The 72089-nt window shown below is 36.8% G+C and overlaps 2 protein-coding genes and 1 long non-coding RNA gene across 4 annotated transcripts; all 3 read right to left on the bottom strand.

Moving 5' to 3' along the window:
* Window positions 1–39808: 39808 nt before the first annotated feature.
* LOC132618139 (uncharacterized) lies at window positions 39809–42491 on the bottom strand. Its single transcript, XR_009573998.1, has 3 exons — window positions 41914–42491; window positions 40940–41006; window positions 39809–40001 (listed from the first exon to the last, which is right to left on the bottom strand). It is a non-coding gene; the product is annotated as an uncharacterized LOC132618139 (long non-coding RNA).
* Window positions 42492–46103: 3612 nt separating this feature from the next.
* On the bottom strand, window positions 46104–51878 carry LOC132618741 (mannose-6-phosphate isomerase 1-like). Its single transcript, XM_060333740.1, has 5 exons — window positions 51429–51878; window positions 50150–50317; window positions 48835–49047; window positions 47929–48195; window positions 46104–46518 (listed from the first exon to the last, which is right to left on the bottom strand). The coding sequence occupies exons 1-5, from the start codon at window positions 51738–51740 to the stop codon at window positions 46204–46206; spliced, it is 1275 nt and encodes a 424-aa protein (XP_060189723.1). The 5' UTR covers window positions 51741–51878; the 3' UTR covers window positions 46104–46203.
* Window positions 51879–56260: 4382 nt separating this feature from the next.
* Window positions 56261–69830, bottom strand: LOC132617314 (uncharacterized). Of its 2 annotated transcripts, none has more exons than XM_060332289.1 (10): window positions 69410–69830; window positions 63844–63939; window positions 59962–60046; window positions 59650–59771; window positions 59482–59506; window positions 59306–59389; window positions 59192–59221; window positions 58695–58800; window positions 58533–58597; window positions 56261–56523 (listed from the first exon to the last, which is right to left on the bottom strand). In XM_060332289.1, exons 1-9 carry the CDS (start codon window positions 69500–69502, stop codon window positions 58534–58536), a joined length of 705 nt encoding a protein of 234 aa, XP_060188272.1. In that variant the 5' UTR covers window positions 69503–69830; the 3' UTR covers window positions 56261–56523; window position 58533. The 2 variants fall into 2 exon arrangements, with proteins under 2 accessions (XP_060188272.1, XP_060188271.1); XM_060332288.1 differs by lacking the exon at window positions 69410–69830 and adding an exon at window positions 65950–66248.
* Window positions 69831–72089: the final 2259 nt, after the last annotated feature.

Below are 72089 nucleotides of genomic sequence, written 5' to 3'. Positions count from 1 at the left end.
AACAGTAAATGGTAATAAATTAATGATAATAATAATAATAATAAAAGAATAACAGTTATTGATGATAACAAAAGTGATAATTGATAATAATAATAATGACAGTAATAAAACGATATGATAATGATAATAATGCTAATAAAATAATAATAATAAATAACAATTGTCGATGAAAATAACGATCATAATGAAACAACGATGATAATGATGATTAATAATTGATAACAACATAACACTGATAATACTAATTAATAATAATAATGATAATGATGGTAATTGGGAATAACCCGAATAATAATAATTAATGACAAATTAGTAATAATAATAATTTAAGAATAGTAACAATAATTAATAATAGTGATAATAATAATGATAAAAATAAGAATAATAATAATAATTGCAGTAGGATAATAAACGTGGGTGTTAATAAAAGACTAATAATTATAGTAAAATTTAAGTGCATGTTTTAATTTCTCAAAATACCAGAAGTATAAATAGGTATTTCGGGGGAGAGGCGGGACAAAATTGGGTGTCAACAACTTGTCCCTCTTTGCCTGGTAATGATGAAAGAATTTTCGGGCAAAGACGTTGACTTAGTAGCCTATTTTGTCCCGGCTAAAGGATTGTGGAGCCTAAAGGTAAAGAGTATTACGGCCGAATTCTGGTCTCTGAATCGCCTACATATCTCGGGTTGCACGAGAATCAGGTCGTGTGTAGTTCTAGGAAGACTACGGCACCTATGACTGGCAACTCACGATTTGACGTGAATCTTTGCAAAAAATATTGTCCCAGTGTCGAGTTATGATGACACTGGGTATTGTGATAGAACCCTGAAACATGATTGTGCTGGAATGTGAACGGGAAATTTGAATTCGGAGCCGAGTGTTCGAGGTAGATCTTTGACCCTTGTCGAGAAGTCTGCTTGTCCTTCCCGTCGTATTGCCCCAGTTCGCTGCCGAAGAAATAGTTCCACGTTGCGCTAAAGCTCCTGCGAAACTAAAAACTAGATGAAAATAGTCAGTAAGAATAAATATTGAAATACAGCGACGCAAATGCGGTGCAATGCGGCTGCAAGCATGTGCAGGGTACTAATAAAATAATAAAACAAGGCAGGTGTGGTGCAATGTCCTTATGCGGAAATTTAAAAGGGCGGTGCATGGCCCATGTGGTATATGAAAGCGATGCAAAGGGGCGGTGCGCAGCCCATGCGTCATATGAAAGGCGGTGCATGGCCTTATGCAGAAATTTAAAAGGGCGATGTGAAAGCGATGCGAAGGGCGGTGCGCAGCCCATGCATCATATGAAAGGCGGTGCATGGCCTTATGCAGAAATTTAAAAGGGCGGTGCATGGCCCAGTAAATATATGAAAGCGATGCGAAGAGCGGTGCGCAGCTGCTGCATCATATGAAAGGCGGTGCATGGCCTTATGCAGAAATTTAAAAGGGCGGTGCATGGCCCGGTAAATATATAAAAGCGATGCAATGGCGGTGCGCAGCCCATGCATCATATGAAAGGCGGTGCATGGCCTTATGCAGGAATTTTAAAAGGGCGGTGCATGGCCCAGTAAATATATGAAAGCGATGCGAGGGCGGTGCGCAGCTGCTGCATCATATGAAAGGCGGTGCATGGCCTTATGCAGAAATTTAAAAGGGCGGTGCATGGCCCGGTAAATATATAAAAGCGATGCAAGGGCGGTGCGCAGCCCATGCATCATATGAAAGGCGGTGCATGGCCTTATGCAGGAATTTTAAAAGGGCGGTGCATGGCCCAGTAAATATATGAAAGCGATGCGAGGGCGGTGCGCAGCTGCTGCATCATATGAAAGGCGGTGCATGGCCTTATGCAGAAATTTAAAAGGGCGGTGCATGGCCCGGTAAATATATAAAAGCGATGCAAGGGCGGTGCATGGCCTTATGCAGGAATTTTAAAAGGGCGGTGCATGGCCCAGTAAATATATGAAAGCGATGCGAGGGCGGTGCGTAGCCCATGCATCATATGAAAGGCGGTGCATGGCCTTATGCAGAAATTTAAAAGGGCGGTGCATGGCCCGGTAAATATATAAAAGCGATGCGAGGGCGGTGCGCAGCCCATGCATCATATGAAAGGCGGTGCATGGCCTTATGCAGAAATTTAAAAGGGCGGTGCATGGCCCAGTAAATATATGAAAGCGATGCGAGGGCGGTGCGCAGCCCATGCATCATATGAAAGGCGGTGCATGGCCTTATGCAGAAATTTAAAAGGGCGGTGCATGGCCCAGTAAATATATGAAAGCGATGCGAGGGCGGTGCGCAGCCCATGCATCATATGAAAGGCGGTGCATGGCCTTATGCAGAAATTTAAAAGGGCGGTGCATGGCCCGGTAAATATATAAAAGCGATGCGAGGGCGGTGCGCAGCCCATGCATCATATGAAAGGCGGTGCATGGCCTTATGCAGAAATTTAAAAGGGCGGTGCATGGCCCAGTAAATATATGAAAGCGATGCAAAGAGCGGTGCGCAGCTCATGCATCATATGAAAGGGTGAGTTGATATGGAAACGGTGAGCATACGCAGGGGTACTTAAAAATAAATAAAGCAATGTATTCGAAGGCAATAGAAAATATTTGTGCATTGATATATATTTGAAAAGGATAATTTGCAAGATTAGCTCATTATGATTGCCGAAAATTATTGACATTTAAAGGCATAATTGATGGAAGAACTCTCAAACCGTTCGACGCGCCATCCTTACAAGGCTGTACATGTTTTAGCTTCTGCAACTTGGAAACCTGCATCCAAAGAAAATTTTGTAAGTTTGGGGAGGGGGTTGATTCGCGTTGACTTGGGGGATCCGGCTCTTGGCGCTTCATGCCTCCAACTTCGTCTGAACTTGTAACCTCCGCTCATTTTAAGTCTTGGACAACTGGTAAACAGTTTGATTATAATCACATTATTTCAAAGTAAAATAGACATAGTAAAATATGTGTATAGCGATAAATGGTTTCTGCTGAACTCGGAACTGTGACACATTGTGAAACAAAGCGAATGCCCCTTTTCTAATGTTTTCCTCTGCCCGATGACTCTGTTGAAACAATATTCTTCCAAGTCTCTCGATGTCATCTTGCGGCGACGCTCTTTAAAAAAAATTGTCCCAGCTTCTGGCACAAGGGATATTGAGCCTCTAAAATGGCGAGACCGAGCCTATATAGGCTGCCTACATATCCTGTATCCGACAGGAAATCAGGTCAAAACGTAGTTCATATTACAAACAGGACTGAAATGGGATTTTCTAATAATATGACCGAGGCCTATGCAGGCCGCCTACGTATCCCCCATGGGAATCAGGCCAAGCGTAGTTCATATTACAAACAGGACTGAAATGGGATTTTCTAATAATATGACCGAGGCCTATGCAGGCCGCCTACGTATCCCCCATGGGAATCAGGCCAAGCGTAGTTCATATTACAAACAGGACTGAAATGGGATTTTCTAATAATATGACCAAGGCCTATGCAGGCCGCCTACGTATCCCCCATGGGAATCAGGCCAAGCGTAGTTCATATTACAAACAGGACTGAAATGGGATTTTCTAATAATATGACCGAGGCCTATGCAGGCCGCCTACGTATCCCCCATGGGAATCAGGCCAAGCGTAGTTCATATTACAAACAAAAAGATGGAAATCTTATCTTAAAATCCAACCCGGTGTAGGTTTGTTACGCATCCCGCCACGGGAGAGTAGTGCCATTACATGGAAAGTATTGCGGAATATTACATACAAATAAATAGAAAACTCCTAAACATAATATCTCTTGACGGCGTCTGTGTTGATAGCTTTCGGCCAAATTTCACCATCCATTTCTGCTAAGACTAACACTCCTCCAGTCAATACTCGATGGACCATATAAGGTCCTTGCCAGTTAGGTGCAAATTTTCCTTTAGCTTCATCTTGACATGGAAATATGCGTTTCAGTACCAATTGCCCCGTTTTGAATTGTCTCGGTCTTACTTTCTTGTTGAAAGCTTTGGCCATTCTGTTCTGATAGAGCTGCCCGTGACAAACTGCATTCAATCTCTTTTCGTCAATGAGCATCAATTGTTCATATCGATTCTGTACCCATTTAGCGTCACTTAACTCAGCTTCTTGGATGATTCTCAGAGATGGGATTTCTACCTCAGCAGGTAACACCGCCTCTGTCCCATAGACCAAAAGATAAGGTGTTGCCCCCGTTGAAGTCCTCACAGTAGTACGATATCCGAGAAGAGCTAACGGCAGTTTTTCGTGCCAATGCCTGTAATTATCGATCATCTTTCTCAGTATTCTCTTGATGTTTTTATTGGCTGCTTCAACTGCCCCATTCATCTGAGGGCGATAAGGAGTGGAATTGCGATGGGTAATCTTAAATGTATCGCAAATCTCCCGCATCAGATTACTGTTAAGATTAGCTCCATTATCCGTTATAATTGATTCTGGGACTCCGAATCGGCAAATAATGTTGCTCCGAACAAAATCTGCTACCACTTTCTTTGTTACCGACTTGTGCGAAGATGCTTCCACCCACTTTGTGAAATAATCAATGGCTACCAAAATGAACCTGTGTCCATTCGAGGCGGCTGGCTCGATGGGACCAATGACATCCATACCCCAAGCTGCGAAAGGCCACGGAGAGCTCGTCACATTCAATTCATTTGGCGGAACTCGAATCAAATCACCATGAATCTGACATCGGTGACATTTCTGCACAAAACGGATACAATCTGATTCCATAGTCATCCAGAAATAGCCTGCGCGAAGGATTTTCTTGGCCAGTGTAAAGCCATTCATATGAGGCCCACACGTACCGCCGTGCACTTCTCCAATCAAACGGGCTGCTTCTTTAGCATCAACACATCTTAATAGCCCTAAATCCGGAGTCCTCCTATACAGGATTTCTCCATTTAGGAAGAAATGGTTTGCTAATCTCCGAAGTGTTTTCTTCTGAACACTGGTTATGCCTTCCGGATAGTTTCCTGTCTTAAGATATTTCTTAATGTCGTGGTACCAAGGTTCTCCATCAGGTTCCTCATCCACATAGAAACAATAAGCATGTTGATCGTGCACATTTACCTTGATAGGATCTATGCGATTCTTGTCTGGGTGCTGAATCATAGAGGACAGAGTGGCCAAAGCATCAGCGAACTCGTTCTGTGTCCTTGGAACGTGTTTGAATTCCACCCTGATGAATCTCTTACATAGATCTTTCACGCAATGCAAGTATGGCCGTATTTTCCCGTTCTTAGTGGTCCATTCGCCTCGCACTTGATGAACCAGTAAGTCTGAATCGCCTATAACCAAAAGTTCCTGTATATGCATATCAGCGGCCATTCTGAGGCCAAGAATACAAGCCTCATATTCTGCCATATTATTGGTACACGGGAACTTGATTTTGGCTGAAATGGGATAGTGCTGGCCTGACTCTGAAATCAAAACTGCTCCAATGCCGACCCCTTTAGCATTTGCCGCCCCATCGAAAAACAGTCTCCACCCTGGGTACTCTTCTGCGATATCTTCCCCGATGAACAACACTTCTTCATCCGGGAAATAGGTTTTAAGGGGTATGTATTCCTCGCCCACAGGATTTTCTGCAAGATGATCAGCTATCGCCTGCCCTTTGACAGCCTTTTGAGTAACATACACAATATCGAACTCACTCAGCAACATCTGCCATTTGGCTAGCTTTCCGGTAGGCATAGGCTTCTGAAAAATATACTTGAGTGGGTCCATTCTTGAGATGAGGCAAGTAGTATATGCAGACAGATAATGTCTCAACTTCTGTGCAACCCAAGTCAAAGCACAACATGTGCGTTCCAATAACGTGTATCGCGCCTCGTAAGGCGTGAACTTTTTGCTCAAGTAGTATATTGCTCGCTCCCTCCTTCCTGTTTCGTCATGTTGTCCTAATACGCATCCGAAAGCGTTTTCTGATACGGACAAATACAATAACAAAGGTCTTCCAGCTTCTGGAGGTACCAAAACAGGCGGGCTAGACAAATACTCTTTGATTTTGTCAAAGGCTCTTTGGCAATCTTCAGTCCATTTGGTAGGAGCATCCTTCCTCAATAACTTGATTATTGGTTCGCATATCACCGTCGATTGTGCTATAAACCGGCTGATGTAGTTGAGACGCCCGAGGAAACTCATCACATCTTTCCGACTCTTTGGAGCAGGCAATTCCTGAATGGCTTTTATCTTCGAGGGGTCCAACTCTATGCCTCTTCTGCTCACAATAAAACCCAACAATTTCCCTGCAGGAACACCGAATGCACACTTTGCGGGGTTCAACTTCAGATTGTATCGCCTCAACCTGTCGAAGAACTTTCTCAAATCTGTTAGATGGTCTAAGCTCTTTCGCGATTTGATGATGATATCATCCACATAGACTTCAATCTCTTTATGGATCATATCATGGAAAATGGTGGTCATGGCTCTCATGTAGGTAGCTCCTGCGTTCTTGAGCCCAAAAGGCATTACCCGATAATAGTACACTCCCCAAGGTGTGATGAATGCTGTTTTCTCTGCATCTTCTTCGTCCATTAGAATCTGGTGATATCCTGCGTAACAATCCACGAAAGACTGCATCTCATGCTTCGCACAATTATCAATGAGCATGTGTATATTCGGGAGAGGAAAATCGTCTTTTGGACTAGCCTTGTTGAGATCCCGGTAATCCACGCATACTCTAACTTTACCATCCTTCTTTGGTACGGGAACGATATTGGCTAGCCAAGTGGGGTACATTGTAGTCCGAATGACCTTCGCATCAAACTGTTTGGATATTTCTTCTTTGATTTTCAAGCTCAAATCCGATTTAATGTTTCTCTTCTTTTGCTTTATCGGAGGACAGGATGGATCAAGAGACAACTTATGCGAGACGATGTCAGTGCTTAGTCCGGGCATATCATCGTAAGACCAAGCAAACACATCTATATATTCTTTCAACAGTTTGATCAATTTTTCCCTCTGCGACGGGGTCAAATGGACACTGATTCTCACTTCCATCATAATTTTTGAATTACTCAAATTTATAACTTCCGTTTCATCCAGATTCGGTTTTGGCTTATTCTCAAAATGTTCGAAATCTTTAGTTAATCCTTCAGGTTGCATATCTTCTTCATATTCTTCAGAATCTTGCTCGGCATTTCCTACGGGCTTGCTTGTTTCATTATGTGTCACATTCGCAGTATCGGCAGATTTATTTATTTGATTGCTGAAAAGTAAAAGAAAATTAATTAAACAAAGACGGGAAGAATATAAATAAAAGCACGACTTGAAAATTGCATTTAAACTTTGAAAGTTTGGAGGCAAAAAATGACAAAAGCATGGACACGATTCGGCCTCAATTTCGAATCGTGTCGGTTCCATTGAATACTGAATACAACTCGTCTACCAAGACTCCCGAAGAAATGGGGGCGGGGTACAAGTCCAATTGTTCAAGCGGCATCCCGGCTCTGCATCCCGAATAGTCGAATCTTCAGAACAACCGTCCGAAACCATGTTGCATTCGGTTTCTTCTTCAGTGATGAACAAGTTCTTAAAATTTTCCAGGAGGGTATTCTCAAATATCTCCTGTGGTGCTTGAGCATCGGAAGCTTTAGAAAATGACTGATTCAGGCGAGGAACAGGCTTTGGCAAGGGAACGTCGCTCTTTCTTCTGAGACTAGCTGAAGCAATCTCCTCGGGGGTGGGCTCATATCCGAGCCCGAAAGTATACTTGTGCCCAGGCAGTTGAATTGGTTCCACAATTCCATCTGAGTTCGGGCCGAGGCCTTGACCGGGTCGGAAGCCATTTCTCAGCATCTCCCACGCCACCATCATAAGTACCTGTGGCAATTCCATCTTCCTCACTTGAGCGGTGCACACGTTCTCCTTGATATGGAAAACAAATCCGTCTAGCCTTTCCACACTTTGAATAGGAGGAATTGAACATTCCGGGTATAGAGAATTATTGCCTTCTCCATGGATTACTACTTCTTGATGATCCCACACGAACTTTAAACTCTGGTGCAAAGTGGAAGGAACCGCGCCAGCCATGTGGATCCATGGTCTCCCGATCAGCAAGTTGTAGCTAGTAGATATGTCCATCACTTGGAACTTCACTGTGAACTCCACAGGCCCAATCTCCAGAAACAGATCAATCTCTCCAACAACATCTCTTTGGGCTCCGTCAAAACCTTTGACACTGACCTGACTGCCGCGGAGTTTCCCGACATCGATCCCTAAGGCTCGTAGAGTAGCGACAGGACATATATTGACAGCTGAGCCTCCGTCGATCAATACTTTGGAGATGAACTTATCCCTGCATCTGATGGTGATGTTCAATGCTTTATTATGCCCCAAACCTTCAGGTGGCAACTCGTCATTATGAAAAGATACTCGATGGGCCTCAAGGATTTCCCCCACCATAGCCGACAGTTTCTCACTGGAAGTCTCAGCGGGAACATAGGCTTCACTTAGTATTTTCACTAGGGAACTCCTGTGCGCTTCAGAGTTCATCAACAATGCAAACAAGGAAATCTGAGCTGGTGTTTTCTTCAATTGTTCTATAACAGAATATTCTTTCGTCGGCATTTTCCTCCAGAATTCTTCGACTTCAGCTTCTGTAACAGTTTTTTTCGGACCATTCTCCTTGTTTGACGCCCCTCGTGCTATCTCTTCAGGGGCATAGCACCGTCCAGACCTAGTCATTCCGGTGGCAATGGTTTCCACGACCACTCTCCCTTTCCCTTTATCTCTCTCACCGGATTGATAATCCCAAGGGACCGCTTTGGTGTTGCGAGAAGGTGTTGGGGCAACGAAAGTTGTGATCCTGGGCCCCGGAGTGAGAACTTCGAATGGAGCCCTCTTTTGAACTGTGATTATTGGAGCAACACAAGCTGACGATTCAACCTCCTCCCTTTCTTTAACCGGCACGATAGTCCCATCCAGATTGCAATCTTCATCAAGGGTGATCATGTGCACATTTGCATCGCCGTGATTCGGCAGTGGATTGTCGTTTATGTTCGGGGGAGCTTCCTTAAGCTGTATGACCCCTTCCTTGATTAATGTCTCAACTCTATCCTTGAGAGCAAAACAGCTTCCGGTATCATGCCCTGCAATTCCCGAATGATATGCACAATGTTTAGTCCCGTCATACCACCCCGGGATGGGATCAGGAGTTCTTCCTTGAATCGGTTGGAGTATCCCTGCCATTTTCAGCCTCTCGTACAGTTGGGCTAAAGGTTCGGCTAAGGGTGTGTAAGTTTTGGTTGGTCTTCTTTCGACATTTGGGCGTGGTCTAGGGGTGTTTTGTGGGCGGTTTGGCGGATGGTACTGGGGTTGCGTTGCGAAGGTTGGACGGTGTTGTGGTGGGTTTTGGTAGGGAGGGGTCCGGGGTGAATAGTATGTTGGTTGAGTATGATAGACGGGAAGGGGGGTAGGTGGGGGTTGGTAATAAGGCTGAGGTGTTTGGGTGTACTGGCTGTAGTGTGAGGGCTGGGGTGAAGAATATTGGCGGGTTAATTTTTGGGTTGGTCTTTGATCTTGGATGGCCATGACCGGGGATACTCCGTCTCTCTTCTTCTTAGCAGGATCTGCCTGAATGGCCTTATTTGTGGCCTGCAAGGCCGCAAGATTTGTAACTCTCCCTGTTTTAATCCCTTCTTCTATGAAGTCCCCCATCCTGATGACTTCAGCAAACTTCTGCCCAATGACACTTAACATTCTCTCATAATATGTGGGGTCCTTTAGAGATTGTACGAAAAGCATCGTCATTTCACTCTCTGCCATTGGAGGCTGGACTTTCGCAGCTTCTGCTCTCCAGCGCATAGCGTATTCCCGGAAAGTTTCTGTTGATTTTCTCTCCAGCTTCATTAAATAAAACCTGTCCGGGATAGTCTCAGTGTTGAACCTGAATCTGTCCATGAATTCCTGGGCCATATCTCCCCAACTGTGCCACCTCTGCGGGTCTTGGTATGTGTACCAATCGAGTGCCTCTCCTGTTAGACTTCTTATGAATAGTTTCATTCTGATAGCTTGATCTTTACCCACTCCGACAAGCTTATCGCAATATGATCTCAAATGAGCCCGAGGGTTTCCCTTCCCGTCGAACATGTCAAACTTCGGCACTTTATACCCAGCGGGTAATTCAATGTCCGGATGAATGCACAGATCTTCGTATTCAAGTCCTTCACATCCCCTGTTGGTCTGGATATTCCTGACTGCTTCCCTCAGACTGCGAAGCTCCTTCGCCACCTCTTCATCTGCCCTCGTCCTGGCTTCTCTTTCCAACTCTTCATAAGGGTCAACTTCTGGATGCTGCAAGGCCTGTACCTGGGTAGTGAAAGGATGAGCTTCTGCCGCATATTGCGTATTATGGCTAGCAATATGCGCCAGTGGGGTGTGTTGAGCTGCTGGGTAGTTTTGGGTGTGCGGGTTAATTTGAGTAACTGTAGGTTGGGGAATGTAAGGAGTGGTGAAAGGTTGTGCGTTGGTTTGTTGGAAGTTAACTTGATGGAGGTTGGCTTGTTGCTGGTCATTTGGTTGCGAGGTAGTTTGTTGTATGTTGGTTTGTTGCGGGATGGTTTGTTGTTGGACAGTTGGTTGTGGCATGGTTGGTTGTGAGTGGATTTGGGGTGGAACGGCTTGTTGTGGATTCGATTGATGTGAAGTGGATTGCTGTTGGTTAGCTTGTTGGGGGTTGGAAGTACTTGGATGAGTCGTGTAAAGCGCAGGGTTGGTAGGAGAGGGCTGAGGTGCGGGTGAATCGACAGGCGAAAAGGATGGTGGGATTGTGGTGTTCGTTCTGTGTTCCGGATGAGGGGCGTTCAGTGTGATGGATAGGTTGGTGAGATTTCGCAGTCGCTCAATTTCGGTCTGCATATTGGCCATTTGTTGCAACAATTGGGCAATGAGTTCGTCATTTCCCCCTCCTGAAGCCTCAGGTTCCTCTCTTGGAAGGGTGACGAGTCCCAAGCCAGTCTGTTCGGATGCCCCTGAATCATTCATATTGCCGGATGTTCGTGCTTTTGATCTCGTGAAGTATGGATGGTCTGCCAGTTCGCAGTCAACACGAATCAACCTCTGGGGGATAAACAAAAGAAAATAAACCTTCAAAAATGAAGAAAACTGCGTTAGTACAGGGCAAATGCTTGCTTTGAAATTAATGTGAAAATTTAGTAAATAACGTTGAAAGAAACGCATATTGCATGTCGAACCAACGTATATTGTGTAGCAAACGAAACGCATATAGCAAACAAACATATATTGAACAGCAAAACATATCAATGCGTCCTATTATGCAAGGGACCCTTTTTGTGCCAAAGGTAGGCTTAGCGTGGATTTGAAGGATAAAATATGTAGTCATGCGTCATTCCAGTGCGCTATTAATTGAAGGCCCAAAAACAAATACAGTGCTTAAAATCCCAATGCAAAAGAAATTATTACAATGCCTATTGAACAAGTTAACTAAAATGAAGATGACCCTCCGTCGCTCTTGAGTCTCTTGGTTGCCCGAATTGACTGATCAATCTTTCGGCGATTCTGGGCAAGGTATGACATAGCTAGAACACCCCCTGTTTTGATGCCCTCTTTGATACAAGTATCGCCCTGCTCAGCCAGCAGTGTATCCAGCTCTTGCATGCTTTGCTCGTAGCTAAGTGCTTGTTGTTTCCAATTCTCTACTTCCCTTTCCTTTTCCTTAAGTTGCGCATGATGCTCAATTTCAGAAACAAGATTTTTCTTACGCAATTGTCGGAGTAAGATGAATGCTTCGGCTTCCCCATCCTTAATCCGATCTTTCAGACTAACGCCAGGTTTGATTGATTCCTCCAAATCAGCGGCCAGCCATTCCATATAGTTGTCCTCGCACCCGGCTTGGTATCTATTTGGCTCCACTAAATCTGCTTTTGTAGTCTCTTTCAATTTCCACATGCGAATAACCTCTTTTGCAAAAGGAATTTTCCCTTCTTTGTAGTCAGCACAGTAGTGATTCATATCTGCCACTAAAGGTATGTTTTGCTTCCTCCCTGATTGTCTCAAAACTCTCAGCGGGGCGTAAGGCTGCAAACCTCGAAGTCCTATCAAGACCAAAAATGGTATGATCTTCGTTCGAAACACCAAAACCTCGGACGGAAACCAACTGAACATCCATTGCATCGAGTCGTCGTTCAAATGGCTAAGAAATTCTACCCACTCCTTCACACACTTTGGTTTCTCAAATGATTTTGCTGTTAAGATAGCACCTGGAACGTGACCCAGAACGTGATTCTCACCCGTCGGCTTCCGGAATTCTAGACCCCCGTTGACTTTCCGAAGATGTTCCATTAACCAAATTTGCAGAAGCAAGTTGCATCCTTCGAAATGTTTATACCCGTGTTTACAACGACCTAATGCTCGGTAGATATCTGCCACGACCATAGGGACCAGAGTGTAGTGTTTCCCGTCGATGCCACCAAAAAGAGCCTTAGTTACAATAACAAGATGTGTGTGAATGTCTTTTGTGGTTCCTTTAGGAAATACTATAGTCCCTAAAAAACATACTGCGAAAGCGAAGCACCGTTTCTGCTTCCAAGAGTCATATGAGAAGAATTCATCCTGATGATCGACGAAACTCCTTTGATAACCGAATCTGTGATACAAATACTCGAGTGGTATCATAGACTTCTGCAAACATTCCACACCTTTACCCTCTCTGAACCCGAAGCTGTCAGCAAATTCTTTTGGTAAAGGTTGCCTTGGAATAATCATGCCACAATTCTGCCATTTTTTCGGTTTACGTAATAATGCCACATTTTCTATATAGCCTCCTATTTCCTCTAACAACGGAGTCATCTCAATGTTGCCAAATCTAAACACGACCCTCTTTTCATCCCAAAACACGGTTGCAGCCTCGATGATGTCTCTGCAGGGCTGGATATCCATCAAAGACGGTAAGTGTCCCAATGCTCCACGTACAACCCGCTGTCCGTAATCCCCCAAATCAACCCACCATGCTGTTAGTTGGGAAGGGACGCCCAAAACCATGCTGAATCTCGGGTAGGTATTGTGTTGACTCATGGTCACCTGCGTTCACAAATGGTTAGTTCTACCTAAATAGCACATGGTCCACATAACGCACATTCATCCTTCAAATCAATGCACATAACGTGATAACCGTCGCTCGGGGTCGTAGACCCACCTGGACATTTGGAAGAGGTTGACTAATGGACTTAATACACCCTGGGTATTAAGCCTCCTAGGTTCGTGCATGCCCTTAAAGGGTTTTGGCTTAGCTCTATCTTAGGCTGAGTAGGAGTTGTTTTCTTATGACGCAAGGCTCCCCCAAGCGGACAACTTGGGAGTGGAAAGTCCGTGGCCGTCGACTGCACCGCTGATCGACTAAATCCACTAGACCAATCCAACTAAAGGGGTAATTTAGTAGTGCACGGGCGCAAACTGCGAAGCCGCTTTAAGTGTGTGAATATGTGTGAGTTTTCCAGGAGTGGAAGAAATATGAACGGAATGCCAGTTAAAAAAGCAGTAACATATTATTACATAGAAAATTTCACATAATAAAGCAAATACTTAAAAGAACATAAAAGAGACAAACAAGTCAACATTAAAAGCAAGCATGAAGAAAACAACAAAATATCCAATAATTTAATTATTAACCTAAGTTTGTTATGGTTAGAACCTAGAATGTCCCCAGCGGAGTCGCCAAGCTGTTATGCCCCATTTTAACCGGGTTAGAGCGGAGTACAACATATTGGAGATTCCTTTATTGTTTTATTTTTAGGAGTCGCCACCTAATTAATTTAACGGTGAATTAGGACACCTAATTATTGATTAAGGTAAAGCTAACTAAACCTCCATCAATAGTCTGCTTAATCAGTGTGATTCTAGGTAAGGGTTCTATATTATCCTAAAGGGAAGGGGTTAGGCATCCTTTAGAATCCGTTAACTACGGTTATCCGGCCAAATTTAGGTTAATTAATTAAATTAAATATAGTGCTTAAATTTATAAAATGGCTTAATATGGCTAAAGTTTTTAGAGGAAAATAATATTAACATAAGATTTACAGAAAACATAATAACTTGCCCAAAAGAAGACTTTAGATGCTACTTAAAAAATAAGATTTATAACTATTGCTTGAGCTTTAAATGAAAGCAATAAAATAATGTTATTTAAAATAATACTTGCAGAGAATATACTAGCTCGCGCGAAAAGAGGATTTTTAAATGCTATTGAAAATAAAACTTTATCATCATTAAGACTTTATATGAAAATATAATAAATGCTATTCAAGATAAGACTTGTATGAAATTATAATATTTTTTGCCTAGAAATAATAGCTTTTGAGAAAAAGAATTCAACAATTTTAAACTTTGAATAAATTATGTTATATGAATATAGCAATATCAAAAGTCTAGACTTATAAATAGGATTCAAAATATATTGTATTAATTATGCTTAAAAATGTGCATGAGCGTTCAACTTGAATGAGTTTCCTATAAAATATATTTGAGTTTATAGTGACATATTGAGGGCATCTTGAAACGACAAGATATATAGTAATACTATTTTTTTGCGAATTAATCATTTCGAATAAAATATAAATATTAAACGTTATAAATGGTTTTAATGTAAAACGAAGATAATAAGATTTATGAAGTTGATGGTTATTCTTCCTTAACTAACTACCCATTACTGAAAACTAATCCTACTAGTTCGTCTAAGACTTTATCTAAATTGAGAAAATAATACAAAAATAAAGAGTTAGTTGCATAACACAAATTAATATGCACAAAATAGAATAAAGGAAATAAATAATTTAAATGGGCTCGGCCCATTCCGGATCTGCTACGATCTGTTGTTGCTGTCGCTATTGAGCTTAGCCCGGAAACCCCTTTTATTATTGTTGCGGGTATAGGCTAGACACGAGAAAGATTTCGTTGGGCTTTTAGCCCAACATCGAATGCGAAAGAGAAATGAGTCCCTCGGACTCGTACGCGAGGTTCATGCAAAGAAATGAAAGAAAGAGAGATTAGTATATGATCAATAAGGTTAAGCATACAAACATATAAATTCAAAACAACTCCATTGATTATATATGTTATGTATATCCAGGAGCATTTCACGAACACAACTTCAATATGCATTTACATACAAACTTCAAACTGAAATATACTTGCAACAAACGCACAAAATTTGAGCAAACCAAACTGAAATATAGACTATGCATCCCACACAAATGATATATATATATATCTATATACATTAAGTATGCTTTGAGTATACATATGCATAATTCGTAAGCAAACAGCAATGGTGCGCACATATGCATTATTAGGAGTTAAATGGAGACTTACGTGGAGTCACGCAACGTATAGAAAAAGTAATAAAATGGTCATAGGGATGCAACTCATGGCCAGAGGGGCCAAAGAAGGCAAGTGTGAGCACACAAATGAAATTAGGAAGCAAAAATAATTGCGGAGCCTGGAGTATTTATTCGAATCAGTGACATTTCACCAAACAATATAGTAATCTGTTCTTTCTAAAAAGGCAGCAAAGTTATAATAGTAACTATATATCAGATGTAGCATATATACTCATTTTTTAACATCGATTTAAGTAGCAAACAGGGTCATATCAAGAAAGAATGTATTCAGTTTTGAAAAGAAACATCATGAATTAAATCCATAAACAAACTGCCAGATAACAGCAAAAACAAGGAGACAAACAGGAAATGCAAAAACACCACATTCAAATAAAGCTGAACAGTCAAGGGGAGGGACATGATGTTTATACGTTGTAGCTGAAAAAAAACAATGCCTTTATTTCAACTCTTACATGCACATATAAGTTCCAGTTTGAACCTAAAAAGCCATATTCTTCTACTAATACACAGTAAAGATCACTAGAACCAGCAGAGATACTATCAAATTCCATACAAAATAGCATTAGAATGAAACAGGGGTACATTTGACAGCGGACATGACTACAGATTTGGAGGCTAACTAGGCAAAATCCCCTACATTATTGAAGTTTAAACTAACCATGTTTTCACAAATATGAGTCAATAATTCAATACAGAATCCTGATTCAGTTAACAAAACCAAACAGCATCCCCAGGCGACTTCAATATCAAACAAAATCTATGGACTACACTAATAGCATGGTGATCATACTGATTTCATTTCAACAAATCATAGGTGACTGAAACTAATTAAAACTGAGCACAAACAAGTATCGATGAACCTCCGAGGATTATGCTTACCTGCCTTATTACCATGGCATTATTAAACAAATATTGAACAAAACTTATAGAGGTATTCTTCGTTAATATAATCAGAAGTAAAACAGAAATCAGCCACAGATTCGGCTACTAATCATGCCTGGATCAACAACCCTTAAACGAGTTCGAATATCCTACTGACTAATCAATCAGATTTGTATAACAATACGCAATTTAAAACCAAACTAACATGATTAACCCATACTTTTGAATCAATTAAAACCCAGTTATCGCACCTAATACATGTAATTACACAAACAGAGCCAAGCTCGATAATCAAACTATCATACCAAACCAATTAAATCCGAATTACTATCGACACGCAAACAAACTATTTGAACTGAGCCAATCAACTTTAACTAAGCAGCATATAGAATAGCAACTGAAGGATGCGAAAACAAGTAGAAAAAGGGAATTACCTTCTCCGGGTGCAGCGAAGTGGGTGCGAAGCCTTCGATACACACTCGAACACTTCAAAATTCAATTCACAGGCGTAACAGAGGTTGATAAAAATTGAAATTCTTGCTTGGGGATTTTGGCGACAAAAACGAAGGCCTTTGTTTCTATGGAACTTTTCAGGCTAAAGACTCAAATTTTCAAGGGGGTTTGTGCGGCTAAGACCTTGGTTTCTTTGGGGAGTTTCCTCCGATGAAAAAGTCCTCCTTTCAATTAACAGAAAACTCCTCTTTATATCCCCCAATTCTGTTTTCGTTTTGTATATAAAAATAAACAAAGAGGGGAGCGTTGGGGAAGTGGGGGTGTCAGACGCGTGAAGATCATGGTATGGTGGAGGCGGCAGAGGTGCGTGGTGCGTCAGAGAACATGGGGAACAGGGGTGTCGGAGAATGGCAGAAGCGTGGGGGGGTACAGGTGCGGTGGAGATGGCAAGTGAGGGCGATGGAGGAGAGAGAACGAGTGCGGTGGCGATGGGGTGTGTCAGAGGAAGTGGAAATCACGTGGGGGGTACAGGTGCGGTGGAGATGGTGGAAGGTGGGTGGAGTTAGGGCGATGGCGATGGAGGTGGGTGATGACGAGGTGGGTGGCGACGGAGAGATAGATGGAGACGGCGGAGATGGGAGGCGGAGGGAGGTGCGATGGTGGAGATGACGATGAAAATGGGGAGGGAGACGAGGGAGTTGCGGCGGTGGTATGGAGGAAAGTGATGGGGAAACCCTAAAAGGGTTTCCTTATTCAGCTGAAAAATGAATTGGACCCGGTCCATTTGTGGACCGGGTCAAATTTTAGACTGGGTATTAAAAGAACGGACTAGTAAATTAAACATGGATTATTCTGAAAATTGAGACAAGGGATACGGACTAGTCCTAAAATTACCAAGAGTCAATCGGGCTTTAATTTGGAGTCCGGTAAGTCAAAATGCGGACCGAGTGCAAGAAATAGTTTGATTCCTAAATTTGAGTAAGAGACCGATTTTGATCAACGATGTACTAAGGGTGCCAGAATATCACCTGGTACGAAAAGAAAAAAAAATGTGTGATTGAGAAAAGACCCGGATAATAAACTTTATGCTGTTGCAATGACCGTGTGATAAAAAATGTTAACGGTAAATAAAGCTATCATTTTAAATGCGCGAAATAAATGCGATGTGCACGCGGGAGTTGATAAAATGCCGAGAAATGCCGGTTTCAATGATACTAGACACCGTAACGAATAACTAGCGGTGACAACGCTGCAAATAATGATAATAATAATAGTAATAATAATAATAGTATTAATAATCAACAACAATGATAACGATAACTGATGATGATAATACTGACGCCCCCTAATAATGATTGTGGTGGTAATAATAATAATAATAATAATAATAATAATAATAATAATAATAATAATAATAATAATAATACTAATAATAATACTAATAGTAATAATAATAATAATAATAACAACAACAATAATGGATAACAAATATTGATGATTAATAACAAAGTAGCAATAATAATGATGATAATAATTAATAATAATAAATAAAAAAAATAATGATAATAATAATAAACAACAATTATTGATAATAAAAATAACAGTAAATGGTAATAAATTAATGATAATAATAATAATAATAAAAGAATAACAGTTATTGATGATAACAAAAGTGATAATTGATAATAATAATAATGACAGTAATAAAACGATATGATAATGATAATAATGCTAATAAAATAATAATAATAAATAACAATTGTCGATGAAAATAACGATCATAATGAAACAACGATGATAATGATGATTAATAATTGATAACAACATAACACTGATAATACTAATTAATAATAATAATGATAATGATGGTAATTGGGAATAACCCGAATAATAATAATTAATGACAAATTAGTAATAATAATAATTTAAGAATAGTAACAATAATTAATAATAGTGATAATAATAATGATAAAAATAAGAATAATAATAATAATTGCAGTAGGATAATAAACGTGGGTGTTAATAAAAGACTAATAATTATAGTAAAATTTAAGTGCATGTTTTAATTTCTCAAAATACCAGAAGTATAAATAGGTATTTCGGGGGAGAGGCGGGACAAAATTGGGTGTCAACAATTTGAACACCCCTAGTGACAACTAAACACTCCAACTTTGAGAATGCACATTTGGACACCTCAACTCGTCTCCATTGTGTCAGTTGAACACTCCAGCTTTGAGAATGCACATCTAGACACCTCAATGCGTCTGTACTGTATCAGTTGAACAATTCAACTTTACAAAATGATCATCTAGATTCTAGACATCTCCAAAATTTATATACCACATCAGCGTCGGGTGTCCACGAGACATAGTGATGAAAGATGAAGAAGATCAAGAAATCGAAGAAAATAAAAAAAACACAAGACTGAAATTCAAGAAAAAGAAAAGTCCAAGAAGCTCAAGTTTGAAGATTATTTCCCATTCTTGTTTCTTGAATCCTTTTCTAAATAGGTTTCTTGTTTCTTGATTTATATTATAGTAGGATTTACTTTCCTATAATTAGTAGGATCTTTATCCTAGTTCTAATAGGATTCTAGTTTTCTTTATTCTTTTCCTTATAGAATAGGGATATTACTTTCCTTGTTTTTAGCTATTTCCTTTCTAGAGTAGAATAAGGATTTGTAGTCATAAAATAAGAGACCCTAGGCCTATATAAAGGGTTCTCATGATTTGTAAATATAGAATTCACGTTTTTAGCATAAACCTAAATTTTGCAATAGAGTTATTCTCTCTATTTCTTATTCTTTATCCTTGTTTTTGGTTCCAAGTAAGGTGGTGATAGTCTTTACCTTGTTTTCAGTTGCGTGTGGTGTTTCTTTATCACGTTAATTGATTTCAAGTAGTGACTTAGGAATTTTATTTGTTCTTGCTCATTCAAGAACGCGTTTCTTGATTAAAATTCGTTCTAGTTCATACCCAGAACCCTAATTTTCTTTCCATCATTCCGCCTTCAATACTTACTTGAGTTAAACAATTCAATAGTTATTTTTATAGTTGAAATCGTCATCTTTCACATAGTTTTTGAATCACTTTAATCCGACGCCTACAACTTGAGATACATCCGTTTCTTGAATTTGCCCATCAAACCGCTTCAAGAACAAGATCCTGGTCGGTTGGTTCTTTGTTAAATCGAAGAATCACATCAATTTGGTATCAGAGCACAGTTGAGGAGTTGGATGATTATGCAACCAAGAGGAGGACGTTTGGTTCAAGAAGATGAAAAATTATGGCAACAAGAACCTCTTTTCCGCACTAGATGTACCTCCCATGGAAAGGTATGTTCGGTACTTATTGATAAAGGAAGTCATGTTAATGTTGTTTCAGAAGAGATGGTTTCTAAACTTGGCTTGTCAACGAAACCTCATCCATATCCTTATAGCATCAAATTTGAGAATGATGATGGCGGTTTAGAGGTAACTCATCAATGCCCAGTTTCTTTTTCTATTGGCAAAATATATAATGATCTTGTTTGGTGTGATGTAACAAAGATGGATGCTTGCCACTTATTACTTGGAAGACCATGGGTGTATGAAAGGTGTGCTAACTATGATGAATATCGTGATACCTATTCTTTTACAAAGGATGGATGAAAAATTAAGTTGGTTCCCTTGAATCCAGAAGATGTTGCTAAAAACTCCAAGTATGTTGATGATTCGTTTGTGACCAAATTACAAATCATTGGTCCCATCAATGTAGAACTGCAAACGGAGGAGAAGAATGAATTAGATCCACAAGTTGAGGATTTACCTCCAAAGTTTGATGAGGATCCATTAGAGCAACCAACCATTTGTGAGATTGAGTTTCCACCATTAAGAGCTTTTGAAAAGAATATAGATTTTGTTTCTTACTCCACACCAACCAAAGCAGCGTATTACATAGGACCAATAGTCTATGAAGATTTGGAAGGGAAAAAGGATGAGTTTCTGAAAAAAAAAGTCTATGAATGAGAGTTTAATATATGATGTAGTTCGAGCAAGAATTATTCCTCAAAAGGATGAACCTTTGCAAGAATGTGTCAATTTAAGATCTCTCAATTTCATTGAGGTTAATGGCTATAACCATGTCAAATCTGGGAGTAGCAAATTTGTCAAGGAGTTCTTAAGAAGACATGATTTGATCTCCAACCTTGATCCAAAGGTAGTTGAATTTGATTTATATAAAGGTTTTCATGGCAACATCTCAGATTTTTCATGCAAACACCACATAGGCACGAGAGTTTTCAAGATTCATGAAGATAAAAAAGAATTAAGTTTTGATCATGGCTTAAACATTGAAGATAAATTTAAGATGATATATTTGAGAAATCATGGAACAAAGTTACTACTAAGAAAGTGGGATTTGGTTCGACCATATGCAAAGCTTGTTGACAACATGATGAAGTCTATGACAAGCTAGAAAAATGCAACTTAGAGCCTGGTGAGTATGGATTGTTCCCAATTTTTTTTTGCTAATCTTTCATCGTTTATGGAGCCTTTAGACTCGAGGACGAGTCTTTCTCAACAAGAGGAGAATGATGAAAGATGAAGAAGATCAAGAAATTCAAGAAAATCAAAAAACACAAGACTGAAATTCAAGAAAAAAGAAAAGTCCAAGAAGCTCAAGTTTGAAGATTATTTCCCATTCTTGTTTCTTGAATCCTTTTCTAAATAGGTTTCTTGTTTCTTGATTTATATTATAGTAGGATTTAATTTCCTATCATTAGTAGGATCTTTATCCTAGTTCTAGTAGGATTCTAGTTTTCTTTATTCTTTTCCTTATAGAATAGGGATTTTACTTTCCTTGTTTTTAGCTATTTCCTTTCTAGAGTAGAATAGAGATTTGTAGTCATAAAATAAGAGACCCTAGGCCTATATAAAGGGTTCTCATGAATTTTAAATATAGAATTCAAGTTTTTAGCATAAACCTAAATTTTGCAATAGAGTTATTCTCTCTATTTCTTGTTCTTTATCCTTGTTTTTGGTTCCAAGCAAGGTGGTGATAGTCTTTACCTTGTTTTTAGTTGCGTGTGGTGTTTCTTTATCACGTTAATTGATTTCAAGTGGTGACTTAGGAATTTTATTTGTTCTTGATCATTCAAGAACGCGTTTCTTGATTAAAATTCGTTCTAGTTCATACCCAGAACCCTAATTTTCTTTCCATCATTCCGCCTTCAATACTTACTTGATTTAAACAATTCAATAGTTATTTTTATAGTTGAAATTGTCATCTTTCACATAGTTTTTGAATCACTTTAATCTGACGCCTACAACTTGAGATACATTCGTTTCTTGAATCTGCCCATCAAACCGCTTCAAGAACAAGATCCTGGTCGATTGATTCTTCGTTAACTCGAAGAATCACATCACATAGCAAGAACTAGTTGAAGTGTCTAAATGTGCACTTTCAAAATTAGAGCGTTTAGTTGCCAGTTGAAGTGAAGTTAAGGTGTCTATCTATACCTATTTTCATTGAATAACAAAAGGAGTTATTGTAGCTCCTTTGAAAGTTGACATCCGCTTTGACGATTCTAACCTTCTTGTTTTGTCAGGATTATCTTTTTCTCCAACCGCAAAATAATTTCACATGGGGCCCACAGTTTTGCTAATTTTGGAGGTAGAATTTCATGTGATATTTTTTGAGATAATTACACCCTATGTTAATTAGGGTAACAATGCTACAAAAAATTAATCCATTTTTCTAAATCTTGCAAAAAATAATCCACTTTCTTCTCCTCCTCCCCTTCTCTATCTGCCCCCCACTCCCTCCTTCTCCTCCCTCTCTCTCTTTTTCGCCGGCATCTCCCAAGGCGCCACCGCCGTAGCCAATGGCCTCCACCATCGGAAATTTCTCTCTCGCTCTCTCTCTCTCGCTCTCTCTCTCTCTCTCTCTCTCTCTCACACACACACACACACACACACACACAGATCTGGTGGTGGTTTTCACTGCAAATTTCTCTCTCTCAGATCTTGTGGTGGTTTTCATCGAAAATTTCTCTCTCACGCTCTCAAATCTGGTGGTGGTTTTCGTTGGAAATTTCTCTCTCTCTCTCTCTCTCTCAGGTCTGGTGGTGGTGTTGGAGTTGGCCAGCGATCGGAACTCCGGTGATGGCTGGTGGCGGTTGCTGTCGTTGGTGGTGTTGGAGTTAGTTTTTTATTTTATTTTTTATAATAGTATATAATATTGTATAATAGTAGTATATAAGTATATATGGGTATATGGATGTATACGGGTGTATAATATTGTATATAGGTGTATAATATTGTATATGGGTTATAATATTGTATACGGATGTATATGTATATGAGTGTTTATGTATATAGGTGTGGGTTAAACCTTTGCAATGTAAGTTTGGGCCTATTTTTTCGCAATGTAAGTGAGCAAATTGTATATTTATGAAATTTTCCCATATTTTTTGTGATTATCCTTTATGCTTATTAAGCCATTATAAGAAAGTAGATCTGCTGTCCAAATTAATATTTTTAGAAAATCACACGTTGTCTATTTATGAAAAGAGATTAGATGTAGGACCTGTTTGGCCACGAGAATTTTCACTTTTCTCCGGAATTTTTTTCATTTTATTTAAAATCAGTCTTTGGCCATGAAAATTTCACTTGGAATTTGAAAAACACTTAAAACCCGTTTTTTTTTTTTTTTTTTTTTTTTTTTAACCTTTTTCACTTTCAGTACATTCAAACAACCAAATATTCTTTGCAAAAACTATAACCAAAAGCAACTCCATCTTCAACTCCAATTCCAAGTGAAAATATTTAGTTTTCATGGCCAAAGGCCTACATAGTCTCTTGCGAAAATGATCAATTTTACCCTTCATTATATTATTAGTACAAAAATATCTCTACCGTTACTTAAGCGATTCAAATATACTCCCTCCTTAGATAGGGTTGTTCAAGGTGAACGGCCAATCGCACGTATCACTGACATTTTGAAATGGTAAATGCCACGTAACATATCACCTCAGCTTCCCGACATATGCTAATAGCAAACAAGGCGTCCAGATCACCGAGCAGATAGTACAATTGCGACATTTGAACTTATAAGAAGATCTGCAGAATTTTTATTTAGTGAAAATACTACTTAATATTTTATATCTTTAAGCTTGTTCTCATAAAAACAACGGAAAAGGCTCAAATATGCCATCGAACTATCAGAAATGACTCATTTATGCCACTCGTTGAAAGTTTGGCTCAAATATGCCACTGTCGTTACCTTTTTGGCTCATCCATGCCATTATTCACTAACGGTGGTTTTAAAATACCAGATATGCCACGTGGCAAAAATTTATTGGTCCACGTCACTTAAATGAAAACCAGCCAAAATAAATCCTAATTAAACCAACGGAAAAGGCTCAAATATGCCATCGAACTATGAGAAATGACTCATTTATGCCGCTCGTTGAAAGTTTGGCTCAAATATGCCACTGCCGTTACCTTTTTGACACTCCGCTTGGATCTCCAGTGAATTGAATCCTTTTACCACCAGTTGGTGGCCTCATTCTTGTCTTCCTCATGGCCAGCAATGTATCAGCTTCCGATATGACTTTTGGCCTCAATGTCGGGTCTTCGTCATCGCCAATATCAGGTCCATATGCTATTGATAGTTTAGTACCAATTTGAGTTTCGAAGCCCGATTGTTGAGATTGTTGTGTACCAAATTCCAGTTCATAACAGTTGCTTCTTGAGGTCTGGCCAGTTTTTTCCTTGCCCTTCCCCTTCTTTGGAATTTGTCCAGCTTTTTTCTTCTGTCAACCAAACAACTATTACCAGCAAACCACAATAACCAGCAACTATTTAAATCCAGCGACTCATAAATCCAAGCGGAGTGTCAAAAAGGTAACGACAGTGGCATATTTGAGCCAAACTTTCAACGAGTGGCATAAATGAGCCATTTCTGATAGTTCGATGGCATATTTGAGCCTTTTCCGTTGGTTTAATTAGGATTTATTTTGGCTGATTTTCATTTAAGTGACGTGGACCAATAAATTTTTGCCACGTGGCATATCTGGTATTTTAAAACCACCGTTAGTGAATAATGGCATGGATGAGCCAAAAAGGTAACGGCAGTGGCATATTTGAGCCAAACTTTCAACGGGTGGCATAAATGAGTCATTTCTGATAGTTCGATGGCATATTTGAGCCTTTTCCGTAAAAACAAAAGACACATCAAAAACACGCCATAACACCAAACGAAGTTCTTGTCTGCCATTATTTTCTTGAACTTCGTTTTTCCATTTGGAGTATTATATTGAGCTTTGAAATCACACATTGCCACCCCCAACTGATTGATCCTTTATCCTATTGAAATTCAAAATTGTGGTTAGGAATAAGTTGTATACTTGTATTTTAATGCCGACAATATACTTTTTTCACTAAACAATAAAGTTAAAGCTAACAATATAAAAAATCAAATTCCTAATATCATGAAATCCTAATAATAATTCACTCAGCTATTTTTGGAATTTTCAAGTTTCTCAAGAACTAACTAAACCAAAGTAAACAAAAAAAGTTAGACCTGCAAGAAATGGAGTTGGATGGTTTGCTAAAAACATAAAAATTAATAAAAACAAAAGGATCGTACCTATAAATACATACATTATTGTAGTTGTGCTATTATTCCTTTTTTTTTTTCCATTCTAAATTTTGTTATTATCTATTGTTCCTTTACTTTTGGTTATTTCTTTGTTCGAATTGCTTTTGTTCGCTTTTCTTTGAGCCAAGGGTCTATCGGAAACAACCTCTCTACCTCCCAAGATAAGGGTAAGGTCTGCGTACACTCTGTTCTCCCTAGATGCCACTTGTGGGATTATACTGGTATGTTGTTGTTGTAATTGATTTCAAATCATAGAGAAGAAATAGATTGCTAAAAAGAATTACCTCTTTTATATTCATATGGTACCGTTCGTATTTCAAAAATCAAAAGAAGTCTGAAATAAGAAAGTAAAAAGATAGCTCGGTAAATTTTGATCTTTCTTATCAGAAAATTTTGGGGGCCATTTTAATTATGATAAACATGATGTTACAAAATTTATCTAATTTTAGTGTAGGTTTGAGCCCGTGTTTAGCACAAGCATGGTGTCTTTTTTTTTTTTTTTTTCTTTCACCGGAGCACGGATATATTGTTACTAGCAAGTATATATAAAGAGACCACAGACACTACGGGTGTGTTTGGTGTTGAGGAAAATAGAAAGTTTGGTGTTGAGGAAAATATTTTCTATTCTTTTTACATTTAGTTGATCAAAATTTTTGAAAAATATTTTCTCTATGAAAATAAGTTTTTTTAAATGAGGAAAATAACTTCTTTAATAAAAGTAGAAAAAAACAAGTTTGATTAATGACATTTCATCGCTTTTCGTCCTCCAACACAACTAATTTCACCCCAATCCCCTATCCTCACCTCCACCAACCTCACACCCTTACCCCTATTCTCACTTTTATAGTGTTTGCATAATTTTTTATAAATATTTTTGAGATAATATTTTTTTACTTATTTACTAAACACTAGAAAATAAATAAGCAAACCACTTATTTTGCAAGAACACAATTTTTAGGAAAATTCATTTCGTAAATAAAACATTTTGCTTCGTAGAAAACACATCCTTAGTAGAAAGCGTTTCAAGGAAAGCAATCAAAACCCCTTTTCCTGCCATAAATATATAAATATACTATATGTGCTGATAATCGACTGAACTGAACCATGAATATATATTTGTAAGTTAACTTTATTGATTTCATCATGCTACTGTAATATCTTTGGTAAAAAAATAAGTTAGCCAATATGGATTCATTTCAAAGAAATAAATAAAATTAGTTTAACATATGAAAACTCAATTTGGATCATCGAGACTTTGACCTCAAAAAATTTAAGTAAAATGAAAATTAGAAGAGCAATCAAATGTTTGATTTTTTTTTTATTAAATCTAATCAATATAGTGTAAACACCCGCCTCAAGTATGTAATACTCACGAGTCATTTACTATGTCGAACCAAGTCTTTCCTTGTTTTGAACTACAAGTCTGCATTAAAAGATTATGAATATATATTTATGTGAACCTGCTTTTTTAGTTTATTTTTTAAAAATATTACTCCTTTCTAAATTTGGAAACAATCAAACTTAAACTTCTCATTTCACTCTTAACAAGAAATTTTACAATCACACAAACGCTATAGGTTTAAGATCACAATTGCAAGCTATAGGTTTAAGATCACAATTGCAAAAGTTTTTCTTACTTAACTCAAATTTTGTGTCTAGTAAAATAGGTTGACATACGTTAAAACGCATACATTTAAGAAAGTGTTTCTTCTTTCTTAAAACGCATCAAGTAATACAGAGACATATAAAGTGAATAATTCTTGAGAAAATCATGCCCAAAATATTTTAGGAACGTGCATTATACTCAGTACTCACGGACTCACGAGACGTTTACTCTTTATATGATTAACTAAAAATATTTAAAGCCTGTATTATCTCGAATCAAATCTGTACTTATTTAAGAATTCGAAATTAGGGTTGCATCATCTTGAACTAAGTATTTTCTTGTTTAGAGATTCACGCTTTGCTTGTTCAAAAAAACATTGCTTAGAAACAATAGTACATGGAGATTCTATTTTAATGATCTTTTGTAGGTTGAAATTTGGTTTCAAATGCCCCAACCATGTGATGTTTCCAGACCATTAAATTATGTTCAAAGGTTCACGAGTTCATTCAAATCTATTTAGATCTTGTTCTTGAGATAAAAAACAGAATATTCTTTTGCAAGCCAAAAAATGCCTAAATTAAATCCACAGGGAACAATATACTAGACGATCAAGCAAGTAAGGAATTATCACCAACTAAGCTAAGCCAAACACTTTTTCAATTTTGATTTTTGATTTAAAATCTAACAGAGATAAAAATAACCTAGAAAGCAAGTAAAATGATCAATGGCCACAAGCACATATACAAGGGAAATTACTCTAAAGTAATGATCTAATGTATTTTATGATTTTACAATTAAGAGGAAGTTTTTGTTAATAGGTAATGATTTCTAAAATCTCATTGAAAGTCTTCCAACCAAATCAATGGATTTCATTCTTAAGCTCCTCCAAGCCTTATAGTGTGATAATAGGCACAATTAATTTAACCTCAAGTTAACTATCATATTCATAGCTCAAGTTATTAGATGAGGTTTAAAGTCTCAAATCCTTGCTATTTACTCTTTTCCTAACCTTTAACTCTCTTTTCCAAGCAAAGTAAAGGTAACTAGGCACAATTAATGTTTTCAAGCATTAAGAGACATGAAATCTTGAAGAATAAATAGAGAACATTAACCCACTTCATTAGAAATAAAAATCATTCAATACATAAGCATAACAAGAGATATTATCCAACTTTGCAAATGAAGATGTCCATAAACAATATCAAAGTGATGGAATAAAATGCTACACGCTTAGATATACAGTACAAAGCAAGAGTTGAAGAAATAGGTAAAGAATTTCTCATTGTGTGCGTCCAAATCTTCAAACCCTACGTGTAGTTTCTTGAGTCCGGAACCAAAATGACCCCAAAAAAACCACGGTGAACCAAACTACCCAAAAAAAAAAAAACTAGTACCAAAGTACCTTTAACGCGGCTTAGTTAAGTCCAATAACGCAGTATTTTACTGCGTTATTCTGGCTGTCTTTCTTTTTTTTTTTTTTTTTTTTTTGTTTCACACTTTTTCCGTACTTTGGGCATAGATTAATCATGCTTCGAGATTCCGAAACTTCAATATTTTATATAGAACCCTACTTATTTTTGTGTTAATAAGGTAGGCTCAATACATTAAGGATAAGAAACTTCGGGTCGTCGTTTTAGTGGTACAAAAGTGCTCGAATTCCATTTTTATTTGAAGACAACTTGTCATTAGCTTAAAGTTTTTTATTTTTAGGGTTTAGCTTTAAGTGTGATATTTTTAATGCATAACTTTATTTCGAATATGCTGCGATCTTTTTAAAATAAGATTTATTATTAAGAAATAGATACACAAAAAATATACTTACTATTTACTAAAACATGCACCCGCCTAGGTTTGAACTTAAGTAGTTATATAAATTGCTAAGATAAAATTATCAAATAATGAGTATAGGGCGAAAAAATAATTGTAAATTGGTGAAACTTTAAACGGTCGTAACTTTGCGCTCGGACGTCCGATTTACGCGTTTTTTTTTCTTTTCGATTTTGCGTATTTTTCCGAGATCTAGCCGTGCAAACGCCGCAAGGCGGTTTGGTCGGGCCAGTGTTTAGAAAACCGTCCTTTTTCCCATTCAATTTGAATTTTGCCCAAATTGGTGCACAATTTTCATTCATCTTTAGTAAAAATCTAGTGACAAAAAATATATTTGAAGATGGTAATCCCGTGGTAGTGATTTTTTGAATGTCAATTTTAAGGCTCGAAATTCAATTTATGAAAACAAGTTAGATAACATTAGTGAACATTATAAAAAATAAAAACTGTCTACATTGTAGCTTTCACTAACTTGGCTTGGTTGTTTAGCCATCTCTTTTTTATCCCAACCACTAGGGATCAAACCTAGGTGGGTGCATGTTTTAGTAAATATTAACTATATTTTTTGTGTATATATTTCGTAATAATAAATCTTATTTTAAAAAGATCGCAAAATATTCGAAATAAAGTCACGCATTAAAAAATAACACACTTAAGGAACACTTAGTTTTTTTTTTCTATACTTTGACCAACGATTAGTCGTGTGTCAAGACTCCGAAACATTAATATTTTATATAGAACTTAATAATTTTTTCTGTGTACTATAATGTAGGCTCAATATATCAACGATACATAAACGTTCAGATCGTCGTTTTAGGGGTTGAAAAGGTACCCGAAGTAAGTTTTGTTTGGAAATAGAACACTTAAACCTAAAGTTTTCATTTGAATTTTTCAAAATTCAAATGAAAAATTCAAGACTTCATATGCCAACGTTTAAATGTGTTGGTACCAAACAAGCCAAAGATTGGCCAAGGGACAAAAATCACATTGCAACACCATTCCTACAACTAAACTACAAAAAAAATAAAAATAAAGTCAATCTACCAAATCCGTCAACCACCATATATCATCAGTAATAAATGAGCCACCCCCACTAAAAATGTTGCATTGTCCTCAACGCAACTAAATAAAATAAAGCTCAAGTTAGGAGGAACACCCTTTTCATGGTGGTAGTTGCACAAGTAGTGTCCTTGCACTTTTCTCTTGCTTGTTTTCCTATGTGTGATAAAAAAAGTCCACTGATGTCACTTTATACCCTGAAGTTGAAAATTCTCCTTTGTATCTCTTTTCTTCTCTCTCAACCTTCATCCATGAACCCGAAAAGGTTCACAGAGAAAGGGCAGCTACCAAAGCTCCTCCCAACTTAAGTTCTCTTTTAACAAGGATCATAGCATGCCAAAACCAATTTCATCATGAAGTGCATAAGCAGCTATAGATACCAATGTATTTTTAATCAACCAACAGAACTACTGCTTAGCTATTCACTCCTAAAGATCATCAATTGATTCAAACATGATATTAGATGCATAGCCAATGCCCCAAATTTCTGGAGTTCCAATCCTTGTACTCAAGACAATTAGTCACAAAACTCCCTAGATGATACAGCAACCCAGAGAATTTTAGCCATTTAGATCAAGTCAATACTCAATACAGTTAAGGCTAATTTCTCATTAAGAGTATCCATGCGCAGGGCAAGAGTGGGCACTCAAAAATTGAAGCGCGACACAAGTCAGTACCAATTAAACATTTCCCACAAATCAGTTTCAGTCAATGTAGAACAATTCAACCACGGAAAATAACATTAAAAACAAGATACATTCAGGACAATTAAAGGTTTAAGTTATAGCTTGGAAAATCTGAACAGAACACTTTAAAATTAATCCGAACTACCCCATATTTACTTCGACATGTCTCCTAACATTGCTCGGTTACACAGACTTCATCAATGAATAAATTTCCCTCTCAGACAATTTATCAAACAGTTTGTGTGCATCACTTTGAGCAAGTTCTTTTTGATTATGGATTGGTTGAATTACCCTCCCAAAAAGTGGGAATTATAGTTTAATCATCATGATTTCATCTCAACCAACCAACAACACCAAAATTGCACAAATTGTGCCCCAAATTCCACATCAAACAAACCATAGAAAGAAAAGAAAAGGCAAAAGATTCTGTGTTTTTTTTTCTTTTTTGTAACAGAGACAACGAGGGAGAGAGAGAAGAGAACAGGAAGAGGAGAGGAGAAAAATAGATGATAACATACCTGATTGCTGGATAAGCTGCATTTTTGCGTGCCTTTGTTGTTTGTGCTTGGGTGAGAAGTGAGGTGAAAGCGTAAGAAGTATATGGGGACTGGAGAGTGAAATAAGAACTGAATGGTGTAAGTGGTTTAAACACTTACCTGGCCCAAAAATTAGGACAAGCCAGCAACACCAAATATAAGTGCAGGTTGCACTTTGGGATTGCTTTGCGCTGAATTACTGAGGCCTGATACGTTGCTCTTTTTTTTTCCTTTTTTTTTTGATCCGTTGAGAGTTTGTCTCGGTAGGGAACTGTACTTTCCCTCCCAGTCAGTTTTGAGCATTCTTTTGCACTGTGCAGCCACTTTACTACCCCAAATATTATTCAAATCAACTTCAAAAATTGTGAAACTGGGTAGATTATCAAAAATAACAAATAAAATTATCTTAAAATTAAAATCACAAAATTGAACTAAAATTTAAAGAAATATAGGTTGCCTCCCATAGAGCGCCGCATTTAACGTCGTAGCACGACGTGTACTAATTTTACCGCTTTTCTCCACTTAGGATATGAATTGACTTCCCAACTTTGAATCAAGTTTCCGGCTATGCTCTTGGGGCGGTGGTACAAAAGCAAATAGGCCAACTCTCGGGTGTCACATCTTACACTTTTTGGCCTTTAAGTGAGGCATGTCATTTTGTATACTTGGCATGACAAACTTCAAAATAAAAACACATTGGTTTTCATCACCAGATTCCTCCATCTCGGGTGTTCAATTTCCATATCATCCACTAAGCATAATGTCGAAAAATGGTTGTAATGCGGTCTGAGACGCTCTATTTTTATATTTGTTCTATCTTTGACATCCTCACCCCCAAATGAACTAGAGTCAATTTCAACATTTTTCATGACACCGATTGACTCTAATTCCCTTTCTTCCCTGGCATCTCCAATAAGCATAGACTTAGTTGGCGGATGTTCAATTTTTGATTTCTCACAATGAAGCTCACTTTCTTCTTCGAATATGGACCTTCCTTGACTACTTTCAATGCCCTCAAGTTGGTGAGCATTATGAGCCTCAAATAATGGTTTCATTTGATCCTCCAAGGTGTGAATAACTTTGTCGTTGCAATTAATTGCTTGACTCAAGTCATTAAGTAGTTGCTTGAAGTCCTTAGCCGCTAAGTTCTGCTTTTTCACTTTTTCAAGAATGGTCTCCAACATGAGCATTATCTTCTCATTTTGAGCATTTGAAACTTCTTCCACTTTCATATCCCTATCATCATCAAAATCAAAAGTAGAATCATTATAGTGGGAGTTCGGGAAAGGGAAGGAGAAATAAACACAATTACCCTATGACCATTTTGACCACCACACCTATCACAAATACTCCACTCATAGGTTTGAGATTGTGCACACAATTCACTCCCAGGAGAATTCAAATAATTTTGCCATGAGTGTGGTCCTCCACAATAAGGACAAGGGTCATCATAGTATGAACAACTACTATCCGACCAATTTTCATTATATGATGTCATTTTCAAAAAGTAAGAAAGTAAACAAGGATAAAGAAAACAACTACACAAATATTCACAAGTTTGGATAAAAGCAAGTAAGCTCAAATCCCAAACTAACCCAAATATGCCAAATTGTTCCTCGGCAACGGCACCAAAATTGATAATATCCAAATCCGCTCCTCAAAGAGAAAGTGTACACGGTGGTCGCAATATAATTTACCCAACTATGAGTCGGGGTCGAATCCACAGGGAACAATATACTAGGCGATCAAGCAAGTAAGGAATTATCACCAACTAAGCTAAGCCAAAAGGAATTATCACCAACTAAGCTAAGTCTAACACTTTTTCAATTTTGATTTTTGATTTAAAATCTAACAAAGATAAAAATAACCTAGAAAACAAGTAAAATGATCAATGGCCACAAGCACAGATACAAGGGAAATTACTCTCAAGTAACTATCCAATGTATTTTACGATTTTACAACTAAGAGCGATTTTTTGTTAATAGGCAATGATTTCTAAAATCTCATTGAAAGTCTTCTAACCAAATCAATGAATTTCATTCTTAAGCTCTTCCAAGCCTTATAGTGTGATAATAGGCACAATCAATTTAACCTCAAGTTAACTATCATATTTATAGCTCAAGTTATTAGATGAGGTTTAAAGCCTCAAATCCTTGCTATTTACTCTTTTCCTAACCTTTAACTCTCTTTTCCAAGCAAAGTAAAGGTAACTAGGCACAATTAATGTTTTCAAGCATTAAGAGACATGAAATCTTGAAGAATAAATAGAGAAACATTAACCCACTTCATTAGAAATAAAAATCATTCAATACATAAGCATAACAAGAGATATTATCCAACTTTGCAAATGAAGATGTCCATAAACAATATCAAAGTGATGTAATAAAATGCTACACACTTAGATATACAGTACAAAGCAAGAGTTGAAGAAATGGCTAAAGCATTTCTCATTGTGTGCCTCGAAATCTTCAAACCCTAGGTGTAGTTTCTTGCTCCAAGCTTGAAAGATGATAAGAAAATCTCCCAAGTGTTGCTTTTGTAGTTCCTAAATTTTCCCCATAAAAATGACGAAATTGCCTTTGGATTTTCAGATTTGTGTTTTCAACCACTTTTTGCACTTCTAGCCACTTTTCTCATTTTCTTCAATTTGGCCTCTTTTTGACTTGTTTTCGATTAATTTCTTCCCGATAATTTCTAATTCACATAAAACATACAAAATGGAAGTAAACAACACTAAATGCACTATTTTCTCAATCAAGCATAGCAAAAATCTAAGATCAAACAAGAGATAAGTTGGTAAAATTCCAACTTATCATCCATTGTGAGGTATTCACCGATCATCGCAGCCTTCAATATGTGTTTACTCAGAGGGATCTCAATTCTAGGCAACAGAGATGGATGAAGTTACTTAAGGATTATGACATCATCATCCCATATCATCCGGGAAAGGCAAACGTGGTAGCGGATGCCTTGAGTAGAAAGTCAGTGAGTATGGACAGTTTGGTTCAGTTGATTGCTTCGGAGCGTCCTTTAGCCATGGAGGTTCAGACTCTTGCTAACAGTCCTATGAGGTTTGATATTTCAGATCCGAGTAGAGTTTTGGCTTGTGTTGAGGCGAGATCATCGCTTCTAGATCATATTATGACAAAAAAGTTTGAGCATGTTAAGTTGTGCAAGATTCATGATAACGTTTTGAGTGGTGAGGCTAAGAAGGCCATGATTGCTAGTGAGAGAGTCTTAAGGATTAAGGGACTTGTTTGCGTTCCACGTGTTGATGATTTGATTAGGACGATCTTGGAGGAGTCCTATAGTTCTAGATATTCTATTAATCCTGGTGTTACCAAGATGTATCGTGATTTGAGATAGCACTACTAGTGGGGTCGGATGAAGAGAGATATTGCAGATTTTGTTGCTAAGTGTTGGAATTTTCAGCAAGTCAAGTATGAGCAACAACGACCTGGTGGTGTGCTTCAGAAGATGCCCATTCCCGAGTGAAAGTGGGAGAGGATTGCCATAGATTTCGTTGTTGGTCTTCCGAAGACCCTGGGAAAGTTTGATTCAGTTTGGGTTATTGTTGATCGGTTAACTAAGTATGCTCATTTCATCCCCATTCAGATTGCCTACACTGCAGAGAAGTTGTCTAAGATCTATATCCGTGAGGTTGTTCGTTTCCATGGGGTTCCTATTTCCATCATCTCTGATAGAGACCCTCAGTTTACATCCCAGTTCTGGAGGACCTTGCAAGCCTAGCTGGGCACTCGATTGGATCTCAGTACAGCTTTACGCCCTCAGACAGATGGTCAGTCTGAGCGGACGATTCAGGTTCTTGAGGATATGTTCCGAGCGTGTGTGATCGACTCTGGTGGTCATTAGGACCAGTTCTTACCTTTGGGAGAGTTTGCATACAACAACAGTTACTATTCGAGCATTGATATGGCTCCGTTTGAGGCTCTTTATGGGAGGAGATGCCGATCTCCTATTGGTTGGTTTGATGCCTATGAGGTGAGACCATGGGGTACCGATCTTTTGAGAGATTCATTAGATAAGGTGAAGGTGATTCAAGATAAGTTTTTAGCAGCTCAAAGTAGACAGAAAGAGTATGCGGACTGGAAGGTCCGAGATCTTGAGTTCATGGTTGGGGATCAGGTTCTGTTGAAGGTTTCGTCCATGAAGGGTGTGATGAGGTTTGAGAAGAAGGGCAAGCTCAGTCCTAGGTTCATTAGTCCATTTGAGATCCTTAGTTGTGTGGGAGAGGTAGCTTATAAGTTAGCATTACCTCCAGGGTTGTCAGGTGTCCACCCGATGTTTCATGTGTCTATGCTGAAAAAATATAATTCGGACGATTCTTATTTCATTCAGTGGGATTCGGTTCTATTCGATAAGAATTTGTCTTATGAGGAAGAACCGATAGCCATCTTGGATAGAGAGGTTCAAAAGTTGAGATCAAAGGAATAGCTTCAGTGAAGGTTCAGTGGAAGCATCGCCCGAGGAGGCTACTTGGGAGACCGAGTGTGATATGTGTAGTAGATATCCCCACCTTTACACCCAGTTAGGTACACTTCCTCTTGTTTCCTTCCTTGTCCGTTCGAGGATGAACGATTTTTTAATTGGTATCTGATGTAACAACCCGTTAGGTCGTTATGTGAGTTTTGACCATTTTATCCTTGTTGACCCAATTCCCGAGATTACAAGCGATTCTAGTGAAAACTGAAGGATTTAAAATCCTTAAGTGAAAGCGTTTGACCAATAGTTGACTTTTGGATAAACAGACCTTTTTCGGAGTCCCGTCGATTCCATGAGGTCTAAAGCTTCGATTATGACTTGGTGGGGTGGATGGTTCGGTTCCCAAGGTGTTTGATTGCATTTTAGGCACTTGGTTGGAAACTTGATTTTATCCGTTTGGTGGTTGACTTGATAAATTAGACCTCCATTGGGAATTTCGAGGCCACGAGTGAGTTCCTAGCGTGTTTTTACATGTGTGTGCATATTTGGTTTATGTACGGGAAGCCTCAGATTGATGTCGGGAGTTTGGGATTAACTTGTGAAAACCAGATATTTCTGGTTTCTGGTGTGTTCGCCATGGCGGGTTTAGTGCCGCCATAGTGGGTTCTTAACCACCATGGCGAAGACTTGTGTTTTAATGAATTTTCGCCATGGCAGATGGTCTTCCTAAGTTCGAATTATTAGTCCAAAACACTAAAAACCTAATTCCAAGAGCTAAGAGAGGCGATTCTTGAAGATATTGGGGGAAATCATTTATTGGGGTAAGTTCCAATCTGCTATCTAGCTTTACTACCTCCTTCTTTAAGTTTGTATGGTAGTTTATGGTCCTAGTATGGGGGTGATGAGACTTAGGGTATTATTCATGAACCTTTTTTATAAATTAGTTAAGTGTTGCTCTAATTACTGTTTATACCATCTAGATGTGTAGATTAACACATTCTAGGATTGAATTACTCTATAGTTCAAGAATCTAATCATGAGACTTAAGGTTTCCCCCAAATTGGGAGTTTTGACTAATTGATGAAATTGAAGGGTCTATTGTGATTAGAAACCCATATAATCAAGGATTATGATTGTTGGGACTATGGGTAGGGTAATTTCACCCTTAATTTTTGATTTTATCCGTATGATTTGTTAGGGGTATTTTGGGCATTTTACACATTTTCCCCAAATTGTGTATTCTTCCAATTAGTTGATTTATTGCTTAGTTAGCATTACTATTTGTTAGACTTTGAGTGTTCCGAGGCACTTCGTAAAAGGAAGGCTCTGTTGGAGTAGTTCGTGGCTCCAGTTCTGCATTCGAGATAGGTTACGGTTTACATGAGTTAGACTTTGATTAGTGAAATGTATATATAGTAGAATTGACAGGAGAAAGCATGAGTAGGTCTCCTGACACGATGTTGGGTTGGATATGCTCTTAGGTTGGTATTGATTTCTTATTATGTGGGCTCGTCGCCGTTACTTTATGTATTGAACCATGAGGTATATTTGTTGTGTTTTTAGAAGGAAAGGTTTGATATATACTCTTGTGTTGATTGAGATAGTTTATATGATTCATTCTATTGTTGAGCTGATTTATCTAAGTTTTGCTACGGCTTATGGCATTGTGACTTGTACTCTCACTTGCATTTGATTTCATTGATTGATCATGCTGATATTGAGTTGGTGTTTCATATTGGGGTTCTAGACTTGAACCATATCTTGAGATTCATCTGGTATACAGACATATATAAGGCACATTTGACAAGGGGTGAGGATATGGCCGAGTTGTGGACTCGTGATCCGAGGTCAGTTCCGAAACTAGTAGCACATAGACACCATGGGTCCCCCGCTAGTCATGACTATCATGCGAACAAGGCCTTTAGCATGTGTGTATGGTTGTGTTACTTATCATTGGTTGCATTACATTGGACATCATCTTATTCCTATGATTGAGTTGTTTGGTTGTTGTTGTTGGGCCTATCTAGCTATCTATCATGTTGATTTTATGAATGTATGCACAAGCTAATTTTAGTCGGCCTCTGATATCTACCAGTATATAGTGTTTGTACTGATTCTACGTTGTTGCACCCTTTTCGAGTGCAGATTGAGTACCAAGACCGTCTTCTAGGCCTCACATCTAGCCCGGGGCTACTTCTGATTAGATCCGAGGGTGAGCTCCTATCCAGCCATGCCGCCTGGAGATCTCTCTTATTGATGTCTATTCTACTTTCTAGACATTATTATTCCACTTCAGACACTTATGTATTCCTAGACAGTATATTTTGGTAGAGTCCTTGTATGATGACTTTTAGTTATTGGGATTGTATTATGTAGTATTCCACACCTATTTTCTATTTATGGCACGGCTTAGACTTATTATTATTATTTCTGTTGTTATTTAAGTTATTTGGATATTTGAATGATTAATCAGATAAAGGGATAGTTCGCCCACCAGGGGGGTTAACGTGGGTGCCATCACAACGTTTTGGATCGTGACATATTCAGAGCCCTGAAATCCACCTTCAAGGCTTTGAGCTTCAGGAAAATGTTCTTCATAGCATATCTATCTTGTTGACAGTCCCATCTGTTCTTTACAATGCTTAAGAAATCAGGGTGATCAGCCCATATGTTGAAAATTTTGAAAAGAGTTTTCCATTGCCACTGATTATCCTTCAATGATAGTAACATAGGGGAGTGATCTGAGAAATGAGGAAGATCCTATTCAGCCAGTATATGAACCCAAGTCATCATCCAAGCATGGTTGCCAAAGCTTTTGTCAATTTTTGTGCAAATTCTATCTTGCCCAAACTGCTTGTTCGACCAAGTATATTGTTCACCTTTGCAAGCCAGCTCTGATAGTGAAGTGGATTGGATACAGTCAGGAAACTCCTTGATCTCATTAGCAGTAACTTGAGTACCTTACCACCTATCGGTGGAGTAGAGGAGTGCATTGAAATCCCCACATATCATCCATGGATCAACACTTCCCTGAGCTATAGTATTCAGGTATTGCCATAGTGTACTCCTCAGGCCTGTAGTGTTTGCATTGAAATCCCCACATATCATCCATGGATCAACAATTCTCTGAGCTAAAGTATTTAGATATTGCCATAGTGTACTCCTCAGGCCTATAGTGTTGAATCCATATACCACAGTTACTAGCCAATTACAGCATCCTATTTGTTCTTTGATCAAGCAATGTAGAATTTGATCTTCCTCTCTTAGCACAGTAACATCAAACCAACTAGGATCCCAAACTAGCCATATCCTCCCATTAGCAGCACTTTGGTAGTTATGATGCATTGCCCATCTAGGAAAGATGTTGTGACAAACTTTATTTGCATTGTGTTTCTTCACTCTAGTTTCTATCAACCCAGCCAGTTTTATATTTTTATTTTTCACATAGTTCCTCAGTTCCTTTTGTTTATACCTTTTATTGATGGCTCTCACATCCCAAAATAGCCAAGTCATTATATAGTTGGAATGGTTCCTCCTTTATCAGGAGGAGAGGTAGCCTTATCTGTGTTCCTCTTCTGCACAGCATCACCAACCTTCTTATTAGCAGTAGTAGGCAGCACAGGGAAGTTTGAGAGATCAAAGGCAAGGCTAACTACTGCTGCTGGCTTGCTTAAACTAGATTGGGACTCAGGAGATCTACTTTGTGTCGGGACTGTTTGCGTGGGACTAGTAGGTGTAATGACCTGTTGATTCTGTACAGAAGAAGCATGAGAAGTGTGAGGGCCCACCTGACTAGTAGAAGGGATGTTTGTGGCATTGTGCTGCTCAGGAATCCCTACTGGTATTCCCGGGACAGGCCCTTTGTATTGCCGCTCCTGGGTGACATTCCTGTTATTCCTCTTCTTGGCACTGGCTTAGGTTCTTCTGTCACGACCCAACCCCGTAGGCCGTGACTAGTACCCGATCTGGGCACCCGAATCCATCTATCAAATATTATCTCAAATTCTATCAACTCATTCTAGTATATGGCGGAAGCCGGCAAGGCTTTATTTCAAATTTAGGTAATTTCCAGAAAAATTTCGGCAGAGTTTCCTTTGTTTTACGAACTATCCAATATACCCTGCACGCAGAAAATACCAACAAAAGCCATACAGGGCTAACCAAGCAATATATAAACCTATGCGGACCGGCCGCCTCGGCGTATAGGATCGCCCAAACAACATATGCGGACCGGCCGCCTCGGCGTATGGGATCGCCCAAACGACATGTACATACATCCATACAGAAAGACCCTAACCCACAAACATGTCCACAGATCTCTAAACAGACCGACAGAATCATATGACAGGACAGGGCCCCGCCGTACCCATGAACGAATATATACAAATGCACTAATAAAAATATATATACCAAAAGTATAAGCTCCGGAAAGAGAGGAGCACTCCGAATAGCAGAAAGGGTGTCCTAAACAGGTGGATCACCAGGCTGTGCGTCCGTACCTGCGGGCATGAAACGCAGCCCCCGGAGAAGGGGGTCAGTACGAAATATGTACTGAGTATGCAAAGCAGAAGGTACAGAAATAATTCTGAACAATAATCGAATCAGATATATAGAAAATAATACATATAAAAAAATATCAAAATGTTTATTTCCAAAGTATAAATTATGCATAGGGCACAGGAAAATGTGGTCGCCCGCCTGTCGATGGCGCCACAACACAGCATAACACCAGAAAGTTTCAAATCTCCGAATCCCCGTCACACATCACAACACAGCATAACACCGAACACATCATAACGCCAAACATAAGTGGAACCCGGCCCTCGATCGAGGAGCACGGTGAACCATAATCACAGCATAACACCGGAATGTATCACAAAGCGCATGACAACAGAACCGGCCCGGAAACCGGCGAACGATATCATAGGGCACGAGCGGAGTAGTGAGGAATCATATGCATAAAATCATCATCATAAATCCAAAAGATAAGTAAAATAGTCATATTTGAAATCGGAACAATAATTACAACATTTTCTTCCCAAAGTTACCGAAATTACCTAAAGGGCGTCGCGGGACCCACGGACGAGTATAGGCCCGAACTGAGCCCGCCTATGAAAAACATACTCATTTTATATCATACAAACTCCTACGAAAATTTCAAAGCAATCCGAGCTTTTCTGAGGAAATTATGAGCGTTTGAAGTTTTGGAATCGCTAAAGAATGAACTTTAAAACAAAAATCAGCTTTCATGTAATCTTTACAAATTATGGATTCCAAGAACATAAGGATCAATGTTTTGCCATGACAAGGCAAGGATGCCAAAGAACAAATGTGATTCATAAACATGCTCGGATTGTGAGAATAGAGTTTCCTCGAGGCTTATATCATAGCCTATTTTAACTAAGGCATGCCGAAGAAGGAAGATTACTTTACATACCTCAAACGCTCTCCAATACGATCCAAACTCAAGCTAAATCCAACCTATGATTCGGGCTGCCCACGATCTATAAACAAGCCATAAAATGCCAAACATTAGCTAAAGACTTTTTGGGCATTAAATTCCAATTTCGCCCTTAATTCTACAGAAATTTGGGCAGCATTTCCCCTGTAAATAGGCTACCCCGAGAATTTAACTCGGCCGTATCAATCAACAACAACAACAGCAACCAACCTAACAACATTAATAATCAATCCGAAAGGTAATACAACAATAATAGCTCTCTTTTCCATCATTCATCAACTTTCATAAATTCAATTCGACGACTTACCTTCAAGCCAAAATCGACGCTTATACGCTCACATACTAACCCGAACCCATACCAAAAACATTTCAAGACATTCTAAGCAATTCATACAACATTTCCAACAACCCAAATTTTTTTCTCCAAGCTGGCCGAACACAGCCCCAACCGAGACAGCCCTTTAATTTATTATTTTTTTTTTCATTTCCAAATCATGGTTTGTATCCTCAATTTACATTCTAACAATGCTATCTCATCAATATACCAATTACAATAAATATACAATAACCTCCAAAAACAGTCCGCACATTAACAACATCATTTTGAGTCAACAAACATTCATTTCCAACATAAGATTCATAGCGACGACGATTAAAACATTAAGCGACGTTCATTCGTTCATCGTCATATAATGTGACCCATTTCAATCAACACTACACATACACATATATGGATGATTTCCAATTGTTCTTCACCTTACAATGATCATAATCAACTAACTAAACATTAATTCATAATTTTAATCACAACACAACAACACCCATCACACGCCCAACCCTCATACATATGGCATCCACTTCACCATTCTTTATTTCATGATTTTCAACCATAATAAGATACTACAACATGAATAGAACCTTCATAACACAAATACAAGATCAAATCTTACCTTTTTCTCTTCAACTTCCAATAGGCTAGGGTTTCCAAAAGATGAAAAACAATGGGTTGATCGCTCCAACGATGCTTCCACGCTACTTAGGGACCTCAATATAATAGGTTTTCATCATCAAAATAATTTTAGAAGGACAAGAAATGGAGGTGGATTTTTTTTTTTTTTTTGGGTTGTGGCCGTGAGCTCCTTAATGGAGGGAGCTTCACTTTTTTTTTTTTTTTTTTTTTTTTTTTTAAGTGTGGATGAAGAGAAAAATGAAGTGGTCATCTTTATTTAAGTTAACAAGACTTGGTCAAGGTCCCTTGGCCCACATAATGAGTTGTTCCACTTAGAAGATGACACAAAGTTGTGTGGGCACCACATGGAATTTGTGGATGACTTTCCACTTCAAATTTTATCACTTTTGGTCCCAAATTTTCCTAATTGTTCCATACCAATAAATTCATGCACAACTTATATCTCAAAATAAATTCGAAGGTCAAGAATCCCGACTTTGTATCCCAAAATAATTTTGTCCTTAGATTATCATAAATAAATCCGGATTATTTCACTGTACAAAAATACGGGTTCTAACACTACAGGTTTAGGAGGCTCTTTACAACAATGCCCAACAGTGTCACATTTGTGGCAGTAGTCAGGCTTCCATTCAAATTGTACATCCTGTAGAAATTGATTCCCCTTAGGATCCTTCACAGTAATTTCTTCAGGCAACTCCTTAGTGATATTACTACTATACATAAGGGACAACCAAGGGGTATTTTTAGTCCTCACAAAAGTTTTCAATTTAATGTCAAAATTTTCAATTAATTACTTCTAGGTCCCAAATTTAATTTTTAATTTTATTGTCTACTTTTCATTACTTTACTACTATATATAAGGGAGAATACCCATTTTCTGTAGCCTTCACGTGATTTTGTTTTTTTGACTCTTTTTACCCCTAATTAAATTTTTAATGGCTTTGTGAATCTTCACGCATTTTGGTAAATTTTTAGAACTTTAAGGACTTTTTTCATGCCCTCTAAAAATGATGATGTTATGAAAAAGGCTATAGAAGCCCCACAAATCACAGAGGCCCTACAAATCATACTCATACATATTTGAATCTTTTATGTAGAAATATTATTAAACTTGTTTCAAGTTATGTTTTTCCTTAAGAATTTATTATAGACACATAAAGAGCTATCATATCTTCAATTCTATCTTAATATAGGCTTAATTGTTGAACTAAAATATTATTCTTATAATACTATTTATTATTTATTAACGTTATTTACCATTTATCATTTGCTATTTTAATTTTTTATTCATCCATTTAGTAATTTCTTTTTAATTTTCTCCTACAATCTTATGTCGTACATGCTGACGAACATAAGTAATTTATAAGAATTTCACTTAAGTTTGGATTAAGTTTTAAATTAATAACAGAAATATAAATAACTTATATCATTGTTAAATACTTTAAAATGTAAATTATTGTCCCTCCGTCTCAATCGTAAAAATGAATTCTGAAGTACGGTAGTTAATTAATAAATTTTACGTGCGCACACTATTAACATAAAATTTATTTACTATATTAAAAGAGTAACTATGAAATATTATTTGTATATATTTTGAAAAGGTTTGTAAAAATATTGTAGTTAAGGAAAATACAATTGATTTTCAAACAGTAATAATACTAGGCAATTACAAAAATTATATTTTTTACTTTTTTCTTAAATATTAAAATACTTTACAAAATATCAGATAATCAATATTTTATATAGGTTAAGATAAAATAGCTATGTTTAACATGAAGAAGTTATTACAATGTATATTTCATAAAATGGTTTATTAAATTAAGAAAAGTAAAAAAAAATGTTATTTTTTTAACATGCATCTTTTGGAAGGTAAAAGAAAGCAAGTCGGAAAAATTAATTCTATTGACTTTTCAGTATTTTTTTGTGATTTAATTTGAAAGAATCTACAAAAAATTCTTGTAATATCAAGGCTTTTAATTATTTATATTTATTTGTAAGTTAACTTTATTGATTTCATCATGCTACTGTAATATCTTTGGTAAAATAATAAGGTAGCCAATATGGATTCAATTCAAAGAAACAAATAAAATTAGTTTAACATATGAAAACTCAATTTGGATCATCGGAGACTTTGATCTCAAAAAATTTAAGTAAAATGGAAATTAGAAGAGCTTTCATATGTTTGATTTTTTTTTATTAAATCTAATATATAAACTAAGAAAAATACTTCCCTTTAATTTTCAGGTACATTTTTGTACTTTAATATTTTAGAAGCCTTTCGAAGCATCAGATTGATGTCACGAAAACAAAGCAGCAAAAGCAGAAAAGATTTAAAAGATATCTATAAATTAAAATTTTAATGTCAGTAGCCAAATGCCACTAATTTACTTCAATAAGAATCCTTGCATAAGATATTCTGGTTTGCTTGGTGGTGCATTCATCTGCATAGACAGGCTTTCCAATTGCACTTGCAATTCTTCCAAGAGATGCACTACTGCAGAGGATATCCTGCATATCTTCCTATTTTGGAATTTAACAACATAATATCCCTCATCATGGAAGTATATACCAGGATCTGCAACATCAGCCCAGTTCAAAGCTATGTATCGTTTCGTAACATCATAACCAGGGCATTTCCCTATAACATAAGCTATAAGTGCACATTTCCATTTCAATTCCTCTGGGTCCACCTCTACATGTTCTAGTTGTACTACCACATTGCCATCTACCATTTGACGGGATAGTAGTCTAGATTCATACCGTGGGAAGCAGCTCGGTTCTTCTGGAACAGGTCGTTCCATGCTCTGGTTGGTTCTGCTCCTACTGGTTCAGGTTTTTCCACCACAGATCCATCCTTTTCTTTGCTAGATTCATCACCTATTTCCCGCAAAGTGGGCGCTGCATGCTCTGCAATCTCGGAAACAGTTTGGGCATCCACATCGGTTACTGTTCCATTAGATTGAGCAGGTGATTCTGTCAATTTTGCTTTGCCCGCTTGAGGGGTAGGCTGCTTCTCACTCAAATTCAGTTGCTTAGCTACCTTCGTAGACCGGAAAGAAGAGGATCCAGCTTCAAGAACATTCCCCAATCCCAACTGAATAGGTGTTAATTTCCCCTGCGCAGTGGGATTATTTCCACTAGCCACCGTAATACGAGCTCCAATTGAGCTCCCTAGCGTTTCAATTGTTTCTTTCCGAGGTAGGCCTCGCCCTCTTTTGCCCCCCTTTGCTATGGATTCCACAGGGACGCACATTAGCCTAACATGAGCCCAGGTCATGGTTGACAGAGAAGAGAACTGCACTTCAAATCAAGTATACATGCATGAACTACATGTAAAACTGAGCTGAAGACATGTTGCTTTAGCAAGAAAAAGAGAGAAGAAGCAGTCACTAATGTTTGAAAGTTATCTAATTAAGTGGATATTCGTGCAAAAAAAAAAAAAAAAACTCAAGGCGAGTAATACTTAAATGAGGCGACCAAAACAGGGCGTCAATGAAAATTTTACGAAACAAAAGGATGGATTTCTAATTATGGATTAAGGCATCCTGGAAAAGTCCTGATCAATATATTGCTTTGAAATTCCTATTTGTATATGCTGTAAAAACTTGCAAGTTCAACCAAGAAGTAAATGATCACTCCCCTTCTACCTTCTTTCCTGTTCCTTTATCTTAAACCAAACAAAGGAAATTTCCCTTCAAACCTTTTTTTCTTGTCCTCCTCTTGGTTAATTATCTTTTTCCAGAAAAAAAAAAAGGGGGTCAGTTCCATGTACAGCCAAACCTCTCTTTAATAGTATCGTTTGTTCCAATATTTTTTGCTGCTATAACGAAACGCTGTTACAGAGAATGTATGACATAACATAACATAGCATAGCACCCAAGGCCCAAGGGTGCAGCTTAGTGGCCAATGAAGTGGATTGAAAACCATGAGCTCTCAGTTTCAAATCCAGCAAAGATAAAAAACACTAGGTGATTTCTAACCTTGGTGAATAGAGATATCTGGTACCTAGACACCACGGTTATAAAAAAATGATACTAACATAACATGAAAGATCGGTTCCATAAAAAACCATAGAGGATGCCCGGTTATAGAGAGGTTTGATTCTACATGTCAAAAAAGTGGGAGAAAATATGTTTACCCGAGAAGAATTCATCGACCACTAATATCACCTTGACACAACAAATTTCTGTGTAGATGCGCATTATACAGCAAGATTATATTCCTGGTATCTGATCAAAATCCTAGCTAGAGTTGAATAAAATAAAATACACTATTTATGCAACTCAAACAACCTGCTGCTAACTCCTGCTCTATATAGATGTAAACCAGACAAGGTTGCAACAGTAATCTTGGTATTTGCAGATGCAAATAAGACATCACCTTCAGCAACTACCTCGTCTGATGATGTGGTCATCGTTCCCTCGCCCCCCACAACCAAAAAAATGGAAGGACCGGGAATGGAAGGAAATACAGTTGTTGAGTTTTGGGGAAGAATGCAACGGTCCACCTCAAATTCATCAAAAGGAGGGAGGTATCTCTTTGTGTATGGATTAACCACAGTACCCTTCAGAATTTCAGGAAAACCCTGCAACAAAAAATGCTGATTCAGATTCATAGCAATGCTATGTATTTCAGTTTAGAGAATCAATTGGCCATAACCCAAAAATCTTCTCTCATATCAAGACATCCATATACAACAATTCTTGAGAAAACAAAAATAGTCCCTTATGTTTAAGGATAGGTTCAAAATAGTCCCTTAAGTATGCACTTAACAGTTTTCGTCTTTTCAGTTTGCCAAAAGTTCAACACTTTTAGTCGCAGTCAAATATTTACCGAACTCGGTCTGCAAGATTTGACGGGAACTATGAAAAAAGTAAATTAGGGGGAAATCATATTTAGAGGTACAATTTTTGTAGCTTCTGCAATTTTTAATTTATTTCTAGAGTCTGGTGCAGTTTTTTTTTTTTTTTTGAAAACTGGTAATGTTTAGTCGGGTGCAGCTTTTTGAGGTGTAATTCTGCATTTCTTTAATATTTTTTTAGTGTTTAGCGTAGTTTTTTTGTGTTGCATATTTTAGGATTTGATGAGACTTTCTTGGTGTTTATAGTTAAAATCTTTTTTCCCACTATTTTCATCAAATTTAACCAATAGAGTTCAGTAATATTTTACAGCGACTAAAAGTGTTAACTTTTGGCAAACTTAAAGGACAAAACTGTTAAGTGCATACTTAAGGAACTATTTTGAACCTACCCTCAAACATAAGGGACCATTTTTGTCATTTTCTGACAATTCTTCGTGAAACCTTGGCTCTTAAAAGATATTAATATGAAGGATATGCACATTCAAAGCCACCAATCATTCTATTATAGCTGAATCAATTCTTTGATAGGATTCGTAATAAAAGAAGACATCCCAAACAATTTCAATAACCATATTGAGCTCAAACAATAGAACTCTTGCCTAATCTATAGTTGTTTAGACTCCTATTCTTTGAGGTACATAATAAAGTTGCTGCTTTATTCAAAGTTTAGTCGTGAACATTAGTTTCCAACTATTAACTTGTTTGGCCAATCTTCTCTATGGCTAGAAGTGTTTTTTTTTTTTTTTTAATTTTGAAAAAAAGTGTTTTTTTTTTTTTTTTTAACTTAAGGTTTCTGGCCGAATTTTTAGGTGAAGAGAAAGTGATTTGAGTAGAAGCAAAAACTGCTTTGAGAAGTAGAAAAAATTAGCTTCTTCCCAAAAGTACTTTTTTGAAAAGCACTTTTGGAAAAATACACTTAGAAGCACTTTTTAAAAGCATGTCAGCCACTAATTGCTGCTCAAAGTGATTTTCATGCTGATTAGCCAAACACAAACTACTTCTCACCAAAAGTACTTTTTTGAAAACACTTCTCAAAATAAGCTGATTTTAGAAAGTTGGCCAAACAGGCTAATATATCACAAAGATTAACCAACATGGGGAATGAAGTAAAACAGCAATGGTGTCTGACAATACCAGTTTGTATGTGAGCATTGAACAGAGTATCTTAACATCTCGGTGCTTTGGAGTTAGACCGGCACGTATTACGTTGTCTGAATTCGCCATGCATTCAACAGATTCACCAAATAAATATGCATGAGGTTCGTTTGAGCCCAAATATAAAGCTTCCCCAGGGTTGAGCTTCACATAATTTAACAAGTATGCAGCTAAGACACCAACATCAGCTGGATACTGCTTCTCAAGTTGTAGAATCAGTTGTTCTTTGTCAGTTAGATGCCTCGCCTACAAACATGAAAGATGAATGCATATTAAGAGCCAATTGGAAATCTGAATATAAGCAGCAAGAGTTTGCCTGAAGAGACCATACGCAGTTCATCATGTTTGCATCGATCACATAGCAACTGAGATGGAAAATCAAGTCCAAACAAATTAGCTCCTTCATAGAAAATTGCACAACTTGATGGAGGTTATAACAGTTTCGTTTCAGCTAACCCTTACACAGTTAATGTGTAAGAGAACAAGCTCGTTTTTTCTTTTTTGTGAATGAACAAGGATAAGATAGATCAGCTGTAGCATTAAAATCCAGAAATCTCATACTCAAATTAATAAAACCTTGCGATACTCTAATCCTTACATTCTTCAGAAATTAACTTATTTTTACATTTATTTGCCCACTGTGAAAGAGTCTAATTGTAAGTTGGTAGAGGCATGCAAGCATGTCTTTGCGTAAAGAAATTGGTCAAAGACACAAACACATAAATTAAGACAATAAAGACCAAACATTTCCAAAACCTAAGAGAATTACTTTCCAAATGAACAAGTTACGACCACACAGGAGAACAAAAAGGACACTCCAACTAATGCTCAAGTAAAACAAAAAAAAATTATACTTTCACTTGGTCATGGATCAATTTGGACTACCTGGTCTTCAACGTTTAGGCGATTAATCAGCTTGGATAACACTTCGGCAGTCACATCCTTGCGAACTGTCATTACATCGGTAAATACTGATCGTAGCAGTAATCTAACTTCCTCCTTCCCATCATCCTCATTAAAGTGTAAAACTTGCTCTGCTTTTGCATTACCAATCACTTCCACAATCTCGGGTGTGGTACGAACAATCACCTTGAGCTCCTGGAAAAAAAATTCAATATACTTGTTATCACAATCAAATATGTTCTCTAGTTAATAAATGTGTTCATGTTAGTACACTTAAGGTCCTATGCTTTTTCGGATTTTTTTTAGTCTTGTCAGAGATTTATATACCAATTGAAAATACAGAGAACTTCTACTACTTTTTGTCTTCATTTTAGTTTGTATTATAATGGCACTAGGTGGCTTAAATGAAGCGACATGGTCAACGAGGATTCATATAGTCCGACTGTCTTCTACTTAGCCGTTTATACCTGCAGCCTGACATAAATTGCACAACTTTTGAGCACAGAAAAAGAAAGCAAACTATACTAGTTTCTTAACTCATATGCTAACCAGAATACCCAGTTGGCAGCCTTTCGTTTCACCATAGATAAGGAAGGAGGGTGTGAAAATTGCTATCTGGAACTCATTTTCCACTTTCCTATAATTTTTCTCCCTGAAGTTTAAAATTTTGTCATCTGGTTGTCAGGGGAGGAACAACAAGCTCAAGTTCATACTATTACCTTTTTTAAAAGGGGATGTTCAGATAGTATAAATGGAAACAATCATCTAACTTTAAGCAATTCATAAACAATTTTTAATAGGACGGTTTCACACTCATGATTTTGCCAATGAAGAAAAGCATGACAAAATATCAGATTCCAAAATGAGAGGGTACATGTAAATAACAGCAGCCAAGTGATTTAATTATCTTATTATCTATCAAAAATGGGGCAGTGTAGCCTGTTGACTGCACCACAGATTTATTTTTGATGACCAAGAAATCCGTCAAGGACCAACACAGCCTTCGAAACTCAGGGATACTGGGCCCACCCCTTTACCCTTCTCCACTCAAATACTAGGCTTAGTTCGCATGGCGCAAGGCTCAAACCTATGACCTAAATTACAATAGTCCCTCAACCTTTGCCACTCGAACTAAGCCCAGGGCCCCAGAATATTACATAAACGTGCTTCTACTAGAATAACTTTTAAGGAACAGGAAACTTATATGCACCCGAAATATGCATCATTTGAGAGTAAGAAAGCCTATGAACACTCCAAATATTAACTAGGCTAACATAAACCTTAAGTCCTCAAGTACCTCCAGACTGACAAACCCACATAAAGCTTCAAATTGAGTCAGCGCCAAAGCCATCTCGGGTTTGTGATTGTCATCCTTGTAAACAGATGGCTGCTCTTTATGCAGAGAAGTGGCCAGATCCTTGTCTGGATGGGCCTGTATGGACAAAGCTTTGGCAACAGATAATACCTAAAAACAAAGAAATGTTAGAAACCTATTTTACCATACAGACAGATAAGTATAAAAGACTTTCACCCATTTAAAATGAATGAAGTTAATCTGATTTTCTAGCTTATCTGGATTCTCTGAGAAAGGGACATGTCGGTTTCAAAGATCTAAATTTTGGTATCACTCTAGTACTTTCTCCATTTTGGAACGTCGGAAGTTGGTTTGTGCTATCATTCTTTTACTATACAGCTCTAAAAATTACATTTAAAAGCTTTCAAATTCTAAATTTGATGTGATGTTTCTCTATAAAACTATCAACCAGTGCTCTAGTATTTTGTTCCAGTATCACTATTACAACAACAAAAAAACTAGTGTAATCCCGCAGGTGGGGTCTGGGAAGGGTAGTGTGTCGCAGACCTTACCCCTACCTTGTAAAGGCAGGGAGACTTTTTCCAATAGACCCTCGGCTCAAGGAAAGATGAAAAGGGAAGCAGTGATAATAAGTCGTAACAACAACAAGATAAATAAGATAAACGAAGGGAAGGAAACAATCAGCTAGTACTAAAAATCTAAGAATAAGCAAACACAAGAATACTACTAATACTCCTGGTACCTACTAACCCTCTACCCTAATTCTCAACCTCCACGCCCTCCTATCAAAGGTCATATCCTCGGTGAGCTGAAGCTGCGCCATGTCCTGCATAATCACCTCTCCCTAATACTTCTTTGGCTTACTTCTACCTCTCATCAGGCCCACCATGGCCAACCTCTCACACTTCCTTACTGGGGCGTCTGTATAGCTCCTCTTCACATGCCCGAACCATCTCAGCCTTACTTCCCGCATCTTGTCCACCATGGTAACGACTACCACCTTGTCCCGAACCTCTTCATTCCTAATCTTATCTTCCACTATCACTATTATAATATTTAAATCAAGTTAATACATAAACTCCTTCTCTAGTCAAATACCATCGTTTAAAATTGGGCAGCAGTAACTGATACCCGACAGCATTTGAGATGATTCACTAAGTAACAGGTGAAGGATTCTTTGATTTATCCTCAAGATCAGTCCATACAAAGCCATAGAATGTAATTACAGACATTTAAGAAAACAAAGGCTAGAAGAGCAAACCTTAAAGAGAAAAGGAAAGTCGGTACCCCACTTATTGACAACAATATCTCCAAGAACACTAGTTGGGTTTCTCTCAATCCACTCCTTCAACGTCAACTTTTCACCATTGTCAGCTCCTTTCAAAACATATGATGGGCCAGACTCATGTGTGCCCATCCAAAACTCAGCATATGGCTCATCTTTATTAATATCAATTCCAGTATTTCTATAATACAGACGTCCAACTGTGGATTCACGACCAATGCGACCCCAATCATAATTTTTAACACAACACATTAACTTGATCAACCCACCACCATTTAGTTCCTCCATATGGAATGGTGTAGATTTTGGAGGGTCTCATTGCTCTGGTGTAGAGTCACACATGGCGTTTCTTGATCTGAGCTTTATGTTAACACTTTCAATGTGGAACTAAATGGAGATCTCTGTGAAAACTGCAAAAACCAGAAAAAGAAAACAGATGGCAAAATGTAGATTAAATGGACAAAAATGTTCCTAAACTTTGGTTGTAGGTTCAAAATAGTCCCTTAAGTATCATTTGAGCAATTGTTTTCCTTCAAAATTTGCCTAAAGTGAGAACTTTGGTCTCCGTCAGATATTTACAAAATTCCGACCGTTAAATTTTATCGGAAAATATTTAACGAAAACGCACATTTGAAAGTACAACTTTTGTACTCCCTCCGTCCCAATTTATGTGATATGTTTTGACTAGACATGTAGTTTAAGAAAGAAATGAAGACTTTTGAAATTTGTGGTCTAAAACAAGTCATAGATATTTGTGTGGCTAGAAAGAATTTCATTAAGGGGAAAGGAGGAAGTTTTAAGTTAAAATATTTCTAAATATAGAAATGTATCATTCTTTTTGGGACATAATAGAAAGGAAAGTGTATCACATAAATTGGGACAAGGGGAGTAGTAGTTTATATTACTACGTTTGATCTATTTTAAGAGGTGTAATTTTTGTTATTTTGGTGACTTTATGTGTCTGATGTATTCTCCCTGTTCATTTTTACATGTTCCTTATCTGTCTGTTGCCATGGAATGTATAGGTAGGGATTGTCAGTATCTATTTTATGGATGATTTAAAAAGGGAGAACTGATTATGTATTTAATTCTTTATTGTGGAGTGATTTTGAAATTTTATCAAAAGCTTTATCTGATTTTAACGAATTTACAGATGAGCTAAACAGTGCAAATGTCATGCGACCGAAGGGACAGGTTATGACTAACCTACTCCACTAACTATTTCTTCAGAAAATGTGTTGCTGTTGATGTAGGTGGTTCAAAATACTCGAAAAACGAGTATTGCAATGGTAGCCTAGAAAGCTAATGGTGATGTGCTTCATGCATGCCGATGGAAGTCCAATTCATTTTATTGGAAAAGTCGTGATCGCTGAACGTTGGCGATTTGAAAAGTAATTTGTGTTGCAGTGAAGCAAGGATGGAAGAATATAAAAATATTATCAGACTCATCAACTATGATTCAAATGCTTAATAGGAATATAGTTACTACTTGGGATGTAATTAATGTGTGTGAGGATATCTAGCACTTCAGACAGTATCTAGATGATGTAGCGTTTATATATATAAGTAGACGCACTAATACATGTAGTCATAGATTAGCTAAGTTAGCTTTGTTCTTATTTCATGAAGCCTCTTGGATTGAAAACTTTCCAGTATGGGTTGTAAATGAGGCTTCTTACTCCTTTGTACAATTGACTACCGCTTAATATCAATTCTGGAAAAAAAAAAGTATATTTTGAGACATTTATTTAGAGTGAATTATTCAGGAGAAAATCATGCACGTTTTTGGCAGGTATTTAATTAAAAGACTTAATAGCTGCTTAATGCATAAGCAATTTCACTTGTTAAGAGTGGGTAAAAGTTAATCAGCACTCGGTATTAATACCAAGTCAAATGATATATGATATTGTTAATATGTAGACTTTTAACATTTAGTCATCTTTAATTGATATGAACTTTTATCTCATTAAATCACTTAACTAAAGTAAATTTACATGATTTAATGCAAACTTATTCTATATGGATGGAGAAAAGGACAAAAATGGTCCCTTAATTATGATAGTAGGTTCAAAATAGTCCCTTAACTATGCACTTAACGGTTTTAGTCCTTTAAGTTTGTTACAAGTTAACAAAAATGGTCCCTTAACTATGAGAGTAGGTTCAAAATAGTCTCTTAACTATGCACTTAACGGTTTTGGTCCTTTAAGTTTGCCATAAGTTGACAAAATGGTCCCTTAACTATGAGGGTTGGTTAAAAATAGTCCCTTAAGTATGCACTTAACGGTTTGATAATGTCAGAAAATGCTGTCTCGAAACACAAAGACCGACAGACTCTATCGATTAAAACTGAGGGAATCCATCGACTAAATAAAATACACTAGACTTTAGAAATAGCAGAAACTAAAAAAGTTGTCACTACCAAAAACAAGCGAAAAAAACGATGGACGGAAACCGATGGATAAAATCGAGGGACACTATTTTTTTTAATTTTTATTGTTTTTTACGAAAACCAACGGAAGTCCATCGGTTATTTTTGAAGAAAAATGTGCGGAAACTATTTTAAAAAAAAGAATCACTACACTGGAAGTATTTAGTTTTCTCTAATTTTCAGTAAAAACGAATCTAGTGTATTTTACTTAGCGAATGGACTCCCTCGATGTTAATCGACAGAATCCGTCGGTCTTTGTGCTCTGAGACACTATTTTTTGACATTATCAAGTCTGTAGGTTTTTCCTCAGTTTTTTCCTATAACCGACTAACGTCCGTCGGTTTTGTCCCGAGTTATTTGACCGATCTAGAGTTCTCACTAATTTTTTCCTTTTTTTCATAGTTCTCGTCAAATCTAACAAATAGAGTTCGGTGAATATTTTGTCGAGACTAAAACTGTCAACTTATGGCAAACTTAAAGGACCAAAACCGTTAAATGCATAGTTAAGGGACTATTTTGAACCTACTCTCATAGTTAAGGGACCGTTTTTGTTAACTTGTAACAAACTTAAAGGACTAAAACCGTTAAGTGCATAGTTAAGGGACTATTTTGAACCTACTATCATAGTTAAGGGACCATTTTTGTCCTTTTCTCTATATGGATGTGTAATACTCATGAGATATTTAGGAGCTCGAAGTTAGAAGTTTGCATTAAAAATTATGAATATCTACTTTCTAAGATTCAATTTATGTAAATTTGTTTCTTTTGGGGTTGTCTTAAAAAAATTATCCTTTTCAAAATTTGAAAATAATTTAATTAAACTTCTCATTTTGCCCTTCATAAGAAGCTTTGTAGTCATACAAATGTCATAGCATAATCAAGATAACAAGTTATAAGAGTTTTTTTTTTTCTTTAAATTTCGTATCTAGTAAAATAGTTTCATATAAATTAAAACGCATAAAGTAATTTTGAGACATAATAAAAAGAGAATAATTCACGAGAAATCATGCTCAAAATGTTTTAGGAACGTACTTTATACTCACGGCACGTTTACTCTTTATATGATTACCTAAAATATTTAGAGCCTGTATTATCTCGAACCAAATCTGTATTTATTTAAGAAATCGAAATTAGGGTCTGCATAATCTTGAACCAAGTAGAGTAGTATTCCTTTGTTTAGATATTCGAGCTTTGCTTATTTAAAAAACATTGCTTAGAAACAATAGTACATGGGGATTCTATTTAATGATCCTCTGAGGGTTGAAATTTGGTTTCAAGTGCCCCAAGCATGTGATGTTTCCAGACCATTAAATTATGTTCAAAGCTTCACGAGTTCATTCAAATCTATGCTTAGATCTTGTTCTTTGAGATCAAAACAGAATATTCGTTTGCAAACCAAAAAATGCCTAAATAAATATTAGTACCAAAAAGGGCACTCAATTTCCCCCCAAAATTATATTGCAGAACTCAACGAGTAAAGGACATAAATGGTCCCTTGAGAGTTGGTTCAAAATAGTCCCTTAAGCATGCAGTTAACAGTTTTGGTCCTTTAAGTTCGCCAAAAGTTAACACTTTTAGTCTACGACAAAATATTCATCAAACTCTATTTGTTAACTTGTGGCAAATTTAAAGGACCAAAACTGTCAAGTGCATAGTTAAGAGACTATTATGAATCTACTCTCATAGTGAAGGGACCATTTATGCCCTTTTCTCAAACTCAACACTAAAAACTTGTAAAATGTCTAATATGTCCTTAACGTAATTTGCAAAAATTATTAGAGAGTACATAAATAAGGAGAGTCGAGGGCCTGCCGGAAACAACTTTTCAACCTTCACAAAGTAGGTGTAAGGCTGCATATGCAACACCTAGTGGAATTACACTGGGTATATTGTTGTTATTGTACATATACAAGGAGAAGAATAAAACAAAAAAATGGAATTGAGAGGGAGTTAGGAATCCTCTTTTGGAAAGAGTATTTTGAGAATTACCCTCATAACGGTTCCACATCATATTAAAAGTACTTATATGCCAAAAAGTCATAAATTAGATGTGATCAACTTATGGTATAAGTTAAAAGTGCTTATAAACTAGTTTGACCAGCTTATAAGCACTTTCTCCATTAAAATAACTAAAATGCCCTTAAATCTATTTATAAAAAATATAAATTTACAAGTATTTTTACAGGGTCACAAAATATATTAGAGATAAATAGTAAAAATATTGGTCAAACCAAAAGTGCTTATAAGTTGTTTAGCTATTTTGGCTTGTAAGCACTTTTACGGTTGGATAAACACCCAAATACGGGTTACATGTCATATTCAGGCATTATAAACCCTTAGCTAATGCTGAACTTAATCACAGTAAACCAACACATACATATGCCAAGCAATCAATTTTCAGTTTCTTCAATATAAAGGTCTGAACTTTGTTATATAGACACAAGTTATGACTAATTTAACCCCATCCAAAAAGGATGTGAAAGAATGAGTCCACAGGGTTAGTGATGCAGTGCACCTGGGGACAAAAATAAATATCTAAAAGCTATACAATAGCATTGAAGGAATGGAAATGAATTAGAGATCAACAACTGCAGCTACTTTGTTCTTCTGGATTGTAAGGTCCATAAATTCATTTGCATGAACCTGAAAAGATGAACATATTCAGAATCAAATTGAGGAAAAAAGAAGTGTTAAATAGTTCGGAGTAGAGACGGATGGAGTAACTGAGCCTAGTATATTTGACACAGCACATGATTATATATGTGAAAAATCACTAAATCACGACAAATATTAACCTCTGAGCCCATATTCACAGAAGTACAACGAGATCAATATTTAAGAACCTTAAAGATTGAACTCATTAAGTTCAAATCTTGAATTCTCTTCTTGTTTGGAGAAAACCCTCAATGCGAAAGAGGAAAAAAAGACAATGAAATCTGAATGAAAAGGTAAGCAAGTATGGCATCTCTTCTGTGTTCTCTGTCTAAGAATTGGCATTTAAATAACTTTAGTTATTCTTCCTCTATTTAATCACTAATACATTATGCTGGTGAAGGAAGATATACATGTGAGGGTTCACTAAAAGAACTATGCCTCAATACCAAGCGAGCTGGAATTGATTATATGAATCATCACTTTCCGTTTCACTTCATTTGGACCGGTTTCATTTCAATATTAAATAGTCTAGTTTTTTCTTACTGCAGGGGCTCTCCATATTTTCCACTGATATACATATCCCTAAACAGACCCAAAAAAAAAGAAAGACTTTTGAAATCTGTGGTCCAAAACAAGCCTTAGATATTTGTGTGGTTGTAAATCATCTCATTAAGAGTAAAAAGGAAATTTTAAAGTTAAATTTTTTCTAAATATAGAAAAATGACATTCTTTTTGGGACAGACTAAAAAGGAAAGGGTGTCACCTAAATTGGGACAGAGGGAGTAATAAACACAGGATCAAGACGATTAAACCTTAATCCCTACTGGTTGGTATCACTTTTGTAAATCTTTTCCTTATTTTTCTCCTCTTTTTCGGCATGGATTCCAAGAGTTAGCCTTTCGAGACAACTTCCTTCTAGGTGATTTTTGGCGGGTACCTAGTATCATGCTGCAAAGTTAAGATTTTCATTTCATCCAATTCTTAGTATAAGCAGGCTACTGTAATTTGCTAGAGACTGCGGTATCTTTTGGTGAGACATAAATTTGACCATTTTACTAAGAAGGGGTACATGTCAAGTCATTTAGATGATGGGTTTGATTGAGAATGCACAATCGAGCAAAGTCAATTGAACTGCTGGGATTTAGAAAATCCAAGGCAGTGAGATATTGTGTGTGTGTGTGTGGGGAGGGGGGGGGGGGGGGGTTGGGTGAGGGTTAAAGCAGCTGAATCTTATATTTTCATAGTTGAACAAGCTTCTTTCTCCAAAAATACGTATCTAGGACCTTAAATTCCCCCTTAACTAATCCTTTTTCCCTCCTAGAATATTATTATATCAGGTTATCCACAAAATTAAAAGTAAAGGAGTACCTGAAATATTGTAGAAGTTTAATAACTCACAGGAATAGGAGATGGATTAAAAATCTATATGGAGTTTTTTGAAATGAATCTATGTGGAGTTAATATGATTGAAACAGTTGCTCGGGATTTGAAAGATGGAATTAATCATTCCTCTCCACATCCGCAGATTGTTGATTATAATCTCGTCCTTTTCTTTAACCATGGTGCCTGGGTCAGCTTGCACGTACCTCGACTAATTCCGGTAGCTGCTACCTCTACTAGGACAGGTACCAATAATCTCGTTCTTTAGAACGACTTCACAAATTTAAAAGGAAATCGGTAACTGGGAGGTAAAGAGCACTATGAAGTTTAATCCTCCCTATTAATTTTTTATTGCACAACAAACTATCAAATGCTATGGGTATAAAAAAACGCTAGAAATGCAATCATTCAGTAGTGTAATTAATTAAAATTACCCAAATCTGGAGAACGTGATAGCTGTTAACGTATTTGTCAACACAAAAGTATGTAAGCTGATTGAGAAACTAGTAACTGATTTAGTATTAGGTTAGCACTTGGAATTAAAAAATGCCAGATTAGAATCCGACAAAACCAGAAGGGGGTAAAGTGGTAATTAAGATAACCAACGAAGATTATACCTCATGAGAGAATGACGAGTCCGAGGTACATAGCTCCACAAAGAAATATAAAAGATATCATTCCCCTGCGAAAGTCCAAGCAACAGAAGGATATGATTCACAAATGATGAGAAAAATTCCTGACATTCTTTAGTTCAAATTCAGTTTGAAGTCATGACTAACCAGATAACTCCCCAACCAACACCATTACAGGGACAGGGACACAGTTCAGCAAACTTCTCAGCATCACTTGAGTTCACTCTTCTAGAAATTAAGTCATCATATATATCTGCATTGTCAGATAGTATCACACCACCAGGAAAAAAGTAGTAGCCTGTTTGGTCAAGCTTCCAAAAGCTGATTATTTTGAAAAGTTCTTTTAGAAAAAGTATTTTTGGAGAGTAGCAATTTGTGTTTGGCTAATCAATTTGAAAAACACTTTTTGCCAATATTAGAGCAATACTTTTTGCTAGTCCAATGTTCCAAAAGTACTTCCGGGAAAAAACTATTTTTTTTAGCTTCTGAAATACTACTACCGATACTACTCAAAAGCACTTATTTTTCCTAAAAGCTTGGCCGAACACCTCAACTTACTAAAATAAGAATTTTTTTAAAACACTTTTAGCTTCCTAAAGGCTTGGTCAACAGGCTGTATATCGTAGAGAATCGATAGTTTATACCGTAAACTGAGAACAAGCTGTTCATAACACCTGCAATTCACCAGAAGGCATGTAAGCAACACAGCAACCAAAACTAAAATGGAGAAAAAGTTGGGGGACTGGATAAATCCTTACCTATGAAGAGAATTACGTATCGAAGAATGCGAACTGTTGTTAGTTCTTGCAGAACCCAGATTACAGCCATGAAAATGATAAATCCTGACAAGTTCAGTCTGTGGGGATCAATCACCAAGCATAAAAGCAAACATCTATCAAGTATTGACACTAATCAAGATCCTGAATGTACAAACCGATGCAAAGTCCTCGCAATGTCCACTGTTCAAGAAAGTAAACTATGTAAGATTCTGGAAGTCCTTCTGGGAATATACACATAATATTTGAAAAAATTAATGTAAAGAGTGAATTATCTGCCGTCAATGTACAAGGTCAAATTAAATTTTCTTTACTTAGCTCCATACATTTTTGGCAATAAAGAGCACAATGAGAAGAGCAGCAATGAAACAACCAGCAGCAATTTTTGCAGTGAGAAGTTTTGTCGATGCAAGTATGAGAACCATCCCCCAAAAAGACGAACCAAGATCTTCAGGAAAGTACAACATTAATCAGAAAAATAAAAGGTAGCCAGAAGTCAAATGGACAAAGCAATCTGCATCTAGAAAAGTAACTTAAAACACATCATCAACAGGGAACTTGAGTAGGGAACACTTCATTGTCTTTTAGAAACGAAATAAGCAAGCACTTTTTGGAATTTGTTTTAAGAAAGAAATTACATCCAGCAGGCAAGATCAACCAATAAATGCCACCGCGTGTTGTTGTTACTCCCCCCTCATTGGCATGAACTTGCATTCCTTCCACCTGTAACCACAAAACGTGTGGTTTAGAATACAAAAGCACAGATCTCAGCATTTGCTAGATAGTATGAATTTGAATTTTCCAGGGAAACCAAAATCATATGCTACAATTTAGCATGGAAGCACAACCAAGGCATTGCCCTATCATTCTCCTTGACTTAGCCGTATGGAATAATCCGGGATTAGTTGGATGACTTCAGCTTCTCCTTTTCAAATTAATCTAGTACCATCTATATGATCAAGTGTTACAAAATTGCTACCACTTTGACTCTACTTTTTCCGTGTTAGTTTGTTCTTCCTCCTCTTTTACTTGTTCATTTAAAACCTATTATTCTATTGTTTTTCTTTCAGTACGTGCGAACCAGCCATTCTTTAAAGATGTCAAATCCATCTCATGCATTTCTCTGAACTTAGCTCCTACATTCATTGATTTGCATGTAGAATTTCTTCATTTCTTTCTTTTAATGTCTGAAGTTCTTTATGTCTTTTTTCTTTTTGATAACCAGGAAAAATCCCATGTGGGTTAGCTGGTCCAACTCCAGTTGGCGCATAGGTTTAAAACTTGGGGAAATATAGATCAGTCCCTCAACCCTAAGGCCTCAGCAGGGCTGGACTCATGATTTGCACCTACCACACACCCCACATTGTAGTTCCTTAGTAGGAATGTAACATAATGGATGCAGTCTTTTGGTAAAGTATCATGAAGGGATGAGAAGATTTTAGCAGCCTAGTTACGTATAGGGTGGGAATGGAGCTCTAGGAACTTCCTTTACCATTGGACCAAAACCCTAGGGCCTAAAGTTCTTCATTTACCTTTTCTTTTACTTCTTTGAGAACTAAAAACATAATAATAAAATTCCATCCCTTTTCTTTTATTTCATCACATTCCATCCCTTGTCTATGCAATCTAGCATGTTTGAGAGGAATATAGAATATACCAGTTGTCTCTAATATATTTCCTTTGTTCCGGTTTATATGACAATTTCTTTTATATTTGTTTCCGAAAAAATGACACATTTCTAAATTTGGTAAACATTTACTTTTAAGATTCCAATATTATACTTACTGTCATTCCTTTAAAAAACTAATATGTGCCCACTGAATTAAAAGTAAATAATTTGTGATACCTCGTTAGCTAGAGAAGTCAATGTTTCAAAAGTAAAGCTAGACCGTCTCAGATCTCTTCCAAGCTTGTCAAGATTTCGTTTTCCCCCTTTTTGGTTCTTTCTAACTTTTCGCTGCAGTTACACTTATTTTCTCTTTACATAAAGAGGTAATTAAAAAACTACATACTTAATGTTCACAGTTTGTATCGACTTGTACAAAAAGAGAGGCTACGCATAACTAAATGATGGCCAAGGCTACAACAAAGATACAAACTTTACAGAATAAGTTGTAGTTAACCTTGACGTCTGAGTATCTCGTATCAACTTAAAGTAAAGCTAAAGCAACATCACAATAAACTTGAATAGGAAGATCTCCCGCTCGTTCTAGCTAGTATTTTTTCATATGTGGCACTTTGAAGTTGTTCCCACTTTTATATTTCATCAACTTAATCATGCGAGATTACCGAGCCAGAAACACGCGATTCAGTCATTTCAACTTTCATCTCACTAAGGATCTCTTAACTTCATTTACAAACAGTTAAAGGAGTCATTCGATACTGAAGTGATTGATCAGCTCTAAAGAATTCGAGGTACAAAATATCTAAAATTGGATTGTTAGGAGGTTAATAGCATAGCCAATATCGAATTCATCTTGCCGCTTCAGTAAATTCCAAGTCATTAACACTAAGTGAGGTCTTGCATTATCTTGTTGAATAAAAGTAAGAGCATTTGACTGTAGTCATTTTGATCGAACCTCTTTAAGAACATTTTCATTTAAATAAATCCTAGTAACGCATTTAGTGAGAAATAAAATGGGCTTTGGTTCTAAAGTTCCTGCAACTTGATTTTTGTTATTCGTTTTGGTTAGTTCTTTTACCACAGAAGGGAAGATTCCATTTTTTCTAAACAAACACCTCAGTTCCATCTTCATCAAACATAGGCCGTGCAACAACATCCATAAAAACAACTTTTATTATGACTTACTTTTGCAAGACCTATATGGGTTTGACTCTTGTTCTTCAGGAAGTAGTAGAACATTTCAGATTTTTGGACAGAAAGAACCAATTTTCATCATTATGAACATGCCTAAAAACATGCGATTTGAATGGAGTTTGCCAGAATCAACATTGATAGACAGAATCGAAGTCTTGCCTTTTTATTTTCCTCCGTCAAATTTGGCTCTTTATGGCATTGGTATGTGCCCTCATAGCTCCTTTGATACACCCAAAAAACATGTCGTATCAGAGAAAGAGCCATGAGGGCACATACCAACACCATAATGGAAGAAACTAAGAAGGCAAGACTTCAATTCTATCTATCAATGATTGAGTCTGGTACACTCCATTACAATCCATGTTTTTAAACATGTTCACATTGATGAATTCTGTCAAAAATATTTGAATCTTCTTCCCGAAGAACAAGAGCCAAATCCATATAGATCTTACAAAAGTAAAAACTTCAAAACAAAAGTTATGTTTATGGCTGTTGTTGCGCACCCTAAATATGATGAAGATGGAATTAAGGTGTTCTGAGGAAAAAATAAGAATCTTTCTTTTATGGTCAATGAACTAGCCAAAAAGAATAGCAAAAATCGAGTTGCAAGAATTTTAAAAATAAAGCCTATTTTATATGTTACTAAAGATGTTATTGGATTCGTTTAATTGAAAACTCTTCCAACAATTTGATATAATGGCCACTTTCACTGTCAAACACTCCTCTTTTTATCCAACAAGATAATGCAAGACCTCACCCTAATGTTACTGACTTGGAATTTACTATAGTTACCAATTCTAACAAAAATGACTTGGAATTTACTGAAACTGCACGACAAGATAGATTTGATATTAGGCTATGCTTTAAACTTCCTGACACCAGATTGAAATGTTTTGGACCTCGGATTATTTAGAGCTATTCAATCCGTTCAATATCAAATGGTTCATTCGACTATTGACGAGTTAGTAAGTGCAGTTGAGAGATCCTTTAATCAGATGTAAGTTGAACGACTGCATTAAGTATTTTGACTCTGCAATCTCGCATGGTTGAGTTGATGAAAGATAAAGGCGGGAAAAACTATAAAGTGCCACATATGAAAAAAGATAGGCCAGAACGAGAGGGAAATGTTCCTATTCAAGTTTGTTGTGATATTGACATTGTTGATGAAGCTTTAGCCCTATTTTAAGCTGATATGAGATGCTAATAACACAGAATTGTTTGATGGATAGCTTTAACTAGTTTGGTAAATTTCTGATAGGACTACTGAAGCAATCCAGGAACTAAAGATCCCACAGGACATCTCAAGACAAGAATCTAGTCATTTTCCTTTATCTCTAAAAAATAACACATGCATAGACACAAGAAAAGAGCAAAAGACAGAAACTTGAAGCTAAGGAGAAAAAGTCAAATTCATCTCCATTGCCTTGCACTTTATGAAGTGAACGTATGTCATGAAAATTAAGTAAAGTCTCACCAGTGATTTCCTGTAAATACCGGTATCTTAAATCTCGTTATCAGAACCAAAAAGCAGAATAATTCACCTAACCCTACGGAACTGCAGTCCAGCGACATTAGATAAGGAAATAATTTTAATACCAATTGAAGCTGTTGAACCCTAACCCGTCATATAATAGAATAAAATTAGACAGAAATTCACCCAATGTACAAGTACGTGTCTAATACAGGACAAAAGAGAATTTACCTGACCACATGTGAGCTTACATGCGATTGCATGGCTTGCTTCATGAAGAAATACAGTAATGAGCTTGAAAGGTGTCAGGATAAATGTCCTCCATAACTGTTTTGATATTAAGAAGGAAAAAGAAAAAAGCAAAATGAATATGCAAATCATTTATGAAAAAAGCAGAGAGAAGTAGAAAAATGGTTGGATAAAGCAGAAGGTTTCCAAGAAAGTGATCTCCGAACCTAAAGATATTTGGATACACATGTGGATGTACCTCAGTACTTAGATTTTCTTAAAAGATGTAATGAAGAAACGATTTTATGTAATATACAGCGACTTTGACCAAAAAGCCGGTGGACATATTTTCCCATTTATCACAAAGTATTGGATTAGGATGTGGGGTTATAAGATAACTTTTATATCTTATAAAAGGTCAATTATATGATACATTTCCATCTTCTCATGCACTGCTGCAAAAGAAAAGATTGGAACTAATTACCAATTAAGAAACCTCATCGATCATTATATATATGTTTATACTTACATATACACATGCATCATACGTGTATTGATATTTATATATACATGATGAGGAGGTGGAATGAAAGGTAAAGAGGGGAGAAATGAAGACATAGGGGTGAGGGCTATGTTAACTCAAATAGCTAAATTATTCACTGGTTTTAATTCATAAAATGTGTATATCTCGACTATTGCACTGGATACCTATATTATCCCACCAATACAAATATCGGGTAACTCTAGCTACGAAGGTTTCGGCAAATGGAAAAAGATCATGTAACTTTTTCCTCTATAATGGGATTGGAACCTTGGTCTTCTATGATTTCATTCCAGTTTAATCGACCAATAGGCCATAATATTCGGTGCTAGCTAAACATTTCACCTAGACGTAAATCCTATCAACACAATTGGGAACAGACTCCTAAATAAACCATTTCCTAATGACAAATGCTTTACCAGTAATTTCTTAGGGTGTCGACTGTTAATGACTAGAACGGAAAGATACGAAGATAGAATATAATGTATATAAAATATGCTCCTTCTCTCAAACTGAACCCGAATTCATAATCATTTTCGGATATCCTCTTTAATACCCAAACTTCATATAGCTTTTTACAAAAAAAACGAAGCAAATAAAGACCAGAGACACTTACGCCCGTATCAATAATTCTAATTTTACGTACAAACAGTTACTCAATATCTTGTTCATTCGCAACAAAACAAAATATTTTCCTTGTGCGTCGGTAAGGGAAAAATATGCTTTTTCAGAGAGAAAGATACTATTTTACCAATCGAGTCACAGGTATCTAACATACTATACCTAACGATTTTCCACAAAGTGATGACGAAATGTAGGAAGCATTGAAGCTATAGACACTAGTTAAATAAAGCCAGCTTTAGAATTTCAAACTTCAGTCTTCGGAAAGGACCCAAAAGACTTGGCACATTCCCCTTTACACTTTTCAATCAAACAATACCAATAATCACAAAAAGCAGGAAACATATAACTGCAAAAATTAGCCTAAAACTCTTTACTTATAAGTTATAGGTCTTGATCTAACAAATAAATAGCAAAACTTGATCCAAAAAATAAAAAGAAGACAACAAACAGCGCAGGTGCAGCATAGTACCGGGTTCATATGGACCAAGTACTTTCGACGCATAGCATAAATGTATGTGTAAATATCCATTAAAAAAAAATACTCTCTTTCCAATTTATGTGATACATTTCACTTCCCGAGACTCAAACTGCATGAACTTTGACGAACATTTTAAGGTGTATCTTTTCACCAAAATTGATATGAGAAAAGTCGTAACTTACAGTACTTTTCAAATATATAAATTTAATCTTAAAATATTGAGTTAATCTAATACAATTTAACTTTAAAGTTTAGTCAAATTGACCCTCGAAAAAACAAAAAGTATCACATTAATTGAGACGGAGGGAGTAGTAAATGATATGAATTCATAACTTCAAAAATACAATATACTTAATACTAATTAAAAACCTTAAAGGTTGAACACGTAAAATTTAAATTTTGGATCCGTCTCTAACTCCTAAACACAATGTAAAAAACCAAAGAGAGAAAGAAAAGAAAGACTTACAATAAGAATAACAACAGTGAAAACAGCAATGGTACCAATAAAGAACTTTTGGTCACGGTTACAACAATTCTGTAGCTCCCAATTTGGATTCATACTTTAAAATAAATAAAAACCCTCTAAACCTTCAATCTTTTTTGCTCCTACAAATCCCAAATAAATTTCAAGATTTTTGCTTCCACCAAACAGTTGAAATTTTCAGATTTTTTTTCTTTTTATTTTTTCAAAGAAGGAAGACAAACAAGTCTGAACGACGGCGTTTTGTTGGTTGACAGATTAGTTGATGGAGTTTGTTAACTACTGCCAATCGTCTCTTCTTCTTGCCTAAGTAACATTAGCAGATTTTTGTCGTTTACTATGTCAAACTATTTTTGACCAATATGTGGTTGCCACATAGATCCACTTGTCCAAGTTGGTCAAATAGAAAGGCAACTTTATATTTCAAAAAATATAAAGTTGCCTTTCTATTTGTCCTAGAGGATCTACGTGGCAAAAGTTTTTTAATTGAAAGGTGAACAGCCGTTTGGTGACAAATGGATTCAAACCCAAAATTGAATCAAACTAATTAAAAAAAATTAATACTTTTTTTTTGAGTTTTTGGTTTGATTTATTTTAACTTTTAAAATGTTGATAATATTTAATTTTACTAAAGGCAATCAAAGAAAGAATGAACTAAATCGACAAATTATATATACACAATATATTAAGTTTTATGAATAATTTTAAAATTTTTGTATTGTTTTTCATTACATTTTTTATATTCATTGATTCTAATTTGACATGTTAAGTGGATCATGGGCTGCCTCACATCCCAAAAGCTAGCTCAAAGGGAGATTGCTAAGGAGCTCAGAGTTCTCGTCCTTCGGCGATGTGGGATTCACTCAAATCATCATTAACTGATAAAGTTTCCTTTGCCTTATGCTCTAAAAATATACTATATCAATTTCAATTTGTTTGTCTTACTTTCGTTTTTAGTCTATTTCAAGAACAACGTTTCTTTTCTAATTTGGAAACTCTTTAATTTCAACATCGCACATGATATGTTTAAGATAACAAGACTAGAGAGTATTTTGATATATTATCTATATCTTTAGTTTAATACCACAAAATTCGTTCTCTTCACTTTTTAAAGCTCCGTTCCGATCAAACTAAGACACATAAATTGAAATGGAGGGAATACTAGCCATCAACAAATATTATTTAAGTGCTCCGTCTAGTCCAAAATAAGTGAATTGTTGGGGGTTGACACACTCCTTAAGAAAGTTAATTAATTACACTAATTAAAGAATCATTTTTGATAATATTATCCTTTTGCTTTTCCCCAAACTTTTCTTAAATGTAGAAATAGTCAAAGTTGGGATTTGAAAACCCATTAGAGAGAAGGGTAACTTTAAAAACAAATTAATAACCTCATTGGGCTTTAAAAAATTCACTTATTATATCAATGTTTATACTTACATATACACATGCATAATACGTGTATTGATATTTATATACACCACATGATGAGAAAGTGAAATGAAAGGTAAAGAGAGGAGAAATGCAGACATAGGGGTGAGGGCTATGTTAACTCAAATAGCTAAATTATTCACTTGTTTCAATATAAAATGTGTATACCTCGACTATTACACTGGATACCTATCCACCGGTACATATATCAAGTAACTCTAACTATAAAGGTTTTGCTAGATCGGAAAAAATCACGTAACATTTTTGTCTGTGCTGGGATTCTATCCCTAGGCTTCCATGGTTTCATTCTAGTTTAATCAACCGCTAGGCCACACCTTTCGGTGCTAGCTAAACATTTCACCTAGATGTAAATCCTATCGACACATCATTGCGAGCAGACGCCTAAGTTATCCATTTCCTGGCGACCACTATTTTACCAGTAATTTCTTACCCCCTATTTGGATGGTGGTTTCCCGTGGTTCATTAATGTATGGTTTTCTATGAAACCATGTTTGTTTCCATTATTCTTAAAATTATGTGGTATGGTGTTGTAAAACTGTGCTTCATCCCATGGTTATATAACCATGAAAAGTCTCAATTTTGAAACCACGGATTTGGTGGTTTTTCCGTGGTTACGTATTTCATTTCTCCATTATACCCCACCCTACCCTCGCCCCATCCTCCACCATTCACCCCACCCCCGCCCTACCACCCACCCCACCCCCAACTACCCCACTCTTCTGCCACTCACTCCCACCACCCTAACCACCACCCACTACCTCTCACCACTGCCTAAACCCCATCCCGTAACCACTCATCCCCACCCTACCACCCACAACCACCCACCCCCACCCTACCACCCACTATCTACTTATTTTTTAAAGTCCCTATTTTATTCTTTACCTTAGTTTTATTAATATATATAAACTAATTTCTAATTAAGAGTTAAGGGTATTTTAGTAAACTTATAAGTTATTATACAGTACCATACAGTCAAACCAAACAATACAAATGTTATTAAACCACAACAAACGATACAGTCTATCCAAACATTGTGTTCATTAATACAGTACAATACAATACAACATCATACTGTACCATACTGTACTGTATATTAATGAACCACGGGAAACAACCATCCAAACGGAGGGTTAGGGTGTCAAGAGTGTCAGGAGAATGGGAAGATACAATATTTTGTACATAAAAATATGCTCCCCTTTCAAATTGAATTTGACTTTATAAAAGTTCTCGGATTCCATTTGACCGAGCACGGATTTTAAAAAAGAAGAGAAACTTTTAAACACGTGGTGTTAAATGAGTCACGTATATTTTGTATAGCTATAAATCATTATAGAAAGATATTCCCTCTGTTCCAAAAAGATTGTCCTCATTTTTTCTTTTTAGTCTGTCTCAAAAAGATTGTCCCCTTTCTATATTTAGAAACAATTTAACTTTATGAGATGATTTACAGCCACACAAATATCTAAAACTTATTTTGGACCTCACATTTCAAAAGTCTTTCTTTATTTCTTAAACTTTGTGTCAAGTTAAAAGATGACAATCTTTTTGGGATGGAGGGAGTAATTGATTCCAAATATAGAAATGAGTTATTCTTTTTGACACACACTAATAAAGAAATAAATTCACGCAAATTGAAATGGAGGGAGTATTTCTTTTAGGCCAAAGTTACTACTCAGAAGCTCTAAAGGTATATACACTAGTCATAGAGTCAATCAAATTTCAGGCTTCAGAAATTTTCAAATTAAAATCATATCAATAATTTGAAATCGTGCAAATTCCCTTTTCACTTTTCAAATTAAACCATATCAATAACCTCGAAATTTAGCCTTTCTCTCCTAGTTAGCCACAAAAACCAGAAACATATAACTTCAAAAGTTAGCCTAAAACTCTTTACTTACAAATCTCAATCTATCAAAATTGAGCAAAACTTGATCCAAAGCACAATGTGAAAAAAAAAAAAAAAACCAAAGAGAGAAAGAAAAGAAAGACTTACTATAAGAATGACAACAGTAAAAACAGCAATGGTACCAATAAAGAACTTTTGGTCACGGTTACAACAATTCTGTAGCTCCCAATTTGGATTCATACTTTAAACCCTCAAAAAGCTTCAATCTTTTTTGCTCCTATAAACCCAACTTACTCCTCAATCCCAAATTTAATTGGGACTGGCTGAACAAAAACAGTTGAAATTTTCAGTTTTTTTTTTTTTTTTGGTCAAACAGAGACTTTGTTGAATGTGGGTTTGGTCAACCAAAAAAAAAAAACAGTTTGGGAATTGCGCGTAATGGTTCACCACTATAACTTCCACGAAAGTGAGAAAAGAAATAAGGAAGATGAAGAAGTTTAATACGACAACGTTTAGTTAGTTTACAAATGAGTTGGTGGAGTTGTTAACTGGCAGTAGATTGTTTCAATCAATTATCTCTTCTTCTTGACTAAAGTAACAGAGCAGACTTTTGTCGTTTACTATATTTGAACTTTGAAAACATTGTAATTTGTGCAGATACGAAAGGTCTTTTCCTCGTTTGCCCAATACGTGTTTGCCACGTAGATCCTCTTAGACATATAGAAAGACAACTTTATACTCTCTCCGTCTCATAATAATTGTCACCTTTGCCAATTTTTTTATCTCATAATAAGTGACAACCTTAGAAAATTAACACATAAATTGACTATTTTTTTCTTCAATTCTACCCTTAGATAATAAAGTAACATCTTGTTACACTCCATAATAATCCGGGCTACTTGTATTAAAACAAGAAAGAATGAGTTAAGAAGGTTCAAGGAAAGTTAATCGAGTTAGTAAGAATATCGTCGTATATAAGGTTTCCTTAAGTATCCCAAGGTGACATGGTTACCTAAAGGATTTGAAATCGCGCTATGAGTATGTATATGAGGTAATGCGAGTGACCTTTTAAAGTAATTGAGATTATTAGTAATGATATAGAGGATGGACGAAAGATATGAATATACTTTTGCGATTGGAGTTTCGTCAAAGCTTTGTGAGTTCTCTAGTTATGTTTAAGGTTATTGTGATTCTCTGGACCCTTCGAGACGTGTATATGGATTTTTATTGATGTATATAACTGTGTATATGTATGTATAAGAGGTTACATGAGGTTGGAAGAGGATTAAAAGTTAAACGAAATGAATCGGAACAACTTCAGTAAAATCTCGGACCCGATTTTAGTCTATATTGTAGGAGGCATATCTCCTAGTATATGAGGAGTTTTAAGGTGTTTCAAAAGCCTAAAATTAAGTTCATCGAGTCTAGTTTGCAACGCAACAAACCGCTCATCAAAATAATATCGGGATAAGGAGATATGGACGATGCAAGTTGGATTATTAAGTGGGGATTAAGACTTAAATGTTCACAAATTTTGCACTAGTGGCCGTGTGGGGTCCACTAGCACATAACAAATCTGATTTTTTTGCCCATGCTCAGTTGGGGAATGTGTAAGACCCTCTTGGGCAGCACAATGGTCTCCTTGTTGACCAAAAGTTCAGCCAACTCATTTTCCCAACTAGACAAAGTTGAACAAGAGAGAGAAGCTCTCTTCTTCACCAAGTGAAGGGAGAGAGAGAGAGAGAGTCACGGTTTCCATGGCTGTTCCACCACCAAAAACGACCAGATTTTCCATTTATTTCTTACCATTAAACCCCTAAAGTGTTCTACACATTCACCATTAAGTTTCAAGTGAAGAAGAAACCATAAACATGCCATTCATGCTCCTATAAGCTCACGGACAGATTTGAGTTCTCCAAGTTGATTAAAAACAAATATGTATATATATTTTCTTCAAGTGTTTCAACCCTTATAAAGGTGGCAACGTGGAGTAGTTGTTGGAAATAAACAAGGAGGTGTAGCATTTCAATAGGGTTGAAGATTCGGCCAAGATTGAAGAACAAGTTGTAAGGTAAGAATGTTTATTGTTCTTGTGTTGCATGATGATTTGAATGTATAGTTCATGAAGGTTGTTGTTGGATCGTTGTTGTAGTTGAAGTAGGGGGTGAGCCGTGAGTATTGGTGAAGTCATGAATTGGTTTCATTTTGCATGTATTGTTGATGGATTGAATGTATGTCAACATATGTAAATGAACAAAGATTGTAAGAAGTTTGTTTGTGATGTGGCATGTTGGATATTGGATTGTTTTTCTAAAAATTAAAATGAGCCGTGTGTTGAAGACTCTAATGAAATCATGTTTAATCTTCTTGTACATGTATTGGAAATGGATGGAATGTGTTGTAGTTTGGATAAAAGGATGAAAATTATGAAGTTGTTGGAGTGGTGTTGTAGCCGTGTGAGGGGACTGTTTTAGGGGAGATTATGGACTGTTTTGTGTCACATTTTGATTGTTGTTGTTATGGACATTGTGGTGTGTTGTATGCATGTTGAATATGTGAATTAAGGTGCTAAAGAAATGAATTATGTTGAAGCATACAAGCAGTCCAAAACAGTGGACTGTTTTAGTGCTAGAGGTGAAATTGTATGTGTTGAGTGTTGATTCTTGTTATGAACGTTTAGTGGAAGTGAAGCATAATGATTCAAGTTGAAATTGAGATGAATTGTGGGCTGTTGTAAGAATGGAAATGATGCTAAAACAGTTCCAAGAATCATGAAAGTAATGTCATTAAACATGTTGTTGTCGTTGTAAGGTTTTAGTGTCGACAA

The sequence above is a fragment of the Lycium barbarum genome, chromosome 11, assembly GCF_019175385.1.
Source record: "Lycium barbarum isolate Lr01 chromosome 11, ASM1917538v2, whole genome shotgun sequence".
NCBI classification, from domain to species: Eukaryota; Viridiplantae; Streptophyta; class Magnoliopsida; order Solanales; family Solanaceae; genus Lycium; species Lycium barbarum.
The sequence above is the reverse complement of the archived record's forward strand: the minus strand, read 5'-3'. Positions and strand labels throughout refer to the sequence as shown.

Excerpts from the sequence above, each read along its gene's own strand:
- LOC132618741 (XM_060333740.1), bottom strand. The coding sequence starts at position 51,740 with ATGGAGGAACTAAATGGTGGTGGGTTGATCAAGTTAATGTGTTGTGTT. Across the intron at positions 50,318-51,428 it reads ACTTTCCTTTTCTCTTTAAG|GTATTATCTGTTGCCAAAGC; the intron begins GTTTGCTCTTCT and ends CTTTGTTTTTAG. Across the intron at positions 48,196-48,834 it reads GCCTAAACGTTGAAGACCAG|GCGAGGCATCTAACTGACAA; the intron begins GTAGTCCAAATT and ends TCATGTTTGTAG.
- LOC132617314 (XM_060332289.1), bottom strand. The coding sequence starts at position 69,502 with ATGAATCCAAATTGGGAGCTACAGAATTGTTGTAACCGTGACCAAAAG. Across the intron at positions 60,047-63,843 it reads GTAAGCTCACATGTGGTCAG|GTGGAAGGAATGCAAGTTCA; the intron begins GTAAATTCTCTT and ends TTGTGGTTACAG. Across the intron at positions 59,390-59,481 it reads ATTGCGAGGACTTTGCATCG|GATTTATCATTTTCATGGCT; the intron begins GTTTGTACATTC and ends TGAACTTGTCAG.